The sequence below is a fragment of the Alosa alosa genome, chromosome 6, assembly GCF_017589495.1.
Source record: "Alosa alosa isolate M-15738 ecotype Scorff River chromosome 6, AALO_Geno_1.1, whole genome shotgun sequence".
Lineage (NCBI taxonomy): Eukaryota > Metazoa > Chordata > Actinopteri > Clupeiformes > Clupeidae > Alosa > Alosa alosa.
Genome location: NC_063194.1, coordinates 8,234,177 through 8,299,076, shown reverse-complemented (window position 1 = coordinate 8,299,076; position 64,900 = coordinate 8,234,177). Strand labels below are relative to the sequence as shown.

The 64,900-nt window shown below is 43.1% G+C and overlaps 4 protein-coding genes and 1 long non-coding RNA gene across 14 annotated transcripts; 2 read left to right on the top strand and 3 right to left on the bottom strand.

The window, feature by feature from the left end:
* Positions 1-4,694: 4,694 nt before the first annotated feature.
* LOC125296882 lies at positions 4,695-19,021 on the bottom strand. 2 transcript variants are annotated; one of them, XR_007193872.1, is made up of 4 exons: positions 18,720-19,021; positions 18,330-18,422; positions 6,339-6,587; positions 4,695-4,851 (listed from the first exon to the last, which is right to left on the bottom strand). It is a non-coding gene; the product is annotated as an uncharacterized LOC125296882 (long non-coding RNA). The 2 variants fall into 2 exon arrangements; XR_007193871.1 differs by having other exon boundaries at positions 4,695-6,587.
* On the top strand, positions 17,986-50,816 carry LOC125296880 (trinucleotide repeat-containing gene 6A protein-like). 8 transcript variants are annotated; one of them, XM_048247000.1, is made up of 25 exons: positions 17,988-18,252; positions 20,175-20,222; positions 24,597-24,687; positions 29,257-29,703; positions 30,775-30,822; positions 32,611-33,276; positions 33,382-35,298; positions 37,923-38,132; positions 38,508-38,686; positions 38,843-38,923; positions 39,079-39,127; positions 39,237-39,364; positions 39,921-40,040; positions 40,432-40,566; positions 40,783-40,917; positions 41,135-41,212; positions 41,401-41,863; positions 44,281-44,409; positions 44,695-44,856; positions 45,078-45,218; positions 45,513-45,620; positions 45,825-46,037; positions 46,987-47,054; positions 48,734-48,873; positions 49,462-50,816. In XM_048247000.1, the coding sequence occupies exons 5-25, from the start codon at positions 30,777-30,779 to the stop codon at positions 49,850-49,852; spliced, it is 5,559 nt and encodes a 1,852-aa protein (XP_048102957.1). In that variant the 5' UTR covers positions 17,988-18,252; positions 20,175-20,222; positions 24,597-24,687; positions 29,257-29,703; positions 30,775-30,776; the 3' UTR covers positions 49,853-50,816. The 8 variants fall into 8 exon arrangements, with proteins under 8 accessions (XP_048102959.1, XP_048102957.1, XP_048102953.1 ...); XM_048247002.1 differs by having other exon boundaries at positions 17,986-18,252; positions 32,611-35,298; positions 41,401-41,611; XM_048246996.1 differs by having other exon boundaries at positions 32,611-35,298.
* A 4,805-nt stretch (positions 50,817-55,621) lies between these two features.
* Positions 55,622-57,295, bottom strand: ndufab1b (NADH:ubiquinone oxidoreductase subunit AB1b). The gene is made up of 5 exons (XM_048246297.1): positions 57,090-57,295; positions 56,480-56,590; positions 56,143-56,230; positions 55,927-56,019; positions 55,622-55,819 (listed from the first exon to the last, which is right to left on the bottom strand). Exons 1-4 carry the CDS (start codon positions 57,258-57,260, stop codon positions 55,928-55,930), a joined length of 462 nt encoding a protein of 153 aa, XP_048102254.1. The 5' UTR covers positions 57,261-57,295; the 3' UTR covers positions 55,622-55,819; position 55,927.
* A 223-nt stretch (positions 57,296-57,518) lies between these two features.
* rpusd1 (RNA pseudouridine synthase domain containing 1) lies at positions 57,519-60,837 on the top strand. Of its 2 annotated transcripts, none has more exons than XM_048246827.1 (6): positions 57,519-57,582; positions 57,870-58,069; positions 58,387-58,510; positions 58,597-58,699; positions 58,847-58,948; positions 59,374-60,837. In XM_048246827.1, exons 2-6 carry the CDS (start codon positions 57,879-57,881, stop codon positions 59,754-59,756), a joined length of 903 nt encoding a protein of 300 aa, XP_048102784.1. In that variant the 5' UTR covers positions 57,519-57,582; positions 57,870-57,878; the 3' UTR covers positions 59,757-60,837. The 2 variants fall into 2 exon arrangements, with proteins under 2 accessions (XP_048102784.1, XP_048102783.1); XM_048246826.1 differs by having other exon boundaries at positions 57,536-57,586.
* Positions 60,808-63,376, bottom strand: dctn5 (dynactin 5). The gene is made up of 6 exons (XM_048246829.1): positions 63,203-63,376; positions 62,746-62,814; positions 62,472-62,590; positions 62,230-62,341; positions 62,027-62,129; positions 60,808-61,603 (listed from the first exon to the last, which is right to left on the bottom strand). The coding sequence occupies exons 1-6, from the start codon at positions 63,248-63,250 to the stop codon at positions 61,506-61,508; spliced, it is 549 nt and encodes a 182-aa protein (XP_048102786.1). The 5' UTR covers positions 63,251-63,376; the 3' UTR covers positions 60,808-61,505.
* Between the last annotated feature and the right edge of the window lie 1,524 nt (positions 63,377-64,900).

The window sequence follows — 64,900 nt, the reverse complement described above, 5'->3', positions numbered from 1 at the left end:
ATAACCTGGTTTGTATTTTTAGCTCAGGTCTGTTTGATATGCTACTCAGGACATCTGATAATGGCACCGGGTCATCTTGCCATTCAAAAGAAGGGAATCAGACTAGATAGCACACACACACACACACACACACACACACACACACACACACACACACACAGTCCTACTGAAATGTCAGCAGTGTGTTCTTGAATTTAACTTCTATAAACAAAACAAAAAACAGTCATTGACACTCATACGGACCAGTGGAAGTACAAGTGCAGCAGATAAGGGAGGAATCTAAGGTGTAAAAGCATGTGTACGCAACAGCGTTAACCATTGACTAGGTTACAAGGTTCTTTTCCAAGAGGTCTATTTTTTATTTATTTTTTGAGGCAAGGGAGGAAGGGCACGAGGTGAGTGGGTGAAACTGGATTTATCACAGAGTGACACGTATCTTGACATTTCCATGTGGTTATATCAGACCATTGTAAACTTTGCATTGAGATGCAGGGAGTGTTTAGGTGTAAGTTTGGTAGTGTGTTTTTGCAGTTTTTATGTGACCTCATTTGTTGGAAGGTTTGTGTGTAACTTTAACCAAACAACTTTAGCCTAAGTCACATGGTTCTGATTCTCTTTTTATGTAAATGGAAAATAACGCAAGCGCCCTTGTCTGCCGCACTTAAGCCTAGAGACTTACGATGCTCATTCAAAGCTCTCTGTGTGCTATCATCCATGTTGTATTTGTGTGTATGAATGCACACACTTCTTAGCATGAAATAGTGTCTCTCTGCATGTGGTTCCCACTTAACGCCAATCTGGCCCTATCTTATATCATACCTCGCAGTAGTCCCTACAGCCATTTAAGGTCCAGGCCTTTATGTAAAAAAAAACACAACAAAGACCCTTAAAAATGGTCTCTCTGCGTGAAGCTTAAGGACCATGTTCCCTTGAGTGGTTTGAGGGCACACGCTGACAGGAAGACCTCTTTTGTGGGCCGAGTCATTTGGGCCATGTTCAGCGTGTAGTCTTTTCATGGAAAGCAGGACTAAAGCAGGACTACGGGGAATAATTGGACAAAGAACAGGTAGTGCTGTTAAGAAGAGAAATGGTGGCACGCTTCTCTGGCAGGTGGAAGCTAATAGCGGGATGGTTTTTTTGAAGCGTAGCCGACAGCTCTGTGGCGTCACGGCAGGGGGAGGAACACGATGGTCGCCTGCCCGCCGCAGCCTCTTGCTTTTTGCGTCTTTGCTTGGAGAGCCTGGGAAAGTCTCTCAAGTGAAATGTTGAGGGTTAAAATATTCCTGCCATCTTTCTCTGCGCCTGATACAGATGAACCTTTGAACTGTTCACACACCACAGACACAGTTCCGCTGCATGTTGTTTTCCTGTTCAAGTTGAGCATATCTGACATTGTCCTGCAAACGCAGGCCGCTGTTGTGGGGCTTAATTGTAGTGAATCAATGAAGAGAGATTTTCCCGTAATCACTGGGACAGATTAGGAGTGTGACTGACTCAGGGCTTTTCGCACTCTCTCTTTCTCTCTCTTTCCTCTCCCTCTCTCTGGCCTCACAGTATTAGTTTATGGATTAGACGTCTTCTAGTCGCATGGCTGCCTGTACTCCTGCAAGGTGTACTAAGCCTCTCTCCTGGCTGGCACATGGCAAGTGTGCCAAGTCTGCCAGTGGGGTGCCGCGGGATTACTAGGGCACATGGGCTGTGCAGACACCCGCTTTTTTGACAAGAGGAAATGTCCTCTGGTGCCCGAGCTGAGCCGGAGCTGAGCCAGAGCCACTCCCAGTGCGGAGTCAGAGCAGTGCCAGAACCGGAGCAGAGCTTCATTCATAAGCCCAAGCCTAGCCAAGCGCTTTCGGGGAGCTCTGACTGGAGCCCTGGGCCAAACGAAAAAGCAGACACAAGAAGCTCGTCTGCGGCAGGCCCGGGGATGGCACTGGGAGTGGAGAGGGTTCATCTTCGGTTGATGAAATGGCTGCCACTGCTGCTGCTGCTGTCACAGTTTAGCCAGGACTTGTGGATAAACATTTTACACTGGACTCTGCATCTCTCTCTGTATCTCTCCGTCCATCTCTCTCTCTCTCCCTTCCTCTCTCTGACACTCAATCTCACATAGCTATCTCTGTTCATCTCATATCTGTGCGCCTGCCCTGTTCCCCTCTTTTTGTCTCTCCCTCTCTCTTTCCGTTCCTCTCTCTCTTTTAGAGACCTGTGTTTTTATTGTGTGCGATAAAGGCAGCGCTGGTCTTTTGTTCCTGGTTGGAATATGAGCTGATGTTGGCCTGGCACTCTTCCAGGCTCCGGAGGCTCAGGGCTCGCCACCGTCCCCCCGTCACATGGGGAGCCCCCGTTGGCCGCGCCTCCCCCTCCTGCCAGCCAATCGGCTGTCCGCGCACCCCTTCATTACGCTGCAGTCACTCACCCCGTGCAAATGATTAATGAGCCACGCCAGACAAGACGCAAAAAAAAAGCCACCGCAGCTAGTCAATGCTCCACAGCAGCCACAGACCAAAGCTATAGACGCGGTTAACAAAAGGAAAGGCCGTGCAAACCTCCACACGTCTGAGTGTTTTCAGAAGTGTGTGGCAATTCAGTCGTGTCACTTTTATCACTTGGCCTTTGGTGGTTTGCGAGTGTGTTGTCAGAGGTAATTTAAAGGTAAATAAATATCACTGGACTTTTTGTGTGTGTGGGATTGTGTCTGTTCCTGACCACAGACCCTCAATGCAAAGGCACGTTAGCATGGGGCCCGCGTTCCTCTGGCGTCAGTGGCAGTGGTATATATACCCTCCAAACAAACGCTTGTTATTTCCCTGGCTGGAGAGGCTTAAGCCCCACACACAAAGACAGGAACAACCTGAGGCGGGGCATTGTGCCGGCCGTGCCGGGCTTGAGAAAACTGGCTTCCAGGTCTCAGAGAGGGATTTGTGTGGTAATCAGAGAGAGAACTCCTTCCCTGACAACCATGACCTCACAAACCAAACAATCCCTCTCTCTCTTACACACACACACACACACTCTCTCTCGCCCTCTCTGGGAATAGGTATCAATTTCTCATTAGGGTGGGATCACATGCTGCATGATACAGTGAGAGGTCACAACACAAACAAGAACATTTAATGAATCCCTGTGTATAACAGGCTGTTAACTGACAATTAACTGTGTTGCCCTACACAGTTGTATGCAATTTATTTATAGGTACATTTAAGAGGTTCATGGAAAGATTATTCTCTTATATCTTTGAGATTCTGTATTCTCTCATTTTTTTTTACTTTGCAAACAAATAGGGCCATAACCTTGGCATAGGCTGAAATTGTACTGGGACCCATGGCCAAAAATGTAGATAAAGCCAGCTGGCCTCAGTTGTTTGATTAACCCCAGGGTCATTCTGGCGGTAGCACATCTAGTCTGTGTCAACAGCTAGTCTGGTTTTTAAAAGAATAACACAGACTTGTCTTGAGGAGTTGCGTATGTTTGTAAGACCAACAGAATATTGCGTTGGTGTATTTTATTTATTATTTCAACATACCATATCTGTTGAGAAATTAGATCTGTTGAGAAGTATGATATGAATTATGATATTTTGACAACATTGGACAGGTTGAATAACTTTGTTTTTTTATTTAACCAAATTGCAACTGGAACAGCATGGGTTGTGTGGGTTGTGGCAGAGAAATGCGAGTAGATTGGCAAGAGTAGTGTGAAGGTTATTTCCCTTTCAGATGTTGTTTGGATGTGACGTCTATGTTGATGCTACAATTTTTTCATATCACAGGAAAGTATTCGCAGCTGGTAATTGAGTTCAGGAGTGTTGCAGGAAAGTTAAACTCAGGGGTCACTGTTGCAGGGTCAGCCTATAAGCGTCCATACATCCATAGGTGTTCCTCAGGGAAATAAATTAGGCCTAAAGCCAAGCAGTTTTCTCAAGGTTGACAGTTCTCTCAAGTGCTGAATGCCATTGCACGGATATAAACGTGATCTGAATGCAAGCTAGAATCTGGCCTGTACTTTAGTTATATTTAATTATAGGTTGAATTTGAGTTGAATTGACTTGAAATTGACAAAGATAATACTGAGATCAAGCATATGAAAAGGTTATATTTATTACTCTCCCACAGCACTGGTAGTTATCATGGAGAAATGCTTCCTCTATATCCGCCGTTTGGTCCTTTCATCAGAACTGCTTTTCTGTGGGAAATAGCTTTGCTTTGCCACTGTTGGGTACATATTGATACGTGTCAGGCTTTGTTCTGCTTGTGGTTTCTTTGTGTCTGCGTGCTTCCTGTGTGTCCTGGAGTCACTGCTCTCATCTGCTGCCACTTTGCTTTCACAAAATGTCAATATTGAATGGGCCTGCACGCTGCTCATAGGCAGGGCATGATTTAAATTGAGTGAGTTTACGCTGGCGTGTGTGTGTGTGTGTGTGTGTGTGTGTGTGTGTGTGTGTGTGCGTGCGTGCGTGCGTGCGTGTGTGCCTGCGTGTGCCTGCCTTGGGGCTGGGCAGGAGTAAATTAATACCCGACACAGATAGCTCAAGCCCAAAGCTCCAGCTGCACTCTGCCATTCTAACCAGGTTACCATAATGAAATGGAATGAACTTGCAAGCGCCTATAAGAAAATGGAAAAACATCAGAAGAACTTGGGCCTCTGCCGTGAAGCCTCATGTTACAGGGAGACCAAAGCTTATTTTAATTGCTGGTAATAATGCCGTCTAATTTCTCTTTCTTTGGTCCACCTCCTCTTCCTCCTCCTCCTCCTCCTCCTCCGACTCCTTAGGTCACTGTTCTCATCAGGGCTTCTGGCCAGTAGAAGCAGAAAGGACAGTGCAGCAGGGAGGAGAGAGTGCTGAATCATCCTCTGAAAATAGAGGGAGAGAGAAGCATTTAGAAATGACCATGTTGACCGATGAGGGAAATCTTGAATGAACACAGTCAGCAATCTGATGAGGTCGGGATGCCAGTTCACCGGTCCTGCTTAAACACTGAGCACCCTCCACGTCGCTCATTTACGACAGTAATGAATTAGGACAGATGTGGAGGACAGATGTGACACGTTTGTCGTCACAATGCCAATTTGTGACTGAGTCATCTGTATCTCACTGCATGGCTCATCTTTTTCCCTCTCTCTCTGTGCCACAATACCACTGCAGTCAGCTTGAGCTCCGCAGCGATCCTGTCAGTGTATTTTTGAATGGGTAATTATAGCAAGCATTCAGAGGTAATTACATTTCCACAAGAGAGTTCTTCATTTTCATTTTTTTTTTTTAATTGTCCCTGCAAGCCATATTATGGAGGACTAAAAATTGCCAACGACAAGAAAATGCTTGTGCTGAGGCAGCCAACTCAGTTCCGAGTTTTAATTGAAATTCTTGTTCCGAAGGCTCTGTACCCATTTGGTCGACGTTGTAATACTTTGTGTTTAGAGTGAACTCTAGTATTTCTGATGCAGCGTGAAAACCATAGAAGTATAATTCAGTTCCTTCCGTTTATCCCTGGTGCTATTGTTGAATTCATTTTCACAGGGGTGAGAGTGTGGCAGTCAAGGGTCCATGCCACAACCCTGGAGAGCTCCTTTTTTATATCAATGGACTGTTATTATGGAGTTCTGGTCATCAAACACCACCTCGGTCCACAAATTACCATCTCAAAGAGAGAAAGGGGCTTGTGACATCCCATTGTGATGGAAATTACTGCAGTTTTACGGCCTTCTTCTTTTCAAAGTGTCCCAGCCATAAAATAGATCTGTCAGCTCACCAGTATTTGCGTTTATGTGGTCCATTCTCTCTTTTTTAACTTTTAAGAGTTGCTGTAGTAGTGACTCTCTGTTTTGGTTTTGTGTACTTTGGTTGCTTGGAGACTGCCACAGAAATATGTCGAATTTTCTACAAGCAAAATGTCATGGTTGTCTTTCCAGGAGGTAGAAAGCAAAATAAAATCGTTCTTGTATGTGACTGCTTATTTTATAATGTGTAGTATGAATGCCAGATTAAACTGGGCATTTTACCCACTTTTATCAGGTCAACTCAATGCAACACAGATGGGCTCCGATAGTGCTCTAGAGCTTTCTACGTATAACCTCTCTCAGCCCTATCTGAAAGGCTTCTGGTGCGAAATTGAAAAAAAAAAACAACAACAACGTGTGGTCCTTCCTGGCAACCAGTCTTAAAATGTCACTTAAGTGTTTCATGGCTTGTCATAGCAACACACACACACACACACACACACAGCACTGCAGAGCATGGAGTCAGCCAGTTGACCCAGCAAGCCAGTGTCTACTACTGAGGTGTTGAGCCCTTACTCCACAGAGCAGGCCAGTGGGTGGGGGTGTGGTGGGTAAAGTCTCACTTAACACAATTTGGGACTGATAAGACTTCTTTCTCAATTAGGCTCCTTCCTGGTGACAAATAGGCAAATGACTGCCAAAGGGCCATTCTGGGGGCAGTGGTGAGTGGAGAGGCGCGATGAAGGCAATATCCCAAATGGTTGGTGGCCCCTGACTGAGATGAGTCAGCAGGCGAGTGAGCTCCTCTGCTGCTGCCTCTGCTGCTGGCCCTCTGATCTGGTCTGTCCTCTGGGTCTCGTCTGGACTTGTCCCTAGAGAGAGAAGTGGGGTCATTCCTTTGGCCAAGTTTCAGCTCAGGAGGCATTTTTGAACATTGAATTGTTGCCATGCTTGCTGATGCTCTGTCATAATGCCTTATACGTTTGTCGTATATGTATCCTGATAAAGGTGTTTTTTTCCCCACTACAGTCAATGACACAGTTCAACCCAGTTTTAATCCAATTTCAGTGACAGACTTACTAGCAGTGATATTTGGAATTAGTTATCTACTGGAGCATGGTATTGTTATCATGATGTCATCATGAACATATTTTTTTTGTTTGTTTTATCTGGGTAATTGAATATGGCACACTGTTTTGATTAAATGGAAAAAAAACCTCTCACTGACAGCAGTGATAAAGCCCTCAACTCTTTCTATGTGCTAATGGACATAATAGATAAAGCACATCAGAAAGCACTTTGAAGCCCATTTCCTAATTAACCCCCCTCCACTGCCATTTTTTGCCCCACTACTTTGTCCTATTCGTCGTACACTCCATTTTTAGGGGAAGCTCTTATCCAGGGCCCCATCTAACCGCATACATAATTAGCCTCTGCTTTGTCTTCCCATTGTCCAGAGCGTGTGCGTGTGCCGGGGCTGAAGAGTGGCCTTCGGTCCATAGAGAGATTGTGGGTTAGGGGGAAATATGTGGCAAATTAAAAGCCTGCTTTTGTTTGTTTTGTTTGGGGTTTTGCTTGGGGGTTTTTAAACTCTGCCAGCCACAAACAAACAAAAAAACAAAACAAAAAACATTACCGAATCATAAAGGAGCCAGGCAGGCAGGCAAAAAAAAAAAAATATGATAAGTCTCTCGCTATGATTTTCTTTTTGTCGTAAAACACTCCTTTTCTTTTTGAGAATCGTGTTAATGCAACGCTACTAAACCATCCTCCATCTATCTCTCTGTCTAGACTGACCTGACAGGCTCTCCAGGGATGGCCGCCCAGGGGGATTCCAAACATTTCCCTCAATTAACTTTGTTTGGAGCGCAGCTACAGCTAAATCCAGATAACGCATTCAGGCAGGCAGGCGGTCAGGCAGGGCTGCTGGGCTGTTGTGGAGCCTGTGCAGGGGTGCACGCTAAAGCCGCCGCTGGTGGAACGTTGCCACGTATTTGAATTAGGGCTCGCAAACGGTGTGCGTCCATCACAGGCTGCTCTGCTTCACGCTAAAAAAACACCCTCGCTAGTGTCTGTGTCTTGTGTCGGCAAGCGGTCCCTGTGCACCCGAGCAGACGCTCAGACGCACAGAGGCAGCAGGCACCCAGACCGCGTCTGAGAGCAGGTAAACACGTGCCACTGACAGCAGCTCGTGGGGTGCAGTGACAGATCAAGCCGCTCCACGAACAATCGAAAACAAAAGAGAGGAGAGAGAAGGAAGACAAAAGGAGGAGAGGGATAAAGGAAGCTTCTCATTAGAAGAGGGAACGTGCACGGCTGTCTGAGGCCTGCAAATAAGGCGGTTGCCATTATCACAGCTTATTACGCCCCAACAGGCGCTAAATAAGATAATTAATTACTACATTTGCTGTCGGCAGTATTGTCTTCTAGAGGCTCCAGTGGCTCCCTACTTGGGTGGGGGTTGAAGTTTCAGATAATTATTATGTAACAACGGTATGTCCCCATTCATGCAGTCACAGTTCATTCCCATTCAATCTCATTCATTCATAATTAGCGAGCCGTGGTGCTTCCATGAACGTAATTGAAACAGGAGATAAGAAACCAAGAGCCAGTGCATTCAGACTGTGACTGGGCATGCAGGCAGCACAGAGAGGAGTCCCTTGTGCTGACACCAACGTGTACACCACACATAGATTTAGATACACTTTAACACACACACACACACACACACACACTCCCTAGCCATACAAATGCATTAAAGTCTAAAGACTAAAGAACAGAATCAAAACACAAACACTGACGCCCTTTACACACACACAAGGAGCCACAAACTTATCCATTTAGTTCACCAGTGCAGTCATTCACACTTGGTTGCACACACACACACAGACACAGACAGACACACACACACACACCCATTAAAGCTGCTATGATGAATGAGTAATACATGTTTCCTCGAGACGATTGTTAAGAGAGAACAGTTGTTTGCTGCATCTGTGTCCATCTCAGCATCAGGCTGTATGAAAACACTAAGCTCTGCCAGAGAAGACGAAGCTGTGTTTCATATTTACCAAAAACAGAGATGGCCTTAAACCAGGTTTTGTTTACTGTTGATGTACTAATCAGAATGTCTTGTCTGTGATCATTTGCAGTTGTCACTATCCATATTTCAAATAGTATACAAAACACGTTGTATTGTTACAGCAGCTTGGCTTTGGTGATTCATCAAACAAATTAATCACCTCAAGATGTTCCATCATTCTGGTGAAACCCCTTAATATTTAACATACATGTATTTTCATACTCAAACTCAAGTACGAAAACACTGAAAACATTTTAGTCATCATAGTGCAAAACAAGATAATCATGAAGGTCACAAAACTGACAAAAATATGTCAAAGTGAGACTAAGCAAAGAACATGCTGATGTCATACAAGTAGGATCCTGTGTGCTTTTTGTTGACTGGCACAGAGAGGGCAGCCATAATCACAGGAGCCCAGCAGGTGGCCAGACCTCTTAGCTCTGACCTCTACCTGGTTACCCTGCACACATGCTCTCTCTCTCTCTCTCTCTCTGTATCTTGCTCTCTGTCCAAAGTGACCGCAACACCACACTACTTGTCCCAAAGTGGCTAATTGTAGCATGTCACACGCCTAGGTCCTGACAGGCGGACAGGCCAGATGAAGTGTTGTGTTGAGGACATTCTGTGGTGCAGCAGACTACCACCATATCCAGCATTTTTCAGACCTGTTTGGGTTGTTGGCTTGAACACAACTTTCCTTTCTGTTTTAGAGAAAGAAAAACAATTGTGCCTCCTCAAAGTGTGCGGGAAGCGGAGATCTTTATCCACCGGTTATTGAGCGTTCAACGGGTAAGTCCAGTGGGATGTCATCACAAACAATTTATCACGCTTTTTCTGGCTCTGTAATATCTGTCTGCATGCTATTCATAGTGCACTTAAGTTGTCCCACTGAGGACCCACAGGTATGTTGCCAGTGGCATGAATGCTGTTGCACAACAGATGGGTGTCGTTGGTCAGCATAGATCAGATGTTGGCTTGACTAGCAGCACATCCTCTCTTTGTTTTGGCTTTGCAGTTGGTTTAGTAGCGTTGCATTATTAAAACCACTGGCTGTGGTTGAAAATGAGCTTTGGTGCGGTGGACGTGTGGCTGCGGCTCTCTATGAGGTTTGGGGGATTGGAACGCGATCCACTTCTGTCTTCACATGAATAAGTTAATTCCCTAGTACTGTGCTGCAGCATCTCCCTGGTCCACTGCTGCAGACCTTCTAATTACCTCCAACATGGTGCAGATGTTTGCACACACACACACACACACACACACACACACACACACACACTTGTAGGGAGGCATAAATGCACAGACCGTTTTTACCCTCCACACTGTGATGGGGTCAACATTGTTATTAGATAGGTCTGTGTAAAACCCACTATCCAAAAGCATGTCTGATCACAAACATAATTGTTAAATTTGCAGGTGCATTGAGTTACTGCCTCATTTCTGGGTTACACTTAAAATACAAAAATGGTGGAGACACAGAGATCTGAGGTGACAAACCCAACATGTCACCTGAGAGCAATTACTCAAAATGTCCCAAGAGTCAAATTAAGAGTCACCCTCTTCATTAACAAAATGAGACATCAGTAAACACCAAACATGCTTGAATCATTGCTTTTGTTATGCTTAGTAAGCCAGTGTCCATTGACCAACCTATTTGTACCACACAGTGTTGGACAGTGCTTCTTTAAGCTGGGATCCAGTATTCCCAGGTTAGCCTATCCCAATGGGAATGCAGTATGCCACTGACTGAATGTAACGAAGGGGACTGATCGTTGTGTATTTAGAAAACATCTGCTGTGACTGAGGCCCATTGTGTGTGTGTGTCGATCTCAGATTAATCCACATGCTTTCCTCTGTCATTAGCTAAACCAAGCTGTGACCACAGGATAACTACGGTAACAAGGAATTGGACAGCCCACTGAAGGTTTAATGGAACCAGCTTTAGTGGCTTGGTACAAATATAATGCCCAATTAAAGTAATAATGTCAAATATCTCATGGAAATTGTCACAAAGTGGATGGCATGTTTTGCTAATAAACAGCAGAGAAAAAAAAAACATGGAACATGAATCCACTGTGTATTTACTCTTATTTAGCTTTTTCTTACTTTGTCAGTGTATTTGCAGACAACCAAAACATTTTTAATTTGTACGTCGTCCTTAAATGTACTGTGATTGTAAGGGTCTGAAATGGAAATCTTAGAGTAAAAACTCTAAAACGGTAAGAAACACTAGTGACAGCAATGAATGAATGATGGTGGTTTTCAATCTGAGTGTTTTTCAGACTTGCCGCCAACAGTGCTGATAGTCCCATACATTCCTGAATTCAATCAATCATCTGGCGGAATGAGCATTTAAATGGCCATCAGTTGGTGATAAGAAACCAGTGTGAGAACCTCTGAAGCTGTCATGCCAATTTTATTCTGCAGTGCCTTCAACTTCCCCACCTGTCCATCACTTCTCACACACACACACACACACACACACACCCACACACACACACACACACACAGTGTTCAGTCCTGTCTCTTCCTCCTTCGCCACTCACACTTCTCAACTGTGAAGAGAGGATCTAGTTTATCTGGTCAGACATGATACATTGCATCTTGGGGGCCCGTTCTGCCGTTGCCCCGGTAACAGCCGTCACATTGGCTGGCCCAACCACACGCGCGCGTTCCGCCGTAATGAGAAGTTGGCGAGGTGCCAGGGTAGTGTCTACCCCCACCATCTCCACCCTCTCAGTGTGTCTCCTCACCATTAGCCGCTCAAGATCCCCCTCTGAATGTGTCCCTCCAGTGGACCCCACCACCCCACCATATTGTACGTTTTTTTTTTTGATCTATCAATTCGGCTCGCTGCAATACGTCTCAGTCTTTGTTCTCTGTTGCCTGCGGACTTTTCAGTATTTCAGGGCACACCGAATATCCTTGTAGAATAATGAATTGTGAACTCCTATATAACTGAGTAAGTTACACATGTTCTAGGAGTGTGAAAATCTCCCCTGATGAATAAAATTAAGCTTTGCTATTGCTCCTATGTCTTTCCTGTCCACAATCCACAAAGCCAGTCAGGGCTTCAGCCTTATGATACCTATTGCACAGCATCAAACCACCCACAAGCAAGCAAGCAGTTACCCAATTTGTTGGCATTGTGATTTATAGTGTACACACTGTGACATTGTTGAATACATGGAATAGGTGGTTGGTAGGGCTGATGTTTAAACTCCTTCCTGTTTACCCTGGGCCTCTTTGTGCTAGTCCCCTCAGCGTCAGCCAAGTCTCCACTAGGCCACAGTGAGCTATTTATGCACTTCAAAGGTGAGGCAGCCTCGTCCAAGCCAGTCAGATGATTTGAATAAGACGAATGTTGTTAACGACAGGCCTCACCAGCTCACAGAGGAATCCCAGTAATGTTAAGACGTATTCATTCAGCTAGCTGCGGCCATGGGGGCAGGGGTGTCTGTGACACTGATCATCTCAAAGATTGGCTATTGACTACTTTTTTACCCTGTGCAACACACTGCCTTTGTATAGGGGTTTGTACTGGGCAGATGGAAAATGAAGGTATCTTTCTATGCCTTTGTCGTAGTCCAGAGGCTACTTGACACCATATTCAAGCACCTAGAAGGAGAGAGTCACACACAGGGTAATGCATTGCGCCGTTAATAAAAGATTTATAGACGCCACTGCCCAAACACATTATTAAGTATTCATATATTTGTAAGGCTCAGCAGACTCCCTCAGGCCCCTTTCTAATCAATGGATTGCTGTGAGGATAGCAAATAAGTGAAAAGAGTAAGACAAAACGATTTAGAATGCACACTCCTTTAATTGTCAATGCACCTTAATGTCACCTCTTCTTATTCTCTTCAAGACACACAATTACAGATATACATACACTATCTCTCTCTCCTACACACACACACACACACAAATGCATACATACTCTCTCTCTCTCTCTCTCTCTCACACACACACACACACACACACACACACACATACATACACTCTCTCTCACCCACAGATCAGACACATAGACACTCAAAGCTCACTCATTCTCATTTGCATCCTATCCCCTCCCTCCTCATTCAAAATCGGGAATGATCAGGTCAGCGTGGATTGACCTGCTCGCTGCTGCAGCTTGATTGCAGAGGCTCCGATATTTATGCCTCTCTTCTGAATAATTGCATATGTATGGAGCCCATGTGCCATTATAGGCTCTGGGGCTGGGAGATGCTGAGAGAGGAGAGGAGTCGGACTTGTGTCTGTCTCTGGGAGGTTTCCAAGGCGCCGGAAGGCGGCTGGATGGCTCATTAGAGCTGGGGTTAAGGGCGGCCGTATAAAGCCATTATTAGAGTCCCCAAAGAGACCCGCAGATTCGTACTCTCCTCCCACAACTCGTCTCTCTCTCTCATTTACACACACACACACCATTATAAACCTCCAAAAGCACAAGCTCTGAGTTTTATACATTCCAAGGTGAAGTGTGTGTGTGTGTGTGTGTGCGTGTGTGTTTGCCAGGGTGTTCTAGATAGATGGTAGATTGACAAAAAAATAGAAGAAAACATTGTTATAATTCAAGGATGTTTCATTTACTTAGTCTGAAAGACAAATGTTTCCTCTGCTCACCTTTCTCTACCTCATAAATTGATCCAAGTGCTGTTGACCACTTTAGAGCACCTGGAGTTGGGCTTACATTTTGTGCAACACATAATTTTGTCATTTGTTAGGACTGGAAATAAATGGAGGAAAAAGAGCTATGACTAAATCAATTTTCTGTACATTAACTTTACATTTGCTTCAGAGACCACTTCTCACACTATTTGACATATTACTGAGTTTCACAAACTCCAATACATGCACACACACACACACACACACACACACACAGACTTGTAGGGCATTGACAACAGAGAGGCACAAATGCACAGACACGGAAACGCCTCCAACCTGCCATGATAAAAAACAATAAAAAACACATACAAAACAGAGGCAGTTGGTGATTCCATTAAACGTGATTCGATTAAATGTGAATTTCACCGTGGGCCCCATTTTATTTTCTTCCCTGAGCTTCTGCCGTAGTGTTGGAGAGCCAGGCGCCATGGTGAATCACCAGCGCCTCAGGTACTCTGACTTTGAAATTCACACATACACTTGTGCTTAGTAATTTTAACTCAGCAGAGGTTCCAGGCGAGGAGAGAAGGCCTGGGGTGCCATTGGGTGAAGGAGCTTCCTGACGTGAATTTAGATGCATGATGCATTCTTTGTGCAGGAGGTGAGAAAAGGGGGGGGGGAGAGAGAGAGAGATGAGGTTGTGAATTATTGAGCAGGAGGTGGGGTTTGCACATGCAAATGAAAGTCATCTGCCCCCCAAAAGTTTGAGACACACCATGCAAGGGGTGTCTGTGTTAAATATGAATTGCATATTTGAATGACAAAAAGATGTATTTGAGGATGGCCTCGTGACTGTTGATTTGCATAGATGACAGTAGTTGAGGAGAAGGTAAAGACAATTAAGGAGCCACTCTGCCATCTATATTTCTATCATCCAAATACTGTATATAGCATGGGGCAATGCAGTTATTCCATCACATTCAGTGAATGGCGGTATTACTCCCCTTTTGCACATTAAAATGTAGAGCAACAGCAGGTCTGTGAAATTACTTTAATTTTGGCCCTGGTCTTCTAACTGCTTTAACAAAGTAAGGCTAACCTAAATACTACATCATTTAAATCTCAAGGATTATCTTTAAGGACTAAGTCATGCACATAGAAACTATATTTGCATTTCAAGGCCTGGTGCAAAGGAACATAAGCAGGGAGACATTGGCCAAGCCCTCTGTCTGAACAATCATACGCAAATGCAAAAATCTGGTTAGGTTATGAAGGACTCCTGAAGGACATCGTTGCATTGTTGGTTGCTTGGAGTCATTAGATAGCGGCTATGGAGAGAGGCGTCTCCTCATACCCAGGCCATTTAAATCACAGAAGGCAAACAAAATCTGATGCAAAATAATGGCCAAACGGAGCCCACTGATTGAAAATTCATTCAAGTGAAATAGTTGCTACACCACATACCGAACATCATAGAGTCTCTATCTCCCTCCCCCACCCCTATTCTGATTCTCAAGGGGTTAACAGTTGATGGAGCGGTGGCTGGTGTATTAACATCTGTAAATGACAGAGCCCGGGCCTGTGCGAAAATGATAAATCCCTCAGCAGAGAGCTCGCTGCCTTGATAAATAAATGGGAGTCTCAGAGGCATGGGCGTGCTCTGCGGCGATATATACGCCGACCTGTGAAGATGGTCGGACAGGTAATTGGTTGGATGCAGAGTGTAATTCAGCCCCAACAAATCTATTTCACAGCTGGCACTCCGTCTGAGGACGTGGACATGAGGAAGGGTGAGAGACAGATTGAGATGGAATATAATAGTGGTGGGTGGGTGGGGGTTGATGCTGTGGTAGAATTGGGCTTGCTGAGGGAAGAAAATGAAAAATGGTGTGTTGGGTCAGAGAGAATAGCTTGTGGAGGGGGGGTGATGTATATTATGGATTTGGAAGGCTACAGAAATATGAATGTAGAGATGATGATGAAAGGGATGAAGAAAGATGAATGTGTGTTAGGGATGGAGATATATGTGGCCTTTCCAGAGGTGTGTTGAATACATAATCATAATGTCTTTGAGTATATACAGCTCCTTTTTGAACGTCCAGTGGTTGAGGGGTCAAATGGCTTGTCTTACCAATAAGTGTTTAAATGACAAATATCCTGTATTTAATTGCTCGTTCCATTACCTGTTTTGAACTTAAAATCTAAAAAATTGTAGAAGGTTCTTGCCATGACTGCTCCATCTCCTACACTTTTTTTGTACATCATCGCCACCACTGTTGGTATATTTTAGGTGAGACTAGCACACTTGGAGGGAAGTCTCATGAAGCTGCCCCAGCCACATATTTGTTATGCAAAGCTGCTCCCCTCCTCTTCCCTTGTCTGCCTAAGCACAATGGAGCAGCCCATTTTCCCAGGGTCCTTAGTCCCTGCAGCCTGGGGGGAGAACAGGCCACTGGCTTGACCATGCTGACCTCTGTCCCAGTCCCAGTGCTGCTAATGCACACTCACACACACACACACACAGATAGTGAGAGAGAGAAGAGAGAGAGAGGAATACACACAGATGCAGCTGCCCCTGCTGAGCCAGTCTCTTCACCAATCATCAATATTCATGCTTCATACAAAATTAATTCACACCACCAAGGCCCACAGCAGAGCTTCCACCATCTAATGTGTTCAGTGTCACATTTTCATTTTGTCGTAACTTAAAGTTCTACCCCATTTTAAGTGATATTATTTTTTCAGAGAACTGACTTGTGTATGATGATTGGTTTTATTTCCCAAGAAAATTACTACTCATCTGTCATAAGTTTAAAAACAATACAAATGGTATTATTTCATTGTGCTTTTTAGGGGGCGTTTTAACTTTCAAAATATCAATAGCTTGATTTCTGCAGGGGACCTAGCACAATCGGTACTGAAGCTGTATTTGTTTGTACATACACATGATGAACAATAATATAAGATATATAAGAATAATAAGAACCACTTCACCCTATTCCTCTTGCTGGGCAATATGATTGAGCATAGTGAGCAAGTTGCATCTCGTTCTTAATAACCCTGCGTCTATGGCCGATATTATATAACTTAGCAGAGGGCCTCTACATCTAAAATATGTCTGTAATGTATCCCTGCTCTTTTCCGGACTTGTATGCACCAAAACATAGGAATGTGACTCTTCTAGAACTCTGCATGGACATGCACAAGTATCTGTTCTGGCTTCCCTTGACTTCCCTGGACACTAAATCTGTCATGCCAGTGAAATTGTGCTTGGAATGCAATGAGGTTCATAAAGAATCTAGGCAGAGGATGCACAATGTTTTGTGAAAGTATAGCATACTAAGTCAACTGAGGGAACCATTCTAGTCAAACTGGACAATGGATTACAAACTTAATGTTCAACAGTAATTATGTGAAAAAATAACGAATAATAGTAGAACCAGTAGACCAGTTAACCAAAAAAATAATGAGTTGAAAATAAGAATTAATGACATTAACATATATATATATTATATATCAGGAGTTCATGAAGTCTTTGTGGTAGAATCAGGTCAACGGTCATCACTGTCAAAAGTGTCTGCCAACACAAGCTGAATGACTGTCTTCAAAAGAGCACACGAGTTGACAGTGTTGAGCCATTTTGAACTGTGCTGTTGCTTTGTCTGCAAAGTGAAAACGTAGGCAAATTCCAGACCAGTAGCCGGACTGTATTTACATTGTTTCCCATTTGTTTGGTTTCTCTGCCCTGCCTATGGTTGCTTAGTGACTTTTTGGTTCATTTTTTTTGTCTTCAGTTTCTATTTAAACTAAAATAGTTTTCTCAACAATGACATTTGAGTTGTAAACAAACAAGTCAAATGACCAACTCAACAATGTAGAAGCAATGGAACATGTACATGTATATAGCCCAACATAGACCTCAAAACTATTTGCACATTACTGTTGAGATAAATACTTTCCTAAAGTAATTATTCAGCATAAGGTTGTCTGCAGTTTTGTTTCTTACATAGATCTTGTTGTTACAAAGTCAGAGGAAAGACCATATGGAATGTAAAACAGTAGACAACATTGCTCTGAGACCTGACATAGCCTGTAGGCTACAGTCTGTTAAGAGACATTATCAATCATGTCATTAGACCCATTTGATTGTATGAAAAAAACATGGATATTATGTTTTTGCTATTGTCATGATTGATACTATGGCCAGGGCTATACAATAACTTGGTATATGCCTAATTATTAAATTTTGCAGGAAAACCAAGGAGGAGGTCCATAATAGGTCTTCAGCTCATTTAGGTTGTGTGGAAGCCATGCATTATTTTAATCCGGGCCTCCCCTAATCATTTAAACAAAGGGGCGGCATCTTTCTAATTTTAGTTAATTCCCACTTAAGAGAAAATGTTTCTGAGGTGGCACAGGGGTCTTTGGAGTAGGCCCAATGCCACTGAAGATTAAATAATGCAACACAATAACCCAGGGATTATGTTGATTTGACTGTTACTTTGTGTCCATGTACCCGCTGGAGCATTGCCGTCTAACGTTATCCTAGATTTGTTTCGATATCTAAAGTAATAATGTTGTTGGACTTTAAATATTCCGCGTCAATTCTTGGAGGCAACCATTTTGAAACAGGCGGAGGAAGTGGTCTTTGAGCTGATCTCATGCTCTTCCTGCGTTATTCTGTAGCTTACTCGGTACAGGGAGGAGGGATATGTTAGCGATTGAAGAAAATGGCGACCGTGCAGGACAAATGTCTCCCCTCCTAGATTCAACTAATGCGTTGAATTTCCTCAGCCTTACAACCTGTTTTCATTTATTCTCTGATGCACTTTAATTTTCAAGAGGTATGTAAATATGCAGCAATATTTTTGTTTCACCCAGTGTCGTTGATTTGAGGCAACTGCTATCAAAAAGAACTTACCGATGATCTTGAGCTAGGTGTAGTTTGCCCAGTGGTCGGCTTGAAACTGCTGTGGAAAGTTACCTTTTAGCAACGTGTTCTCCGAAAACCTACCTAATAATGATATGTGCGAGAGTTATCTGAGATTGTCTAACAGAAATGTTTTGATTATACAGAAAAGGTAACTTGTCGAAGTGAGGTTTTTGGTTGTTTCGATAGCTCCTAGCGATAGCTAACGTTAAGTTAGCTGTTTACATTGGTTACTCCCGAGTGGTAACGTTGACGTTTCCTAGTGCAATTAATTAAATAGCAAGATCAATACTATATACGCCTGTAACTTAACAATGTACATTATGTTGTCGCCAACATTCTTGCTTGGTTAGTGCGCATTTCGAGTTGGTCGACGCTTACCTTGAATAGCTCTCAGCTTTTTCCCTTGAGTGGGGGTTGGTTTCCAGATTGCAGTGGTTTTAGCAAGCATACTAAAACGTTAGCACTTGCTACATTAAAACAGAAATCAGTTTGCAATCAAACTTAAGTGAACATTAAAGAGTTAATTTCATTCGTGATTTGCAGTAACATTTAACTCCAGCACACTGCTAAGGATAGATGTACGTTATCGGATTGGAAATAGAAATGGGATCATCGCTAATGTTGCAAGTGAAAGATTAACATAGACCTATGTTAACGTTACTGAATGATCGATGTGTAGGGGGCAGTCTCGACAGTACCGATACACTTTTAGGGTTTAATGTTCTCCAGCCATACTTATTTTTGGCAGACGTTGATTAGAGTTAACATTATGCGTGTTTGCATGCGGCAACTCACAATAGTGGGCTAGCTGTTGGTCTGAAGCAATTGATCACATGTTATGTTGTACATCTGCATGGTTAATGCGTCTTAAATAACTTCTAAAATATATGCAATGATGTCTTGCCTCCTAGATAATGTTGAGATGATTGCAGGGATAGGCTTTAGTCAGCTACGTCGCACCCATTTCGGTTCACACAGAGGGATGCATGAAATGTACCTTTGATAACAGCTAAGGTCAACTGTTTAGCTTTTAGCTCATATAACTTGGCTAACTTTTTCAAACGTTAGCAGAGGATGTATGCATAATTAAATGCTTACAGATATTTGCCATTTGATAATTCAATCGAATCTCGAGTGGACTATATATTTATGGCGGAAATTGCATATAATATAACCCGGCATAGTTTATGTAGGGATGCCTACTTTGTCTGATATAGCTCGCGGGCTGGCTAGCTAAATACGCAGCTCTGGTGTTGCGCAGTTAAGGCTAGCCAACGTCGACGCCTCACAAACATGTTTCGGATCATTAGCATTAACTAGACCATGTCTGACGGTCAAATTACTTTTCTCAAAGAATTGTGCATGTTTTGTCCAAATAAAGCGTTCCTGGGAGTCAGTTTTGCGTTTGTTACAAAAATGAATTCCTTAGCCAGCTAAAATTAGTCTCCCTATCAACATACAGAAAGCATTTTTGTTGAAATAAGGTAACGAAGGTTAGTTAAAGATAGAAACGTAGCCTTTGGAAATTGCCGTGATTTAAATATAATGCATGTTTCAGCTTTTCAATTGCCTTCGAACCATAACATTAGCCATATCCCGGTGCCTCTATTAGGTCAGACGTGTACTGACGCATGATATCCAAAATTCAGATGAAGGATTTACCGAGTTGGTTGGTAGGCAGGTAGCCAGTGGATTGATGCAATAATCTTATGTTTTACTATTTAGATAAAATTAACGTGTAAGTAAGGCAAATTGCTACGCTATAATGGTTGTCTTGTTCTAATGCCTTTTCAGTGTCCGTTTTGCTATTAACAACGATGTCTTTCCATTTAGATAATTGGATGCTTTTGCCACCAAAGACACTGAAGAGAAACATTACAGGTCAGTAGTACCTTTCACATTTATAAGAGCAGTATGATGGTTACCCTATACTGAGCAGATGCTCTGTAGTCAGTGTTGTAGTTTCAGAAGTGTAGCCTATGCCCTTCTAGTTTATTCCTTTTCAAGCCTGTGCTGGACTCAAATCACTAGCCTAAAGCTGGGTCAAAGCAACAGCAGCAGCTGCTGCTGGTGTAAGCACATGTAGTTCCGTTTGAATTAAAGGGGGTGCGAACTGCTGAGTAAGCTTAACCATTTTCAAATGCAGAATGTAAACGGTGTTTGTGTAGCTCATTGTACCTATACAGTATACAGGTCAGTGAGCTAACAAAAGCCTATCTCGACCCCCACTTTGAAATTGAGCTCAAAAACCTCTATTTACTTAAAAAGCAAGAAATCTGTATAGTCCCACTCCCTCTAATTAGTCATTATGTTCGAGTCTTAATTAAAGGCTTGAGTACAGGAGCAAAGTAATTGTGCAAAATTGAGAATCAAAATGATTTTGAATAGGTTGAAAATGGGAACAAATCCAGAAATAGACTAGTGTGGATTTATTTCAGGTTTGTGTTTCATATGAAATCAAAACAATTCCAAATCATGATTCCAATAATAAGCACCTTTGTGATTTTCATTTGTCTGCTGTTGACTTTCTGAATCAGTTTTCTCCTGTTACATGATTATGAAGTCCACTGTGACCAAGAGAGATTATTCTCTTATCAGAGATATGAACATTGCCCTTACAGACCTAGTGCTCCACCCACATATAAAAGAAAAGTAACAACTGTAAACATCATAGAACCATTATTTGTTCATATGTTAACATAAGATAAGGGGACGATACGGTTTGCTACTAGACAATGGATGTGCTCACAATTCACCAATGTTGATTGCCGCTACTGTAGTGCCAATTACCTCAGATTGCTAGTTCGGGGTTTGTCCAGCTATCTTACACATAGAAAGTATAATTCAAAGGCAGGTTAACGTGTGCTATGGGTCCTAAAATGTACAGTGCTCTCTCTTGACTTTCATAGTCACTCACTTTGCTTGGTTCGGATGGAATTCCTTTGATCTGAATTGAATTAAAATGTGGTCAGATCAGGACTGTTAAACTGGAATGTTCTTTAAAAAAGTAAACACATCACATTGATGTTCAGCTTACCAGGGGTCTATGGTTTTGATTGATGTAGCACACCCCAAACTTAAACTTTGAGCTTTTTCTTAACTTATGAGGATTTTGGTGGAGTTTTTTTATTTTAATTTTATTTTTTTTGGGGGTTGTTTTGCTAAACTGACCCACTTGGGTTTGAATTAGGAAGGCGCCTATTGTTCAAATAAATATTGATGTGGTCAAAAATATTTGTCAGGTAGCTATAACCTTTTTGTCATGAAGTACTTTTTTACTGACTATCCAACAGAAACATACAGATAGAAATGATATACACATCAATGCATAGCCACATTAAATTAGATATTCATTTATTGACAGACATGTATGACATTTCTATTGCGTTGAAGACATAGCAGTTCTATTTGCAAAAATGCATGACTCATTCCTCAGTCTGGCTGTACATATAGGCCTGAAGATATACACATTTCACTCATTTCGCTCTGTATAAGATTAGCAAGGCCGAAATGGCAAAGTATGTTCCCACCCCACTGTGTCCGAAGGCATGTTTGCACCCGCCACTTCTGACACCTTTACATGTCACTCAAAAGGGACTGAAGGCTTATCCCATCACCTTGTCACGCTCTTCTAAACGTTGGTTTACCTAAAGTCAACCTGTCTCCAAGCAGATTTCAGAGCACTAGTTCCCAATGAGAACTTTGGCCTAGTCTGACGAGCCCAGCATACTGTATGCCTGATTAATTGTGAACAGTCTATAAGACCACAAGATATTAAATGAAATCAAAACAATTCCACAAGATTTTTTGATATTTGAGTTTTGGATATAGGTAAAAAAGCAATATGAATATCCAAAGTGAATAGGAATGATATAGATAATATTTGATATGTTTCCCCTTAGAGATCATTCTTGATCAGAACATCCATTAGTTTGTGGCTCTGTAGCATTATCTACATTGGAGAGGATCTAGAAAACCACTCTAAGGTGACATGGGGTCTTGCTCTTTTTGATTTTGACTAATAGTCCTCTCAGCTCTGCTGATTGTTTCTCATTCATAAACAGATGCCCCTGTCTTTGTGTGTGTGTGTGTGTGTGAGTGTGCGCGTGAGCGAGCAAGGGAGGCTCCTGTTCTGGAGCTGACCATCTGGTTAAACACTTATGGGACAAAGAGGCTTGTCTGGGGGAAGGGGGGGTGGGGTGGGGTGGGTTGAGGCTTCAGGGAAAGTGCGTTCTCTGCCCTCAGTTTCTTGAGGTGACATGAGTTTGTGTCCGCTTGCTTTGCAAGACAAGAGCTGCATTGCAGAGCAGAACACTTCAAGGTCTTGCCAAAACATAAACTAAAATTGAGAAAAGATAGAAAACAACCTGTAATCTTAACCCTGATTGCCAGATGTCAACACAGTGGGCCAAGTCTATGTTTAGTCTAGGCAGCCTCAAATTCCATGATATAAGTATCTGGAATTTATGTGATTGGATATTGCAGGTTAATACTTACCTTTCAGAATTCCTAAACTTGATATCAAAACAGGAAAAGTTATCAGTTCAAAGCTACGTCTATTGTTTTGGAAACCATTTTTTCTGATTAATGCCATCCTCAGAAGACTGCAAAGATTTGGAATTTTTTTTTAAAAGACTACAGTCTCAGACCCTCTCACATCTGAAGACAAGTCATCGAGTTTTTAGGTCAGACTAGTCACAACAACTAGTTGCAACAACTAGGGATCTTGCAGGGTCACTTTACAAGACCGCGACTAGATTCCATTAAATTATTTCCCATCGTGCACTAGATATCAACAGGAACTCAAAAGTTAACCTACTCATATCAATCATATTTTCATGTTTCGTGCAGCATTGTTTCATGTGTGATATCCCTAACCGATATAGAGTTGTTCGGTCACGTGGAATAGCCGACTAATCATTTATAAGAAAAGAAATAACAAATAATCATATAGGCTACAGCTGTCGCCTACTTTGCCCCTTCCTGTTTGGTGATGGAGAGAGGTCACTATTGATTTTCATATTGTTCACGTCGCTATTTGCCGGAGCCACAACTAAAAGATGATATCAAACATGTTTGATATCGTTGTGATGGCAAGACTAGAATAAGACTGACCTGCAGTGACTTAAAACCGTTTAGATTAGCACCTTGCACTAAACGATCTAGTTGATGGGAGCGCACCACGACTCCAGTAAAACTGCCATGATTTCATTCCGACTTTGAAATTTAGTCGCCAACTATTAAATCGCTCAAAAATCATATGGTGTAAGGCTGACATAAGTCGTTTCCTGGAGGATTACACCATGCAGTATGATCCTTCTGCAATCTCATGCAAAAGTGACATAAAAATTAACCATGCAAATGTTAGACCCAAGATGAAATGATGCCCTGAGTAACAGCTCTAGTGACATGGTTTTAACTGATTTTTACTTATTCATGAAAACATTTAATTATGTTACTGTAGATTGGATTACAATTACAGTTAGTTAGTTAGTTGCACCTCCTCAGGTGACCCTTGTATTTGTCTGATTTTGGAATCAGAGCTGTAGTCCGGTCTTTTCTTGTACATAACTTAAGGGCGAGAAGAGACTTGCCACTGACTGCACAAGTGCTTAATCCCCTTCACCACTGGTTGATGCCCTTTCCTCTCTGGGTTTGTGTTAAGTAAAGTGTGCAGGAATCCTGGCATATCAGCTATGGGAAATAGCCTGCAAACAAAAAAAAACATACTTTGCCGAGAGCTTGCCATGGAAATAGCCTGTAGCGCAAAGCCAGTCTGTTGGTTTTGGGATCAAGCAGTAGCCTTGAATGAATTATAATGCTGACTTGGTACAGTAGCGGTCCTGATAACGCAGAACATTTTGTGCTAATGGTTTCACAGATACGACTAGGAAAAAGAAAAATTCCCTGCCTCAAGCTAATTGAATTATTTCTAATTAATGGTAATTTTCATTAATTTATGGTGTGACCACTTGGATCGGTTGTGCTGGTAGAGTGTTTATGGATGTGGGCCTGACCCACAGAATCAGTTAGCTGTTTATAGAGTAGTAATTTACCAGTTTAATCCCTTAAGGAGATTAGGTGGAGCTTTCTCCTGTTTTCTAATTGCGTTACTGCATCATTTATTTCGTTGTGCTAAAGCAAACCAGCAGAAGGTGAAGGGCTCTGGGTTGCCTTTTTGAGAAAAAATGGGGCCCGTTTGGATTAATAGATTAACAAGTGTCTTATTTACCGTGTGATCCTTCCCCTTTGCAGGGAAATCACACAGTTACAAGGACAGGAAGAATAGTCAATGGAAGAGCATCAACAGTGGAGCGACGAGCAGTGAGCAGACACTGATGTGAAGGTAAGAGGTTTGTTTACTCTTTTCTCAAATTCAAAAATATTCATCTGAATTTTGGTTGCTACCACTACCCTCATTTATTAGGTTCCATTCATACATGAAACTGTTTTGCATGTTTTCTAAATTTTAATGTTTCTGGTCAAGCAACTTTGTGTTGTGCATTCTTTCATTTTGCCTAGCTCACACATCCAATAGTCAGTAATTGCCTCACTGGATTCCACTTTTCTGTGTGGATTTTATCTTTGAAATGCAGTAAACGAAGGGATGTACCAGAGCTCAGGTAGAGTTTGGTGAGCTATAAGTAGTAGCGGGGGTTGCATGTTTTTTTTTTTTTTTTCTCACTGGTGGAGGTCGAAATGCTGATAGCTGTCCCTTTTATCTCTGACCTTGTCTTCACTGTGCCTCCGGTGGCTTAGGCCCAGAGCCAGTGGTGTGACTGACGCGCAAACTGAGCAGTATGTCGCAGTGAGATGCCAGCAATAGGATTATGGCCACAAGGAAACTTATGACATGTTTCCATCGGTGTGACATTCAAGTACAAAAATTCATTATTGGAGACAGTCAACATAGAAACTGTGAACTTTGTTACCAAAGGTCGTCTTATAGCCTTAATAAAATGAAGTTGATGTACATGGAGAGCCAAAACCTCACCCCTTTTAAAATATTTATACATGCCTCTTGTAGCTCTCATTCAATGTTTTCCATGTCTATGTATTGTTGGCATGGTATATATGTGTTTATTTTCTATGGGCAGGATATCTACGTACTGGTAGCATGGGTATAATTTTCTTTTTTCTTTTTATGGGAAGGGAACACAGTAGAGTAGAGTCAGGTTTCTAGTCCTTAGTGACACCTTCTTGGCCTCTGGCCCCCTCCCCTTGTGACTCTGTACTTATCTGCAGTCGCAGACGTCTCAGTGGCCACCTCGTGATGTTAAATTAATTAATCAGGGTGGAAATACTGTTTCCAAAAGAATGTAATCATCGGGTTTCACGTCAAAATGATGCGCCCGCCTGCCGTCCCTGTGCAAAGATGCGTCATGAAAGTCCCAATGATTGCTTGAGCCAAAGCTGTTAAGGCTGAAAGAGTTTGAGGCTGAGACAGTTTTTATTTATTTTTTTTAGAAAAACTTTTGAGAAGACTTGGTGGACATCGGTTTTAAAACCATGCTTTTAAGGCACCGGTTAGAAGATCATCTCTGGATTGTGTGTGCGCGCATAGTTTCAGGCTTTTGTCATGCCGCACTGATCTGACCACACAGACATTGTTTTGAATACCAGCCATCAATCTTCAGCCTTAAGACGGCCAGAAGCAAGTGTTCAAATGAGAGCCATGTGGAAAAGTTTCCTTTCCTTTTCCTTTAATCTTTTTTTTACATTATTGACTGGGTGTCAGACCTGTGCATGGTTTCGGGATGAAATGGAAAGCTTTACTCGGATGATTTGTGGACTCAGTGATGATCAGTGAAAGCTTGGGTTTGTTGACTAAATCCTGTGGCTGTTGCTTAGCGATGACTGCTCGCTCTGAGCCCTCATAGCATAGCAGGAAGTAAAATACCTGCGACGATGGCTCACTCCCTTTTAACAGGGATGTCTGAGCTGAAAGCCCCTCCATAGTAGACATGCTACTTGAGTACTGATATCAACCCCTCAAAGTTAAATAGAACAACCAGTGAAAGAAACCGGAACAATAACTGTAAAAAATTGAACACTGCTCTCAAAGATGATTTGGATTGTCACCTTTTGGATTTCAAACTGCTTATTACAATAGACTAGATTCAATAAACTAGAATGACCAAGCTGTGATTAATCTGATGGGCTAAATTTGGGAAAGCTGGTTTACTGTAATGTCTGTGGGTAATGTTTGACAGTGATGTCTACAGTGAGACGGTGTGAAGATTTGCAATGACTTCCTGGCTGTTATCCTTTTGCGCTTTGGCTCACTGCGCAATGCTTCTGAAACAGGAAGCGGCGGTCAAGAAATACTCAAAACAGCCGCCGCTGCAGCAGCCCCCACAGCACACCTTCAGTCTCCCGGAAGAGGTTGCCTGGTCTTCATGGGGGCTTGGCAGCAGATTTGGGCACACAGTTGCATTTTTGATTTCTCTGTTTTTTGAAAACTTCTGTCTCTCTGCTACATACAAAGTGACTTTAAGACTCCACCACCTTTCTCTACCTAAACCCAAGTAGCCTCCGCCTCTCCCCCGGAGGCAGTCTGAAGCGGTGCTCGACTCTCGATCGTTCGCGCCCTCTCCCTTTCTCCCCCCCCAGTACAGCATGTAGCAGGAGGAGCCGGCAGCTCTCACTTAAAATGACACCAACCGTAAAATGACACCAGGCCCTCTCTGCAGTTCAGCCCCCCTTTCTGCCTTTCCATTGAAATGCAGTGAGAAGAAAGGAACAAAGCTTGGATACAGAGCACTCGTCTCCGGGGGTCTTATGTAAACTGAATGCAGGAGAAGGAGACAGGAAGTGCTCCCACAGCCCTCTTACTCAAAGGTAGAAGTTGCACTTTAGTGTTCATTTTTAGGTTTGCATGGTGTCGGTGCTTTGCATGGCTGCTGTGCGAGTGGGTGCAAGCCGTTCTGCACGCAACTCGGTTCGATCTCAGTACGCTTACTTGATGCGTTCTTTTAAGAACCTTATTCCACTTCTGTGGAAAAGCAGTTTGAAGTGTTCACTGGATCTGACCCCGAGTTTGACGGGTAGGCTGTTGATGTGTACTGTACTGTATAAATGACTTGCTATTTTAGCAAATGTTTATAAATAGTTTCTCTGGTGCCGAAAGCCAACGAGAGAGCGGAGTAGTTCTAGTAAAAGGTCAGGACAGTCTTTTGCGGAGGAATTTGTAGCACTGCGTGTCCTCTCCTGCTCTGTCTTGCTCTCTCTCCCCTCCTTTCCTCCCCTTTTCCCTTTTTTCTTTTAATATGCCACTGAATTGCTGCACAGTGAGATCACTGTTAATAGGGAACCCCCATCCCCCCCACCCACCCACCCCTTTGCAAATCAAAACAAGATCTGCTGGGAAACACTGAGGAACACACACAGTAAATGCATTGGTAGCCTCTGACTGGAGGGGAGGGGGTACACAAGATGGATCACCCCCTTCTACTGGCGTAGACTGGTTAACAGGCTGTGCAGTTTGCACACTCACATATGTAACATTAGACCCTAGCAGCACCCCCAGTTAAAATACTGGAAGGAAATGATCTCTGACTCATATGCCGTCCGCTCCCTAGTCGTACATACCAGTGAAAACATTCTGATCTCAACACACAAGATGGTTCCCTGAGATCTCACTGGTGTAAGAGAATAAGAAAGTCGAAAGCGAGGACATGTCTTTCTTTCTGTGCTTTTGTCACCTGTCTGAAAAACTGATAAAGAACTGAATGCTCTTTGTGTTTCACTTTTGGAAAAATCTGTCAGTCAGGCAGGTTATTTTTCTATGGAACAGTGCTCCATGTAAGCATCGGTTTGAATGAAGAACATGAACTTCCCCACCACATGCAAATTCCCTCTCTTCTACTTAAGGCTGATATCCATTTCTGTTGATTTTTCATTTCCATTTCTACTGGAGACAGTTCCCAAATAGCTCAAAGTAGTTCACCCTGACTTAAGAGCATGCTATCCAGGCCTGTGCTTGACAGTCTCTCTCTCGCTCTCTCTCTCTTTCTTTCTTTCTCTCCCTCTCTCTCTCTCTCTCTCTCTCTCTCTCTCTCTCTCTCTCTCTCTCTCTCTCTCTCTCTCTCTCTCTCTCTCTCTCTCTCTCTCTCTCTCTCTCTCTCTCTCTCTCTCTCTCTCTCTCTCTCTAAGAGGTTTTGTTGCTATGGAAAGCTCTTGGTCAAAGCCTGTTGTGTAACCAGATACAAGGGCTCTCTCTTGCTTCTAAGTCCACATGCACGTCAACCTAAGAGTCCATTTTGCAACTGTATACCCATTGTGTCTGATGAGAAAATGCTGCTCTTGTGCAGTTATGAGTGTGATTGGGTGTAATCACACTCGTGTGAAATAACATTTTTTCACCATTTTTTTTTGTTTGACGTGTGAATTTTTGACAGTGATTTTTGATGTGTGTGAGGCTTGAAGCAAACCACATTATGAGATATTCTTCTAGATGTTCTTCCAGAACCAACCAGAAAGACTATCCATAGTCTAGACATGTAAAAGCGTACATCAGTTTTCAAGAGACAGACTGACAGCAGTTTTAGACTAATTACTAACATGTGCCTTCCTTGTGTGTTTTGCAGTTAGCCAAAACTTTTATTGATGAGTTGATTTCTGCGATCTTTCCAGAATTCAAAACGACTGGGTTGAAACATTTTTGTTCCATATTCCATTTATTATTATTAATGTATACATCAATCATGATGGTTAATTCAGTGCATAAAATCTCATTGCATTTAGTAAGCAACACAAGAGCAGAGTTTGTATAGGATCTACAGATGATTGTCACAAGTAACAATGGTCATTTTGTGAGTGATATTACCATTTGAACTGCTACTACTTCAAGGTTGCTCCCACAGAACAACTCATTTTTCTTTTGTCTCTTGTGTTCCCTCTTGTCATCCCGCAGTGCCAGAACATATCAAGTCCGGTTGAAAAGCCAGCCTCAAAAGTCTGCCAACACCCTTTCCCCTTCCTCGCCTCCCCGTCCCATTCCTCCGAAGCGGTGGCGGTGGCGGCAGTACCCCTGCACCCAGCGCCATCAGCAATGCCAACAGGGCCTGAGTGCTCAGCCTCAGCCTGCCCCGCGCCCAGCCTAGCTACTCGCTCCTCCTTCGGCAATCTCGGCCAGGCCTCGGTCAGCAGCCGTAGCTGCAGCAGCAATAGCTTCCACCACTGCTGTTGAAGCAGCAATCAAAAGGGGGGGAAAGGGGTGCAGCCTCGTCGCGATCCACACCACACCACCCCGCTGCCACCCTGGGAACTCAAGTGCAGCTCACCTCCATCCATCTAGGGGTCGCGATCACTAGCAAGGGGGCTCCACTGAATCACCAAGCTGCCAACAGCCACCTCTCAGGTAACCACACTCTCTCTCTCTCTCTCTCTCTCACACACACACACACTTTCATTCTCTCTCGCTCTACTTTTGACTCCCACTCTGAGACTGTATGTCACCAAATGCAGTAATAAGATCCGAGCCCTGAGCATTTCTTCTCTATCTGACTTTGCCAGTGTATGAGTTCAGACCAGAGCAGGGTTAGGCAGGGCTGTCTGTCTTTTGAATCCTAATTGGTTAATAGGACGGTAGTGAAAATTGAGTTGCCGGAGGAGCGGGGGGAGGGGCTCCGCACAGACCCTTCCCTCAGACCATCTGTTGTCGAGATTCTGAAAATGTAAATCAAGCAAAAGTTAGAACTCCAGAAAGCAACACTTTGTCGGAAGATTTCAAGCACTCCATTTTAGGTTTATTATAGCATGTTGTGAATCTCCTGCAATGTATGCACAGATTCTAGGTTTGAGGAACATTAGAACATGGTGCATGTCGTCAATTACTGTAAAAAAGCTGCCAGCCTGCCTCTTAAAAGCTGATGTATGTTTTCATACCCCTAGAATGTGGCAGCCTCTGTGGTTCGTTCTGGCAGAACACCTCATTATGTGGTTTACCATGAGCTTATATGCATAGGATTTTTGTGTTTCTGGTTAGTGTTGAAACTACTAAATCATATTTTAAGTAGACCCTTTTCATGCAAAGACTATTCAGACATTAAAAAAGGTGGTAGAGTTTATGACTGATCCACTGGCTCTAGCCATTAATGTGTGTGTGATAAGAATTTAGATGACGATGACTGGGTGACCTGATGATGCTCTCATTATCTGTAAAGATGTTTTACCAGACAGAATTGCTTGTAAAGAACCAATCATATTGGCCTGTAGGAGATATATATTTGTGCTTGTGATCTATTTGTTTTTTCCTTTCTCTTTTCGTTATTTCAGTTCATAGGTCATTTATATATTTTTTTACACAGCTTTGAGGTCCAAACCTTTTATAGAGAGGAGAGGCCATGTTTCTCCGTCATGCAGTCAGGTCATTCCAGTCCTCTTGGTCCTTCATAGGATCTCTCATGGTGTTGCTCTTTTGTTTTCGTAGGCATGGCTCCCATTCGGGACTCGGTCAGCCACTCCCCTAACCAAACAGGTGACTCTATTCTTCTCACCCACTCACTGGCTCCTCTGGTGTGCCCATTCTGTGCATTGTGGGATTTGTAGTTTTCCTGGGCTTTGTTGCTTGTGTGATGTATGCCAGGTGATGGGTGGGGTGCAGTGCTGTGCTGCTCACCTTGTCTGTGCCTCATTTAGTGTCTCCTCCATCAAACAGCTCTGGTGTGTACAAATTCACTAACATGTGCGGACAGGCTTGAATACTTCTGGATGTCTTGCTGTCACAACCTTCTATGCTTGACTGACTGCGATCTTTTGTCTTGTGCAACCTAAAGGGTTGTTTGTCAACTTTTTCTGTCAATTACGAATATTATTGTGTGCTTGAAACTGTATCTCATGTACAGTATGCAATTTTAGTAGTCATTCTTCTGCATTATTGTGTCCTATGAGTCTAAGTATAATATTCCCTGGTAGTCGGTTGAAGTGAGTTTTCATTGAAAGGCCAACCTGACACTCCCTCCGTGCCATGTTCTGTGTCAAGTAAGGACAGAGGGATGCAGCTGCAGCCAGTTGTAAAGATCACGTGGTGTATCATGCCATGCACGGCATTTTAAGTTAAACGATGCTTTTTTCCCCCCAGTAGAGTAGTGCAAGTATCTTATTAGCCTCTTGTAATATAAAACATGTTGCGTTGTTCTTCGCAGTTTTCAAATCTGCAGCTAGCAAAGTTATAGTTTTGTTTTTGTCGTGTTCGCTGCCAGCGACTGCAAGCTGAAATCGAGATTGGGTTTGATCTAATTACATTCTCCAGATTTGGGGCGAAAAAAGGACCTCTTTTAGGAAGGTCTGGGCTCCTTTGTGTCATGGCACGTCTGATTCAGAGAGCGCTCAGACTTGGCAAGAGGACCGTTCTCTGGGGAGCTTGGCAGCCATCTTGGAGTGCGATTTGAAAGAGCAAGGGCAGACTAGCTGAAATAAGGACAATTTTGTTTTCTTCCTTCCTCGAACAAGAGTATGAGATGGTCTGTGAGGAGAAAAATAGAGAAGTTGGCTGCACTGTCAAGGACTCATTGCATTGCTACGGGTGTGGGAGCGGGGAAAGCTCGGTCTGTGTGTAGCCTAGGCATTGAAATTTGGTGGGAAATCCGATGGTCAAAACAAAAGAGCAAACCAAACCCCCATCCCTTCCCCACACTTATTCGGCATAGCTTTCTAGCCTTGCGTTAGCTGCCTCTCTTTCCGAGCTTTTGGCATGTAGCAGGCTCATGCTGCTGCTACAAAATGGTGGCAGCTGCGCCTGTGTTGGAGCCAGGCTGGGGCGAGACGGTGCTCGGCAGGGACTCGCGCAGCCTGTGGTCAGCCGAGCTCTTAATGTGCACTAATCCGTAAACAAATAGGAGCCCCCTAAACAAAGCACAGGAATATAATGTGTGTAATACGCGACCAGGGCTGTATTTCATACCCATGTCATTTCATTGCTTTGTCTGTGTGTTTGTGTGTGTGTGTGTGAACTAGTTTGTGGTGTTCATATAGGATAGTCAGTCTCATAATGATTGGTTGAATTGTATGTGGTGTTGGTGTAAATGTATAATTGTGCCTTTCTATTAGCATGGCAATAGTCTGTGTAATATGTTTAGTCTGTTTAATGTGTTTAATGCTTTTGATGTTGAGCACAGTTTCCATTAAGTTTTTTGCCTCTGTATGTTTCATTGTTATATCATATAGCATAGGCTATGGTATACATGTTGTATATGGCGTTGGAAGACCTGTTCACTGACGCATCATATTTCTGTTTCCTCATTTCCACCCCTCTTGTAATCTGCAGGTTTGGATCACACTGGCTTGGATTCCCAGTATGAAAATTCTCCTTGGAGTTCTGGCAGCGACTCGAACAGCAACTGGGGAAAAGTCATTGTAGAGGGTTGTGACAAGGGACAGTGGCCCTCCATCACTGGCAGTGACCCAGAGTTAGCCTCAGAATGTATGGACGCTGACTCTGCCTCCAGCTCTGGGTCGGAGAAAAACCTTAGTATAATGGCTTCTGGAAACACTGGCAGTGACAGCAACGGCAATAGACAAGGCAGCAACGGTCAGAGCTCCCCATTTATGGTTGCAAATGGCAGCAATAACGTTGGCAATGGGAGTGTCAAGGGGCCTTGGGGCGTTTCCAATGGCCCGATGCTAAGCACATGCCAAGGCTCAGGAGAGAACCCTGGTGGCAAGCTGGCTGAAAACAGCCATGGTAAATTAAATGCATGGGGTACCCAAGGTCCCTCAACCAATGGAGGTATAAATCCAAGCACTTTGAACCCAAATGCCAACCATGGTGCCTGGCCTGTTCTGCAGAACACTGGGCCTAACCCCCTCGGGAATGGTGGCACCAACACACAACGAAGCACCGTAGGTCATATGCCCAGCCTTCAGAGTAGTATTAACTCTCCGATGTCCTGGGGGACCCTGCAGGACAGCATGGCCGAGTCCGACGTCAACGGTACAAGCAAGCTTCCAAGTGGGCAGCCTCAAAACCTTAACACTGAAATGAATGGACCAAATAACACTACTAACACGTTGACCTCTAGTTTACCAAACTCTACAGGTTCAGTGCAGATGAGTGAGCAGTCCGCGGGGCACCGAGCCTGGCCTGTGAGCTCAGGGGGCTCCCCGCAGCTCCCCATGCCCTCTCCCGTCTCCAACGGCACTTCCATTTCTCAGCAGCAGCAGCATGGCAACGGCGGCGAAGGAACGAACGGCGGGTCGTACGGTACGTCGTGGGGAGCTCCGCCCGGCACTACTTATTCCGGAGACAAATGCCCCGCGCCCAAAGGCCCAGCCGCGGGTGACACTGTGAATGCAACTCTAATGCAGCCGGGGGCCAACGGCTCGGTCTCTGCCAACACCAATGCTCCCTTCAAGAATAATATCGGCAGCAACGGGCTAGCCAGTCGCGGTGGGGGCTGGGATTCGGCCCCCGCCTCCGGCCCGCAAGACCTCTCCGCCTGGGGGACGGGTAATAACGGCATGGGCCCCGCCAGCATCCCCAGGCCCTGGGGCAGTGTGTCTTCGTCCTCCTCTTCTTCCTCCTCCTCCTCTTCTTCAAACACTGGCACTAAGGTCCCCAACGGGGAGTGGAACCCACTGCCCGGCAACAATCAGCATTCCAATGACGGCACAAACGGGGGCAGGAAGGGAACAAACGGCTGGAAGTCCCTGGAGGATGACGCTCTGGGGTTGGGAGTTGGCGGCAGCGGCGGCGGAAGCAGTGGTCAGGCCTCTCAGAGCAGCACATGGAACAAGTCCACGGGCAGTGAGGGCAGCGGCGAGAGCTCCTGCGGCCGTGGTGAGCGGAGCGGCAGCAGTGGTAACCGCAGGAGGGTCAACCCGCCGGGCCCCATCACCACGCCGCTGACCCGGGCGGACGTGGACCCCCGCGTCCTGTCCAACACTGGCTGGGGTCAGACGCCAGTCCGGCAGAACACTGCCTGGGACGTCTCCAGCACAGAGAAGAAGCCGGTCCCGGACATGTCCGGCTGGGGCACCGCTGCCCCGCAGCAGACGTCCAGCTCCGGTGGAGGATGGGGAGACGGGCCCGGCAACAACAACCACAATAACAACGATGGATCCACCATGTCAGGGTGGGGCGATCCAAAGCCATCCTCTGGATGGGGTGACTCCAAAGGCCAGAGCGGGCAGTCTGGAGGCTGGGAGGACAGTTCGAACAAATGGGGTGGCAGCAAGGACAAGCCCTCTTCTTCATCCACCTGGAACAACGCCCCCAAGACCAAGCAGGGCTGGGGCACCACCTCCAGCGGAGAAAGCTGGAGCGCCGGTGGCGGCGATGACGGCGGGTCGCGCGGAAACCACTGGGGTGAGCCCCAGAAGACCAGCACGGGAACCTGGGAACGGGACAGTGACGGCGACCGTTCCGGCTCAGGCTGGAACGACAGGGGTCGCAGCAGCACCAGCAGCAACACCTGGGGCGGCAACGGTGCCGGCAACACCCCTGACCAGAATGGCCCGGCTAGCAGTGGCTGGGGAGAACCCCAGAAACCCAGCACTCAGAACCAAGGCTGGGGAGCCGAGCCCCCCAAACCCAGCCACGCCTGCAGCGCCCCTGAATGGGGCAAGCCGCCGCAGGATGCCAACAGTGGATCCTTCCGTGGAGCCCCCAATTCCCAGACGGGCGGCCCTGGCTCCAACAAAGCCACTGGTTGGCTGGGAGGCCCCATCCCCACTCTCCAGAAGGACGAACACTCCACTGGTTGGGAAGAGCCTTCCCCTGAGTCCATCAGGCGCCGTAGGGAGATCGACGACGGCACAACAGCATGGGGAGACCCCCACAAATACAACTATGGCAGTATGAACATGTGGAATAAGAACATGGCTGCAGATCAGGCCATGGAGGGACCCCCGCCCCCGCCCCAGCAGCAGCAGCAGCAGCCCCCACCGCAGCCCCAACCTCAGCCACCTCAGGTCCCAACCAACATGGCTCCCAAGGAGAAGACTTGCAGCTCAGGTGGGTGTGGAGAAGCTTAGTTTAGTTCAGTCAAAGTCCTTTTAGGCAAGTTCCCCCGCTTGGCGGCCATTTTGCAACGCACTTTGTGCAGTTATCGGGCAGCTATTTTCCTATTCAAGTGAATGGGGAGGCATACAGGAAGGGGCAGGATATGTGTAAAGACTACTGCCAGAGACTTTCTAATGAGGAGACACAGCACTCAAAACATCCTCCATAGAAATGCATTTGTTACGCCAATATGGCAGTTGTCTACACATCACACCCCTTCCGCGGCAAAACGTTGATATTGTGAATACATTGAGCCAATAATGTGGTGTGTTGTGAAGACATCGTGCCAATCATGTGTTGGGATCTCGCCGCTGGAGCAAGATTGGTGTCGTGAAGCCTTGCGCACGCGCATTTCTGCCGAAATAGATGCCCGATAAGTGCCCAAAAAGAGTTGCAATATGGCCGCCGAGTGGAGGGACTTGCTTAAAAGGACTTTGCTACTGCCATATTGGCGTTACGAACCAACCCCATGCATTTCTATGGAGGATTCTTTTAGTGCGTTGTCTCCTCATTAGAAAGTCTCTGGTTAAGTTCAGTTTTTCAGTTATACCACCAGACTAGGAGTCCATTCAGAAGAGAAATACAACACAAACACGATACAAAAAGTGCCTTAAAATAAAAGCATTGCCTTTTCTCATAAAAGACAATTATACCCGTTTTTCCCCACAGGGATGGCTGTATTGTACAGCAATAAACTTAGGGTTTAATGGCAGCATGACCATGACTTTATCGTTCATTCTCATTTCCTTGTTTGGAATTATTCCCCTATAATTTAAAATTGAAAGCCAGACAAACTCTTGTGCTAGTATAAACAGCCTGAAAAGTGAAACTTTTTCACCCCTGCTTTGAACACTGGCATATAAAGGCTCTTTTATCCCTTCTGACGTCTTAATGTAATGCGGTTAGCAGAAGTCTTAGCATGTTTTTTTTTCTGTTGCCACTGGTTCTTGGTCAACAAATGTCCCGGGGTCAGTGTGGGTTTGGCATGAGATGAACCAATCTGATGGCAAAAAAAGAGTCTAGGGTTACATGGCCGCTGATGCTGCAGTCATATGGTAGCAACTTGATCATTGGGGACACACATGAACAAGGCTATTTTTATAAAGAAGAATCCTGAGCATGTGTCGATTGGTGAAAGTGCAAAATGCCCCGTGGTCAGATATACGGAGGCGTAAGGGTACAACATCAGAGTAAACACGGCTTACATAAGGCTTATCTAAACTGGGCCACAGAGGGGTGCATACTGAACTGGAAAAATGCAACGATTTCAGTATATATTTTTTTTTTACCAGTATTTGCATTAAATACGATTCAGTTATTTTACGCTAGGGATGCACGATATATCGGCGGCCGATATATTATTGGCCGATAAGTGAAAAAATGAAAATATTATCGGTCCGATAACAGAATTCTGGCCGATAATTTGCGCCGATATTTTTTTAAAGTCCTAATTTAGGCCTACATAAGGTCCGCCTGGCTACACTGAGCTACTTGAGCTTGGTTGGCTATACTTTTTCCTCAATATAATGTCAGCGGTGTGAATGTGTTTCACCACTCTAACAAAATCTGTGGATATGCGTTCATTTGGGAATCTGTGCATCTCAAAATCCTCTTGTGAATGATCCGCCATTTAACCTTAACAGAGCGGAGCTCAGCCCTATCTAGAGCCGTCTTGTGCTGGTGTGTTTGCAATTTACCGCGCTGGTCGGGGAAACAAATAAACAAACTCGTTAGTGGGAGGAGTACATAAGTAGGCCTAGTTCTAAGTTGTGTTTTAGTATTATATTTGCATTACTTTAGCTTGGGTTTTGTATTATTACCTAGAAATACGCTAACCATTCGTGCTTCAGTTCCAGACAGGTCACCATAATAAGTTATTAAAACCTTCGGGGCTAACGCCTTTCATTTCTGCTGCAGCAGGTTGTGCGCAACAGAGTAGACGGACATAAGATACAGTCTGAGAAGTTTCCCTCACAAACTCTGATTTGGTCGCTATACTGTAGCTTATTCCAAGCTGAGCCGTTTATGAGCGTTTTAGTCCTGAATGAAAACGATTAAAACTCTAGCCACTCACTCGCAATTCACTGACGTCAGTTTCACTTAAAGGAGCCACACATACTGTAGGGCTAGGCTACTGTTATGTTGTTGACTGCCGTACTATTATGAGGAAATTAATAGAGGACTATTAGTGAGTTCTGTCCATCATTTGGTGGTAGGTAAAATTACTGCAATAAAATTAATAAAAATTAATCACTTTTTAGAAAATAAATAGTATAGAGTAATATTATCGGTTATCATATCGGTATCGGCCACAACAAACCAATAAATATCGGTTATCGTTATCGGCACTAAAATTCCATATCGGTGCATCTCTATTTTACGCTGAACAAATCAACATGGGCTACTTCATGGAACGTAATCAATATATTTGGTCAGTTTATAGGAGTCCATTTTTGTTGATTTTGTCCAAATATATCGTCATTTTCAATCTGATGTTTTGTCAATACCAGTTTATGTACAAATATCTGCAATTTTGCTGCTGTGTTCACTGCTCACCATTACCACTGACTCTTCAGGTTGGGGAGAGACGTACAGTGCGCCACAGAAGATGGAGTCCTCCACGTGGGGCGAGCCGTCTGGACCGCCGGTCTCTGTGGACAACGGCACCTCAGCCTGGGGCAAACCCATGGACACGGGGTCCGGTTGGGAGGATCCAAGCAGAGATGGTTCTGGAAACATGGGCTGGGGCAACTCCTCCATGGGCCAGCAGCCTCCGCACAAGACTGGTGAGCGCCTACACACACACACACACACAAACAGTGTAAGTACACACATGGACCCACACACGGACTATATATATATATATATATATATATATATATATATATATATATATATATATATATATATATATATATATATATATATATATATATATATATATATATATATATACACACACACACAAACATGGACAGTATAAGAGAAATGCAGCCTTTGTGCAGTGTACTTCAAATGCCCCGCTGTCCACAGAGCTTTGACCCATTTATAGTTATTCTCTATATAGAGGTTGAGGTCTGTGTTGGAGGTCTTTCGTCATCCATGCTTGTATTGTGTTCTTTGACTCGTCTGAATTTGTGTTTGTGGTTGTGTTGTTGCAGTATCCAAACCTATGCAAGAGAACTGGTGTGGAGAAGAGATCCCCATGCAGGGTACGGGGATGCATTCAAACTGGGGGGAGGAGGAGGAGGAGGTGGAGATCGGTATGTGGAATAACAACACCTCACAGGAGGTCAACCAATCTGGAAACTGGTCCTACATGAAGAAGATGCCTCCAAAGGTAAGAAACACATTCACCACTACCATTTTGTTTTGACTAAATGCACATTTTGTGCAAGATGCACACAAATGTACAGACGTACAGTTCATAGTTTTTTATTTTTTTTTATTTAACAAATTTGGGTGCAATTTGTTTGTTCGTCACATCTTTTTCCAGATGCATAAAGGTGTTGGTAAGCAAGAAGATCCATGGATGGGTCCGTTTGTGAACAAATTCAACAATTCAATGAATTTCTCAGTAAGTATTGTTGCCCCTTCCAGTTACTTACAAGACCCTATTCAATATATTGTGTAAAACAATGCAATATCAGACCGAGCTGCATGTAGAATGGCCGAGGGACTCCGAAGGAGACTGCTAAATAAGCTGACATTGCTTTGTCTGTTTCCCTGCAGAGAGAATCTGAAGAATCTCACAAGAGCAATAAGATGGACATGTCTGGTGGTGAGTTTTTGTCCATTCAGTAGTTTAATGGCCTAAATCAAAGGGCTCTTAATGCCACGGGTCAGTTGAGTGACTGTGCCATTGACCCTTTTGTGTTCCCATTGTGCAGGAATGATGACGGACAAGAGAATGGACGTTGACAAGCATGTTATGAACATGGGCGACTACGGCAAGAATGCTGCCTCTCGCCACCAGATCCACAAAGACTCCATGGACCGCAGTAGCTACTTTGATAAGGTCAGTGATACTGCATGGTGAAGCGCCACCCCCCTTTTTTTCCTGTGGTCTGCAGTCAGCTTCTGGCCCTGCTGGATGCTCAGGCTCCCCCTAGTGGACTGAATGCAGTCCTGCGTTTTTCTAGCACTTTCTTCCTGACTGGTGAATGGCCATTGTGAAATGGTGGAGCTCGCTGAGGGTGAAAGACAACTGCATGCGGTGATTTTTGAGTGCCTCAGCACTGTTTTGGGTGCCTCTATGGCACTTTCTGTGTGTCTCCTCTGCTCTTAGCTAAGCTGTTGCAGTCGTAGCTGTGGCATATGCTAACGTAGCTTTTCTTTTCCTCCTCCTCCTCCTCCCTCCCTTCCCTTTCTGTCTTGCTCCCTTTCCTCTCTGTCGATTATTTTTTTTTATCTTCTGGCTTCTTCGGGTCTTTTCCCCTGTTGGGTGACTACTGCTGTTGCTGCTGCTGCTGTTCCTGGCTCTGCTGCCTCTGCTGCTGTTCCTCCTGCTCTTCTCCCCTCTGCTTGCTCTGTGGTTGCCTGCCTGCCTGTCTGCCTGGCTGGCTGGCCAGCAGAACGCGCTTTCTGTGGCCTCTTATGACGCCAATGGGTCAGAAGAGCCCCCACATGATCCCAATCAGAACCCCAATTATTCCTCACCAAACAGCCAGACTAACTCTGGTCCTGGTCGACAGGTGAGTCAGTCCTGGCTGCTCCCGAGGATGGTCCGCCTGTGTGTCAATCTGTTTCCACCTTTCCATCCGCCAGTCTGTCCATCCTTGTGACTATTTGGTCCCATTTCAGTCTCCCACTAGAAATTAGTCCACCAATCAGCCCATATCATACCAAGCCTATGGAGCAGTTTTGTGGCATTCATGTTTTCCATTACTCAAATGTTGGCTCATCACGGCCACAACTTAAGGCTTAATTTAGGCGTGTAAGTGTGAATGTGTTGCGGTGGGGTAATAAACCCACTCAGCATTCTGACATTCCTCCTTTTTTTTTTTTTTTTAGTTGTGTGTGTCCACTCTGTCTTCTCGACCCCTCAGTGTCTAACCCCCTGTGCTCCTCTGTCCCCATACACAGAATGTAAACCCCATGTTTGGTGGTAGCAATGCAGCAGCACAAGGCCGGAGCTCCCAGCAGCCTTCAGCACAGCCTCTGAACTCTGCGCAGCCCAATCTCCGTACTCAAGTGCCTCCAAATCTACTGCCCTCTCAGGTGGGCCCCCATTACGCCTCCGAGCTCTCACTCAGTGTTGGGTTTCTAAACAAATGCAAGTCACAACACAAAGTGGTAGTAAACCTGTGGGATATCAGCTAGGTGCTGTCTGGACTTGCATGTTGTGATTCTAGATTTTTTACACAGGACTTCTCAAAGATGGTTTGGTCTCACTGATCTAAGCCTCCCATTCCTGTCTTATATTTCTCTGCACAGGTCCCTCCGTCTTTGAAGTACCCCCCTAATAATGGAAGTCTGAACCCCCTGTTCAACCCTCAGCAGGTTGCCATGCTCAACCAGTTGTCCCAACTGAACCAGCTGTCTCAACTCTCTCAGATCAACCAGTTGCAGGTAGGTCAAGCTGAATGTCTACAGACCATTCGGTTTACCCCTCAAAGAGAAAGACCAGTGGTTTGGATATTGCAGTAGGAATCATGCAACCACGATGCCTTTTGGAAATTAGGGTCCAGAATGAAGCAGACTACTCTGGGGTTTATGAATGAAGTATTTGTATTATGTATTTGTTTTGTTCCTGAGTTAATGAGTTGAATTGTTTCTCCCCATCCAGCGCCTCCTTCTCCAACAGCAACAGCAGAAGATGAATCCCAGGGCCATGCCAGTTGGTGGGCGTCAGCAGGAGCCACAGGTAAGGGCTGCTGAGTCTGGCCTTACCACCTCTTCTGCCCAGTCTCATCTGTACTAGCCAGTAAAATATTGTGCCCTTGCATTAAGTAAGCATGTCACATTTCTCACTTTGACCATCTCTGTTTCTCTCTGTCTCTCTCTTTTTTCTCTCTCTCTCTCTCTCTTTCTCTCTTTTTTTCAATCTCTCAGGGTCGCCCCCTGGGCCCCTCACCGCAGATGATCCAGCCGCCGCGCCACCTTGACCCCTCCCTGCTGAAGCAGCAGACCTCTCCGCAGCCTCTCTCCCTGCACCAGCCGGGCTTCAAGTCCTACCTGGACAGCCTAATATCCCAACAAAACGCATCAGACATGCAGAAAGAGCAGGCCAGCGCCATGAGCTCGTTCACTAATTTCCCTTTAGGTGGGTGTCCTCCCCATCCCCATTCCCGTCCCACGCTAAGCCAGGCTGAGTCTCTGTTGCACCAACACGCTGGCAAGCCCAACAACATGATGTTTGCCTCCGAGATGGCAGGCTGTACCCCCGCTGGCAGTAGTCAGACCCATAGCCTCCTTAGCCCAGCCCTGAGCAACGGTCACATGGGGCCGGGCTCACCCCTCCCATCCCGGTCCGGGAGGACCTTTGCCTGTCCTGAGAACAACACAATGTCAAGAGGTGAATAACCCCCCCCCCCCCCATTTTTGGTTTTGGTTTGTTTGCTTTTATTTGTTTTCCCGTACACTCATCTGTTTCGTGGCTATCACAAGGATATTTTTTGTTGTACGTGAATTGTCACAAAAGTGAAAGGATTGAATGGATGGGTGATAAATTGAAACGGCTGAGTTTAGGCCTCGTTCTGATTTAGCCCTCATCTATCAACCTATGTGCACCTTGAAATGTGTTAACATTGCTTTATTTTGTGTGCTTCCCTTTTCAGTGCAACTAGAAGTGCTGTGTGTCTAGGCTTTTATGTTGATGGCTTTTTTTCATCCTTGCAGTTTTTTTTTTTTTTAGTTGTGTGTGTCCACTCTGTCTTCTCGACCCCTCAGTGTCTAACCCCCTGTGCTCCTCTGTCCCCATACACAGAATGTAAACCCCATGTTTGGTGGTAGCAATGCAGCAGCACAAGGCCGGAGCTCCCAGCAGCCTTCAGCACAGCCTCTGAACTCTGCGCAGCCCAATCTCCGTACTCAAGTGCCTCCAAATCTACTGCCCTCTCAGGTGGGCCCCCATTACGCCTCCGAGCTCTCACTCAGTGTTGGGTTTCTAAACAAATGCAAGTCACAACACAAAGTGGTAGTAAACCTGTGGGATATCAGCTAGGTGCTGTCTGGACTTGCATGTTGTGATTCTAGATTTTTTACACAGGACTTCTCAAAGATGGTTTGGTCTCACTGATCTAAGCCTCCCATTCCTGTCTTATATTTCTCTGCACAGGTCCCTCCGTCTTTGAAGTACCCCCCTAATAATGGAAGTCTGAACCCCTGTTCAACCCTCAGCAGGTTGCCATGCTCAACCAGTTGTCCCAACTGAACCAGCTGTCTCAACTCTCTCAGATCAACCAGTTGCAGGTAGGTCAAGCTGAATGTCTACAGACCATTAGGTTTACCCCTCAAAAGAAAGACCAGTGGTTTGGATATTTTGCAGTAGGAATCATGCAACCACGATGCCTTTTGGAAATTAGGGTCCAGAATGAAGCAGACTACTCTGGGGTTTATGAATGAAGTATTTGTATTATGTATTTGTTTTGTTCCTGAGTTAATGGGTTGAATTGTTTCTCCCCCATCCAGCCTCCTTCTCCCTTCAGCAACAGCAGAAGATGAATCCCAGGGCCATGCCAGTTGGTGAAGCGTCGGCAGGAGCCACAGGTGGGGCTGCTGAGTCTGGCCTACCACCTCTTCTGCCCAGTCTCATCTGTACTAGCCAGTAAAATATTGTGCCCTTGCATTAAGTAAGCATGTCACATTTTCTCACTTTGACCATCTCTGTTTCTCTCTGTCTCTCTCTTTTTTTCTCTCTCTCTCTCTTTCTCTTTTTTCAATCTCTCAGGGTTAAGCCCCCTGGGCCCCCACACGCCAGATGATCCAGCTTTGGCCAGCCTTGACCCCCTCCCTGCTGAAGCAGCAGACCTCTCCAAGCCTCTCTCCCTGCACCAGCCGGGCTTCCAAGTCCTACCTGGACAGCCTAATATCCCAACAAAGCATCAGACATGCAGAAAAAAAGCAGGCCAGCGCCATGAGCTGGTTCACTAATTTCCCTTTAGGTGGGTGTCCTCCCCCATCCCCATTCCGTCCCCCAGCTAAGCCAGGCTGAGTCTCTGTTGCACCAACCACGCTGGCAAGCCCAACAACATGATGTTTGCCTCGAGATGGCAGGCTGTGCCCCCCGCTGGCAGTAGTCAGACCCATAGCCTCCTTAGCCCAGCCCTGAGCAGCGGTCACATGGGGCGGGCTCACCCCTCCCATCCGGTCGGAGGGATTTGCCTGTCCTGAGAACAACACAATGTCAAGAGGTGAATAAGACCCCATTTTTTGGTTTTGGTTTGTTTGCTTTTATTTGTTTTTCCACGTACACTCATCTGTTTCGTGGCTATCACAAGGATATTTTTTGTTGTACGTGAATTGTCACAAAAGTGAAAGGATTGAATGGATGGGTGATAAATTGAAACGGCTGAGTTTAGGCCTCGTTCTGATTTAGCCCTCATCTATCAACCTATGTGCACCTTGAAATGTGTTAACATTGCTTTATTTTGTGTGCTTCCCCTTTTCAGTGCAACTAGAAGTGCTGTGTGTCTAGGCTTTATGTTGATGGCTTTTTCATCCTTGCAGTTTTTTTTTTAAGTAATGCCAGTTTCTTAAAGCTTTAAACAATTCAATGCAAATTCAACAAAAGCACATCTTTGTAAAGATGTTTTGAGTAACATTCCATATTTTTTTTTTTTCTGCTAATAGTCTTGGGGAATTGTTTTTGTCTAATCTATTTTAATGCCCTTCTCTTTTTCCCCCCTCCATTTTATTTATAGTTAATTTAAATAACTTATTGAAGTTATATGTATTTACAGATTGGCTTCTTTCCCTTTTCTCGTCTCATAGGTTTGACCTCGAATGTAAGCAATCTAGACATCGGCAGTGTTGGTTACAAAGAGCCCCAGTCCCGTCTGAAGAAATGGACTGCCATGGACATTTCCAACTCGCCACTTGATCAAAATCCCAGCAAACCTGGTGAGTTGAAGACCTAGAGGAAACTCCCAAAAAGGCTGCTGCCTTGCCAGACAAGCTTGTAAGAGTATATTTACACTATATCAGAGCTTGCTGATACTAACTTTTGGATATTTCTGCACACCGTAGCTTAAGATGTCTGTGTATTTGAATGAGTGGTGCTTTCTGCAGTGAGCTCAATGTGCTTTACACAAAGAATAGTAAATAAAAGCATCAATTATAGTAAATATTATTTGTTATTATTATTTATCCTGTGGTGAGCTCAAATGGTGTTTGTCCTTTGCGCAGGTGCTACGTCCTCTGGTTTGAGGCTTGAGGACTCCCCCTTTGGTCCGTATGACTTCATGAACGCCAGCAGCTCCCCCCTGAGTCCTCCTGGGTCGGTGGGGGATGGCTGGCCCAGCCGTGCCAAATCACCTCATGGTTCCAGCAACGTCAACTGGCCACCAGGTGAGTACCCAGACACACATCAGATACATTTTCGTCAGGCTGGAGACATTTTTATAGACAGAAGCCTATTTCGCAAACCTAAAAAAACCCTGATGTCTACCTGTATTTTGTCAAAAGTCCTTAGCTGTAATTAGACCAGTTGCAGTTGGCCATCTCTGGCGTTACACTGGCCATTTTTTGCATCACCAAGTTCTAACAAGTGTTTCATTATCCTTGGACAGAATTCCGACCTGGTGAGCCCTGGAAAGGATATCCAAACATTGACCCTGAAACTGACCCCTTCGTCACTCCTGGCAGTGTGATCAATAATCTCTCCATTAATACAGTGCGGGATGTTGATCACCTCAGGGACAGGAACAATGGTAGGCTATGTGTTTGTTTGTGTTCTTGTTATCCTACATTCAGGTCGGACAAGAGCTTTTAGAAATCCTCACTGAGCTCTCTGGATCAAGGCTCTGCTTGTGTGCCCTTTTAATGAATGGAGAAACCCAGACACTGAGCTCGGGTTGCATATGGTCGAACTTGCGCATACATATTGCATGCAAGTGCATAGTCCATTGCCTAGTTGTGTCCACGGTGCTGCTGTGATCATCTTGGACACAGATGAGTCATGGGGTTGTTTCTGTTTTTGATTTAGCTTTGTTTTGGTTCCTCAGGGCCATCCTCATCACTTAACACCACGCTGCCTTCAAATAGTGCCTGGTCATCCATTCGTGCCTCCAACCACAGTGGTTCCCTCAGCAGTACAGCACAAAGCACTTCAGGTTCGTTCCACCGCCTACAGCCGTCCTCACTTTACATGTTTGCATACATTCACTCATCCACCCAAGGCTGACTATTTATCAGCATATATTTCCCCCTCAGCATTGTTGTAAATTGTGTTCACGGCAATAAACCCACAAGAAATGTTTGTCTACTGTGTAATGAGGACTTTTTACCCTCCCTAATTTGTCTCTTCCTCCTCACAGCCAGAAACAGTGACTCCAAATGGTCCCCTGGTACGGTCACCAACACCTCTTTGGCTCATGAACTGTGGAAAGTTCCTCTCCCCCCTAAAGGCCTGTCCGCTCCGTCCCGCCCTCCTCCCGGCCTCACCGGCCAGAAGCCGCCGCCCTCGTCCTGGGAGAACAGCTCCCTCCGGCTGGCGGGCTGGTCTGGTTCTGAATCCAGATTCACTCCTGGTTAGTGTCCTGCCGTGTGTGTGTGTGTGTGAGAGACACTCGTAATTTGTGAGAATACTCAACTTGAGTTTCAGCCTATGTGGAATAACCTGGTTTAAGACCCTTGCAAAGTATTTGAACATTACCCAGGAAGATGTATTCAGATTTTTGCTGGATTGACATGAACCGAGTGCTGTCCATGTTATAACAATTAAAAACATGGTCACAGACTGTTCAACCTCCTTCCCTCTGGCAGACGATACAGGGCACTGTTTGCCAAAACTAGCCGACACAGACAGCTTCTTCCCCCAAGCAGTCACTCTGTTGAACACTCAGAAATAGTCCCCACCCTTACACTGAAAAAAGTCAATCAACACTGTTCTGCTCATCTACCTCATGATTACTTCAATAGTTACAATAGTGTTATTAATACATTATCATTGCACTGAACTGCCTTGCACTATATTTATTTTTAATCTTAAACCTCAGTCTATACTGATATTGCATCTTGCTTGTGCCTGTTGAGGGGTCCACGACCATGGCAACCTTGACAGGGACAACAAGGAAGCGATCATCCTTAGCTGCACCCCTGCCCCCACCAGCAACTACACTACCCCTATACCACCCAGAGTGTCTATACTTATTTATTTGCAAATGTACATACTGTATTTATTGTCATACATAGACATATTCTACTGCCTTCATTCTATTCTTACTGTTCTCTTTACTCCTTTTATGTTTTTATTTTTTTTATGCTTATATGTTAAGTGAGTGTTGTACTTTGAGAGCAAAGATTAACCGGAGTCAAATTCCTTGTTTGTGTACGCAAACCTGGCCAATAAAGCTGATTCTGATGTCCCCCCCCTTTTTTTTTTTTTTTTCAGGTCATGTTTTATTATGAATTTACTGCAATATTTTAATGTAATCACTGTTGGCATTTTACTCCATTTCCCCCCTCGTCTCTCCTCAGGCTCCAGCTGGGGTGATGGCAGCTCAGGGAGAACTAATTGGCTCGTTCTCAAAAATCTTACACCTCAGGTAAGAAGCTCAGGTCATTCATTTCATTAGGCATTGCATTACTCAAGTGCTGTTGGCAAGGCATCACCAACTTAAGTCCAAGATCCTTGCAGACTTGAGGTTTCAGTTTTTAGGTTTTTATTAGTCCAAAAAATAATTCAGTGGAAATGCATGGATTCCAGTTTCTTCCAGTAGCAGCAACTGGAATCCATGCATTTCCACTGAATTATTTTTGGAATCTGATCCCTTATCATACCTGTTCATTCTTACTCGTTGCTCGACTAATTGTGACTAAATTCAAGATGGCTGCAAACGCTAAACTTCGTGAAGATACTGTCTGTATAAATCGTCTTGTAAGTAAACTACCAGTGCTTTTTCAAAGTTATCAATGTCTCGTTTTAAATGTCAGGGCCCTCGGAAGTCTACCAATGAAGTGTGGAGATACATTGAGCCTCGTAAATGGGTGTAAAACCGTGATCTATTTGCATGGCTAGCCCGATGCCGAAGCACCACTATTGAAAAAGCTGTTGGTAGCATCGGCTAACTAGCGCCAGATTTTGGAGTGCAGGGGACAAGCCGAGATGGGCTATGAGACATACATTCACACTCGGTATCATGTTTCAATACACTTTAGGTCAATATCACACCGGAATTCTCCTTTAACTCATTGAATGCTAAGCTGTTTTCGGAAGCTTTGTCCTAGAGTGCCAGCAATCTAGACCATTGTTGATCGTTTAAAAGGTGAGACTTTAAGCTCTCAGTGGGTGCAAACCGTGTATTTCTACACGCCTCTGTTCTTGAGAAATCCCAAGCTAAACAGTGGCTAGTTTTCATCAAAATCGCTGTTTTTTTTCTAGAAATGTAGATTTCACGTCTTTCATGAAATATGAAGTGTTGCCTGTAAACTTTACGGGAAGTGATCAGCGCTCAAGGCATGGGAAGGAAAAACGTAATATTACGTTTTTGGCACTCAATGAGTTAAATGCTGAAATCGGTGGCAAGAGTTACAAAGTCTTTTGTGAAATCTTTTTTTCTTATGCACTTCTAGTAGCCTAGAAATCTAGATGCACCCTAGCGGCAGCAAATTAAATTGCTGCCAGGGCTAGTCTAGCAACTCTCCGTTGGCTTGTTAGCTTGAAAAAATTCACTTCTATCAGGCCAATCAAATCGTGTATAGAGTCGTTAGGCAGGCTTAACATAATGATTGATGGCAGAGTTGCAACAGTTTGGCTTGAATTCCCTGCTACTTGAAAACAAAGATGATGGATGTTGCTGTTGGCCAACAGTGTGACACGAGTTAAGCTTGTTTTAAGATGGCAAAAGTTTGAACTAGCCAACTAGCTCCGCTGGTGGGAAAACGCATGGGACTCGGCGCTGTCCTATTGTGTGCAGAGGGAATTTGAAAGGCAACCGATTATCCCGCCCCTCGGACTGAGCACTGCGAACGGTGAGTGCCCAGACCCTACATTTAAATGAGGGTCTGGCTCGTCAGGCTACACTTCTAGAACTGGCAAGGCAAATTCGTTGTCCATTCTGATATATCTACCACCTTATCATTTTGAGAGGCAAAATGTAACATACAGATATGCCCCATACAAAGCTTAAGGCACATTACCTCTTGTATAAAATGTGGAAGGCCAGTCTGAAGGGGTTGCATCATCTGTATCTCTATGTAACCTTTGCTCCCTCCTCCGGTGCAGATCGACGGATCCACCCTGCGCACTCTGTGCATGCAGCATGGCCCACTGATTACATTCCACCTGAACCTGCCCCACGGTAATGCTGTGGTCTGTTACAGCTCCAAGGAGGAGGCAGCCAAAGCTCAAAAGTCTCTGCACATGTAAGTACCCTCTAGGCTTCGCCTGTAAGTGCAAACGGAGAAGGGCTGGGGACTGAAGGAGTCTGAGACTGCAGTGTCTCTAGAGAGTCTGTTGAGTGTGCTTTTTGTTTAAGTCAAACTGCTTTTCACTTAAGAGTTGTGTCTGTTGAATGCATTATCTTGGTGAAGTGCTTATTAATGCAGATTTTAACAAATGTTACATTAATACATTGATACATTTGTATACATTACACACAATGTGTGTGTATACAATACATTTGAGAGAAACAAACCTTTTTTTGTGTATAGAAGTAATATCACATCTTGAAGTCGTGAAAAATAGGAGCAAAAACAAAAAGCGTTTACATTTTTGTTGTAAATTTCACCAGCAATTCTTACAGATATTTCTGCTCTCTGGTGGAGCTCATATGTGAAGTAGTAATCCAGTCTAGAAGACTAATCTTGAAGGTTGGGTCTCGTATATGGTACCTTCAGTGCCCCTACAAGTGAACCCCTCTCTCCAGTTCTACCCCAACCCTTGCCTCATGTCATGCCCCCTCCTCATCACACACCCCTGCCCTCTTCTCTCCTCCTCCTCTTCCTCCTCAGGTGCGTTTTAGGGAACACTACTATTCTTGCTGAGTTTGCTAGCGAAGAGGAAATCAACCGTTTCTTTGCACAAGGTCAGTCCATGACTGCCTCTCCTGGCTGGCAAACGACGCTGGGCTCATCCCAGAACCGCTTGGGCCCCAGCTCCATGGAGGGCTCGGCCCACCCCTTCCCACCCACCCGCACTGATCCGAATCACTGGAACGGCAGTGGCCTGGCAGGGTCCGCCGGGGGAGACCTCCACGCCTCCTCACTGTGGGGGGGGCCCAACTATTCCACTAGCCTGTGGGGAAGCCCCAGCGGCGGCGACGTGGCGCGAATCAGCAGCCCCTCACCCATCAGCTCCTTCCTACCTGTTGATCACCTCACAGGAAGTGGGGAGGCCATGTAGTAGTATGTTTCACCTTCTGACTTCGAAATGATAAAAACAAACAAAAATAAAATACAAAAAAAAATAGTCAAAAAAGCATACAAACAACCTAAATGAATAAATAACTGTGACCTCAGAGTTAGGAGTAGTTTTAAAGATAAAGAAAATCATTATCCTATGATCGAGACAGACGGGGAAAAAAAAGAGAAAAAATCAAACGGCACTCTCTTCACTTACAAAAAAAAAATATGGCGGGGTCGCCCTGTGGAAATAAGTTACGTTTTTTTCTTCTCTGCACATATGTCCACTTTGTTTTAGCCCAAAACATATCAGTTTGAATACTTGAATCATGCAGGCCAATACTATAATGTGAAAGGATGTATTTACACTTCCAGGTAGTGCTCTTCATACAGAAAAAAGCTTCAATTGAGCTCGTGTTTTATTCATCATGTTTATTTGAATTCCAATTCTTTTTATTTTCATTTTTATTATTTGCATTTGTTTGCTGACAATGTTGGAGTATGAGCTTTTTTTTTTTTTTTTAAACTTTGCACTGAATGTGGTTTTTCTCCGTATAATCTGCAATATCGAGGGGGCCGGCAGTTCCAGTGTAGTTGTTTACTCAAGGATGTTTTTAAAGTGTGCGCTCTACTATGCCTTGATGTACGCCTACCTTATTGTGGTATTGTGGAGTTCAAGATCAAGATATAAATGCTGACTTAGGATTATTTGATGATATTACAGAATTAAGTATTGCACCAATTTTGTGTTTTAAAACTAAAGAATCTAGCTCTGCAGTGTGTAAAAACTGTAGCCACAGCTGTGACTTGCAAACCCGACCTGCAAGCCAGGGGGAACAGCACTTTCAAATAGGCTTTCAATTTTGTTTTGGAGGTGCCACATCGCGCCCTCTTGTTTACAGACTTTTGAGGGGGAAAGTATGCTCATTCTTCCTTCATTGTAAAATAATAAGACAAAAAACAAAGAAAAAAAATCATAAAGAAAAAATACCAAAAAAAAAGTACAAAAAAATATAAAAAGTGACAAAAAAATGAACAAAAAAATATATTGAGGATGAAGACGAAGCTTTCTATCTCTGGGAATACTGATCAGTGTTTGGCCATGTTGTTGGTTATTTGACCTATTCCTCTTGTCTGCTAAATAACCAGCATGGTTCTCAGGAAATATAGCCAGTTTTCCCCTGTAGAAAATTTGTAGGAAAATCCAACTTCTAGCACTGAAAGTACTTATAGCTCTGTAAGTTTTTCTCTGCCAAATAACTGCTTTAAGCTGGAGATGTTCTACATACTGCTTTCAAAAAATATGCTGTCTTTTTAATAATGGGTGGATATGGTTTGCTGAATCACTATATTGTCCTATTTTCTTTCCCTCTTCCTATTGAGTGGCTCAATGTTCTCCTGCTCTGTGACTGTCAATGTAACTGTCAGACTTAAAAAGAAAAAGCAGAAATCTGTAACTATGCATCCTGTAGCCCTTGACACGGTCTACAGAATTGCTTTTTCTTTTGTCAGAAGAATTTTTGTATATTCTCAGTAATAGCAATTACCTTGTTTCCAATCTTTGTCATTGCCAGAGATGGTGTTCAAAACTTTTTTTTTTTTTTTTTTTTTTTTTTTTTTTGGGGTGGTATTTTTAACAGTGCAAAAGTCGTCCACATTTCATTGCCTTGATTCAAATTGTGTCCGAAGATGCAACAAGTCAAGTGGCTTTTAACTGTTTACAAATAGAATATGATTGTAACGTGTACAGTTTGGTTGTGTTAATCTGAAGTTCCTTACAATATTAATAAATCAAACATTTTTGGCTGCTCATACAATACCTGTATTCTTTTCCTCTCCAGAGCTGGTTTTGTCATTGAAAATGGCTTGCCTCTGTAACTGAAGCCATGGAAGGCTAAATCAGAGGTGAATGTAAACTATTGCTGGTAGTTGAATACAAGAAAAGATGTACATAGATTTACAGACGATATACATTATAAATTGTTTAGTCAAAGATGCACAATATATGAAAAGCTTCAAAGAGGAGAGGAAGAGATTTGTGATCGAGAGAGATGTCAGCATTAGGCTAAGCCATGGACCTTAATATTTGTTTAAGCTGTTATGTTTTGTTTTTTTCTCCATTCTAGTTTTATTTGAATAGTAGAACTTGCTCACTGTGTTTAAATTATCTGTATTTAATGACTCAAAAAGCGTAGTACAAAACCCTTTGAGAGTATTACCCTGACTTGATGGTGGTGTGCCAGTATTGAACCATATTAAGTAACTGCTTTACCAAATATTCTTCAATCAGAAGATTTGTTTACTTAATTCCAGATCTTGCTTCTCATTTTGTTTAACAATATTAAGAGGAACATTTGGAACCAGGTTTTGTCATGTTTTTTTTCCGAGGATGGAGAACAAGAGTTGACATAATGACAAAATTGAAATGAAAAGCCTTGGATTTGCACTTGGTGTACATAAAAAGAATCTGATTAGGTTGTACTGTATTAATTTTCCTGGAGGAGAGTATAGCTTTCTGTGGCTTCAATGGTGTGACTGGAGAAGAGTGCGGTGTGTCTGTCTTTTGGATTGTTTAATGCACAATGGCTATCTCTTTAAGGGTGTAAGGCAGATTATGATGGCAACAATTATTATGATGCGTGTTCCCTCCCCTGACTTGGCCTGCTCTCTTCCTTGCTCTGAAGGAAACGACTGTGTATTTGAGCTGGTGTTTGTAAACGCAAAGCCTGTATCGGACGCCCATGCAGGTCTTTGGCACTAGATTGCTGTGTGTTGTGTGTTTTTTTTTTTTTTTATTATTTTTTTTTTTTAATTCATTTATTCTTATTCATTTTATGATGACTTTGTGCTGCTCCACAGCCTTGTGCTTTGGAGTGATCTTCCTCTGTGTCCAGGGTAGTGGTGTTAAGAGTACTGAGGGTTAACGCTGTGCATGGCTTTAACTAATGGTTCTGAATAGGATCTTTCTAACTGTTGGGAGAGATGGCTTTTTGTATTGTCTCCCCAAACATTGTGGCTTTTGTTTATTGGAGTGAATTGATAGCATAGGGAAAAGCCATTTGGCACCCAGTTAATTTCCACTTTTTTTTTTTTTTTTTTTTTTTTTTTTTTTTTTTTTTTTTTTTTAAAACTGTTCTTTTTTCTTTTGTTTCTGTTGTTGTTGTTTTCCTTTGTCTCTTGTCATCTTAAAGTAATGTCTTCATGTATGTACAGCTGTTTGGACAAACTTGTCCCTCTGAGACATGAAAATTCACTGTCATGCCAAAATTTCAGTGGGGGAGAGGGAGGAAAGGGATTTGTTCTTTTGTAAAAGCTGGACAATGTATATGCTTAAAATGCCACTTGCAAATGGATGTTTTGAGGAAATTCATGAGCAATGTACAATCCCCATTTTGTATGGCCAGGTAAAAGTAGAGGAAAACATGGCTTGGCCTGACATTCTACTTTTGTATGAGAAAATGTCATTTTCTGAAACTATCCTGTGAGCAAAATATACCCATGTCTTTTAAATGGTTCCTACTGTTGAACAATGTGCTACGGCAATTGACTTAAACTGTGAGTATTTCTGTCTTTCATTAAAAACCCTTAAAGCTTTAGTAATACCAGCACAAAGAAATGGATGAATGAGAGGTCGAATCTTAACTTCCACTTGGGAGAATACTAAGAAAGTCTATGCAGCGAGAAATGAGGCTTCAATATCTTGTTTGTTTTGTTTGTTTTTCCTCTCGGTATAATCTTTCACAGTAGTGACAGGATAAAGAAATCCTGAAACATGTGCCATGATTTAACTTCTTGATTTGTTCTTGTTTTTCTTTGTAAAAAAAAAGCGGAGAAAAAAACAAATTGGCCAGTTGTAGCAGATGGAGCATTACACTGGAAAACTTCCCTCTTCTCACTGTTCCTTGAACACAAAAATGTGGAACTGAGAAAAGGTAGAGTTTTCAATGCAACTTCTTTTTTTTTTATTATTATTTTTTAACAAATATTTCTGAAACCATTCTTTGCTCCCTCATAACCTATATGCACACTGCTTTCGGTTGACTGTTTAAAGGATGTGTAGAAATCAACATCAATAAACTTACCAACTTCAATGAGCAGGAAGTACTTTTCGCTGTCTTCCTGGGGTCATCGTAGAATTTTCACTTGGGGAACTGCACTTTTTGAAGGACAATCCTTATTTGTATTGGTTAAAATTTGACAGGAATTAGTCTAATAATACAAGGTAGAAAACTCGTGTTTAGTGATGAATGTTTCCTCTGATGCTGTTGTATTTTATTTTACTCTTTGTTGCTTGGTTTTCAATTTTAGTGCTCTTAAGTGAACATGTACTAAGGTTGTAGAGTAGATATTAGGTCTTATGTTGGCTGTACTCGTAGACTGATAACTGTTTGTAAAGTTCTGATCCTGATATCAGAATACAAAGCTGTATAACTTGGGTACAACCCTCAATAAAAAGCCTAACATTCAATTCGAAGTGTCTGTCTTTTACATCATCCACTAGGAGACCATTGCAATTACACAATCTTTTCAACAGAGTTAATTATAGTGCAATGAAAAATATTCAGTTTAAGAGCCATTATTTTCATCAGTTTCCATTATAAATTGCATTATTGTCCAGTCGTCAGGTCCATGAACAGTCTGGACTAATTCAGACTGCCAGTATGTTAAATGAATGATTAGACTTATTTGTCAAAATGTGCTTGTGCATCTTATCAGATTCTTGGCAACACACACAATAGGCCCCTAACAATAGAGTGATGTCTTTCAGACAGGACATGCAGTGCCCTTATGGAGTCAGTACAACTTGTTTGTAAAAATGATACTTGATAATGATATAACTTTTACATTCATACTATTCTCATTTTCCCATACCGCTAACCAACTACTTGATGTCCAGACAATGCAATAGGACCACTGACACAAACATCTCCAGGCTATTTGATCACATGAAACCAGTAAAATAGAAATAGAGCAATGATCTGAAGTTAAATGTGTGAAAGTACTACATGAAGCTTAGAAACTACCAGGAACAATACTAAACTATGTAACACTTAAAACACTCACCCCAATTTGGAATTTGTCAATGTTCTTCTAAAGTTTTTGGTCTAAAATCTGACAAATGTAGCCAAAAATGTGTGAGTGCCATTTGCCATTACTGATTCATATGGAAAGATGGATAAATAATTTGAAGCCATCACTTCAATCAAAATTGCCCACAGAACATAAAATACTGATGTAAATTAACTTCAACAAAAAATACTTCCAAAAAGGGTCATGCAGTTCACTGAGAAAATGAACAATACAGGTGTGCAGTGTTATTACCACAGTTTTCCACATAATGCAGACAGCATGATGCCAGGGTTTTCAACTATTCCTTATCCAGATATAAGACAGGATTGGTAAAGGTCTATTCCCCTTAATGTAACTTTTTCAGTTTACAATTTTTTCAATTGATATGTCACTGTACCTCTTCACAGACTACACATCTGAACAATTAAAAGAGACTAATTCTCATAAGTATAAATTAAAAGGTATTATCAAGGGCATTTATAAAAGTCTGCCTCTCAAATCCTAATATACATTTAGTTACATTCAGCAGATTACTTCTCTTAGTGTTCATTGTGTGAGCTCATAAAACTTGATCATGGAATAGCAGACTCTGACTTTATTATATATTTAATAATATTGATGCTCATGGATTCTAGAGTTCATACCTCTGATTGGCCACAAGGTGGAGCTGTGCAAACAATACAAACATTACAACGATGAGTTCTCTTAGGTCTGGTTTATTAAGCTCTTTAAAACTCAAAGAATTAACTCACATTTAATTATCACATACAGCGGTACATACGACAAGGCAGTGGACTTTGATAGCCACAGACTGACAAGGTGAGCAAGTGGATACAAAAACAGAAAAAACTGCCCCGTTACATCTGCAGTATATTCAACAAGGTCATTCCCACCACACCTAGATGAAAAAAGAAAATTGACAAAATTACTTCATGTCAACTGACCACAGGACACTTAGAACTAATGAATTAGTGAGAGCTAATGGTTAAATGGCCACCAAATCACCTTATTCATAAACATCTTTCTTATCAGCAATGAATTGTACAATCTCCGCAGGAGTCATTAGTTTCTCTGCTGCCGCATCTGGGATCTCAAATCCTGTGGACCACACACAAGCATGCCACATACAGAGAGAGAGAGAAAGAGAATTGTGAAGCCACACGATCAAAACCTGAGCATAAACTGCTTAAGGGGAGACAAAAACAAATACCATCAACTTACCAAACTCATCCTCCATTGCCATTATAATTTCGACCTGGTCCAAACTATCCAACCCCAAATCCTTCATGAAGTGAGAGGACGCTTTCAGCTGGGGAAAAATACAATATTAATGTGGACAATAATCAAAAGAAAAAGGACAACAGATGCCTTTCTCCTCTGCTAGTAATTTGCAGTTGAATATGCTGCATTGACAACCAATATGATTGAGGCATTAGAACATTAAGCATTAGATTCCTCCACGGGTTGATAGAAGACGAGCCCCATATCACTACAGGCAAGTTAAAACAAGACAGGGGTGGTCATGTGTTTTACACTTAACACAATTCTACACACTTACGTTCTCGGGATTGATCTTGTCATACAGCTTCAAGACGTACATAACACGCTCTGTGATTGCCTCGATTGTGAGAGGAGGCAAACCTCCATACTGTCGACTCAGCTGTGAAATCTTGGAAGGAAAAAAAAAAAAAACACAATTCAGGGATAGTTTAATGTATCGAAACATCTAGCCACTCTGTCAGGCTCACTAAGGACATATTGCAGCAGTAACCAAGTATCATAAACGACCCATTCATACATTTTTGCAATTAAAAACACGTAATTTAGCAAGGTGGTGACCAGCTGGCATCACCCTCAAGGAACTGCCAACTTAACGTGACAAGTTAGGTTGGTAGGTCTGCTAACTTAAATTAGCTGTTACCTTAGCGAGGTAGATACAACAAGAGTATAAAAGCCGATGATAATGGTTAGACTTCAAGACAAACCATACAATTGTCAATGCCTATTGGTGTGTTTGTTTATACCATCAACTCAGTTTTTACCCTATCTTTAGCTGACAACCAAGATACGACTGGATTTGCAGGAAAGACACTGGTAGGTCACTGCATCATCCAGCACCGCTAGGCCAAAGCTGCTACTCAGAACCTTCAATGTTATTTAACTCTTACCCGAGACTGCTCGATCCCCCGTGTTCTCTGGGTGCAACCGATCACAGAAAATGATCGGTCATTGGAAAAAAGCAGCGCACTACTTGATCTTGCGATCACGGATCCTTGAAATAACCTTGTCGAAGACCGGGTTAGCGAACGAACACACTGGGTGAGCGCACGGGCCGCCATGTCTGAGAAACCCTGACAAGTCCCAGAATGCACCAGGATCAAGAGACATTCAATGAGCACATGCGCATTCTAGCCAATCCGGAAATATTGACATGTTCCTTATTTATCTGTAGTTTTTTTTTAGGATTTTTAAAAATAAAACACATTACAACTATTTTTGTAATTGAAGAATACATGCCACAATTAAATATTTAATGTTAACTACACACATCACAATTACATACTTGACCCGGATACGGAAACTAACTACCTATGTTTTGAAACGTGACGTAATTATTTATCAACGTGGTTGTGCTTGTTTCATGGTTAACCATCTTTTAAGGCAGGTACACGAATAACACCAATTTATCGTTGTTATAGCGTGTCTAATAATTATAGATCTAAAGCAAGATATAGTGATAGTGTGTCGAACTGTTATGGTTGTTAATGAATGGCCTCTTACAGACGCACAACATATTCGCAGTCTCGCCTGTGTACAGCATATTCACAACCCTCTGTCTTAATTTTGTAGTACGCAAAACGGATTACAAGTTTCGCTGTCGGGTGTGCATACTCCTGACATGCCCTACGTAAAATGTACACAATTTGTCCTATGATGTTCTGTTGCAGGATATAGAAATGATCGACATGGAGCCTGCGAGTTTGGAGAACTTGTGTATCTTGTATCACAGTGCAGATTACATTGTTGTCAATAAGCACTGGGACATACGTATCGACAGCAAAATGTGGTATGAAAAGCAGACCGTCCAGAGTCAGCTGAATCATCACTTTCCAAGTCTGGTCGACCCTGGGACATACTATGGTTTCAGGTGTTGGTTCTTTCTTTTATATGCTTGAAATATGGTGGAATTTAAATAATGGAGCAAGATGAATGACAAATTCCATGATGTGCTGTATATGAGCAAATAGATAGATAGATAGATACTTTTAATAAAATAATTATTTGTTGGTGCTTACATTCCGTTGTCAGTTACCAACCTTATTATTTAAGCCCTGATGTAATGCAATAAAAGTACACTTTATATGTCACTCTTTTGTCATAATTTAATTAATCTCAACTGCCAACTATTAAGACATAGCTTATTGCATGGCAGTTCATAATCGTTTTTTTAATTCATGTTTTCAGATTCTGCCACCAGTTGGATTTCTCCACTAGTGGTGCTCTTTGTGTAGCCCTTAATAAAGCAGCTGCAGGGAATGCCTACAGATGTTTCAAAGACCGGCTTGTAACAAAGGCATATCTGGCACTGGTAAGCAAGTCTGCTATGTTTCAAATACAGCAGCATGATCAGTCAGTTTATTAATCATTAAGAATTTCCATGTCTCTATCTTATAGCTCCGAGGGACAGTTGAGAAAGAAACAATGACGCTGAACTTTGCTATTGGCAAAAACACTGAAGAGGGCAAGACTCATATGATGTGTATTGATGGCACTGAAGGTGAGATATTTGTTCATATTTGTTTGTTGAATAGCCCTTTTCACATGCATAATTATCTGTTAAATGCTGTCAGTTGCCAAATGAATGCTGAGTACCTAATTGGGTTTACATTAATTTAGTTACAATAACTCTCTCTCTCTGTTTCAGGTTGTGAGAATCCTAAGCCCAGTCAAACAGAGCTCAAAGTCCTTGAATATGGAACATATGATGGTGAGCCAGTCACCAAAGTGCTACTGCAGCCTCTAACAGGTAGAACTTTGGTACTTGTGTAGACTTGATTTGTGACTGTGGTTAAATTATTTGTAAAATTATCTGATTACGGTATACTATGTGGTATTAATTTATGTATTTGCATATACATTTAGTACTCGCCCTGATAAAGGGAAGGGAATAATTGTAAATGGGTCCGTTCATGTGTGCTTGTCTGCTCACATAACTTGAAAACTAAAAAAACGTCAAATATTCTTTACTACGTCACTCTCCTCTAACATGATTACCCAGATCTGGCTCAGAATACCAATACTGGAATTTGGTTTTGCTTTGGTTAGTTATATTATGATGTTGCAGTTATATAGTTTGGTTACAGTTGTATATTGTAGTCTGCCGTTACCCGACTGCTATTGTTTTATATGTAAACAATCAAATTGCCTGATTGGCAATTGTTTTTTTTTCAGGACGCACCCACCAACTGAGAGTACACTGTAGCGCTGTTGGCCACCCCATTGTTGGCGACTACACCTACAGCTTGGGCAAAGACAACAGCCCCTACCGTATGATGCTGCATGCCTACCTCTTGCGTATCCCCTTGCCAAAGGAGCCCATCCATGTGACTGCCCCAGACCCCTTCCTGCCAGTCAGAGACACCAAATGGGCTCCAGAGAGACTCGTGAAGACACTAGAGGGTGCACTGGGGGGCCTGCTAGACTGCTGCAAGGAGGAGGAGAGCCGACCCACTGATGAAACATTACAAGTGGAGGAGAAGAGAAGAACCACGGAGGAGACAGAGGAGCAGAGGGCCCTGTGTCAACAGTGGCTAAGTGAGTGGTCTTTGGACTGACACTCCTACAAGTTACCTGTGCTTTCCCTCCCAGGTTCTTTAGCTGTTAGCACTCCTGTTAGCCTAGCAGTGTTTATGTGCCCTATACTAGCAGAGACAATGTTCTCCAAACACACTGTGATGTAAAGTGCCAAATAGGTTCAGTAGGAGTAATTTAATTGATTAATGGACCACAACTCACTGTATTACCTCATGATGGACATTAAGGCCAGAGCTTTTCATACTTGGATGTTGCATATTAAATTTTCACAAACCAATTAGTTTAAATGACTTCACATCGTCCAAAAGACATTTAAGCTACAGATGATTGAACTAGAGAGAGCATCTTATAAGTGACCTATGGTTGTCAGTTACTAATGTAGAACCACAACAGGGTCCTTGCACCTTCCTTGCTCTCACCATTGTGTGTCGTGTTGCTGCTGATCACAGTGTGTACCAGCTAAATGTTAACTCTTTAACACACACACAGACATAGGAACCACAAAGTATGCCATGTGTACTACTAGATATTGCGAAGAAAACTTTGTATGAATGAGCTGTGATATGAGCTTACTGCTCTTATGTACGGTTTGTACTTTTACTGTATGTATTTTAATCATATGTTATGCACTTTTTATCTGGAAAGGATATGTAGTTTGTTTTATGAACATGTACAGTTTTTTTTATTTGTTTTGATGTTAATTTGTACACAACTGGCATGCAGATGTAGCAAATCAGCAGAAAGTTTACGTATTTTTAAAAGTCATTTCTGGAATCTGCTGCTATCTAAAATGTGCTGATGCTTTGGCTGCATGACCTATTGCATAAGATAAGATCACTGTAGTCTATCTTGTGTTCATGTGGCTTCCATTAAGAACCAAGAGGTAGCCTTAGCCCTGGGCTCAGTGAAACAAAAGATGCATTCAGAATGGTTGTATGTGTGCCATTATGATGTTTTGATGGCTATAAATTAATGTAGAATACTGGTGACAGTATTTACTTAACCTGTACTTTAACATGCACTAGACTTCTCTCAAAAATATTGAATGAAACACAACACTAACAAAGCTGAGACAATAAAAAAAAATGCATTTATTAGCAACCATGTGAATCTGAAAATGCCGCTCGCAAGAAGTATTTTAGTGTTGCAAGTGCAGACCAGTTACACATACAATAAATAATAGGCCAGGAAAGCAAACTAAACCGGTCATGTTGTTTTTCATGTGACATGGCTTGTCTTGTGATCTGCTTCCAATACCCAAGGCCCCTCTCGCCACTAACCTCAACTAACAGATGAGGCACAGAGGCACGGAACAATGATGCCACATACAGAGAGGGCTCAGAGACAACTCTCAGGATTCAGAGGGAGGAACTGAAAACTCACTGACAATGGAAAAACCTAGCTGATCAGTGAACACACGCTATAAAGCTTCTGATTCTGACAACATATTTTGATGAGTATTGACAAGGTATTCAAGGCATGTATATAGTTAAGGACTTTAATTAATGGTGAAGGACTAGAATATTCACTGTTTATAACGAGCAGGTGGCCTAAGGTCTGCACCACCCTGAGATGCATTTCTAGTCCTATCAAATACGTGGACCCATAGTCATAAAGATCCTTCATAGGTCCATTTCCTCTGTCAGTTTCCATTCAAACTACAGCTGAAAACTGATCCTTCATCTATACTCTCCTACTTGGAGAACCTTTGTGAAGATGGGGCCGCCAGTCCTTTCTCTTTTGGTCCGTGGGAGATTGACCCAGGAGTGTTAGATCTGGCTGAGAGGGAGGAACTTCTGGTAGTAGCTTTTGGTGACGTCAATCATCAGCTCTTGCGTGCACTCTGGGAGCTCATTTGAAAACAGGCCTTCAAACCAGACAGAGAGGAATGGAGGGGACAATGTCAACACTTTACTAGACACATACAGTATATACATACATAGATACTTGATTCATCCCCAAGGGACAATTGTACGGTTATAGATCATAAAGATCATAACAAACATACAGTTTTACACAAACATAGTACATATGAATGCAAAGGGTTCCCCACAATCCAAACATCTACGAGTACACACTTTAACTCGGGCCTACTTAGTGAATGAGAGTTAAACAGTCTTTTCCATTAGTTTTCTAATGACCTAGGCTATGTCAGTTCAAGTGGACTGATTGTTGAATTGGAAGTGTGCATTTAGTGGATCTGAACCTACACATAAACATCAGCTGTCAAAAGTCTCATCATGGATGGATGCATGGACGGATCAGACTTCTACATATGGATGTCACTTACCTGGACAACCAGAGAAGACTGTAAAGGGAGGAACCACGGTCTCAGGAGGCAGGACTGTGTTATCCAAAATTTTACAGCAATCCTTCAGAACACAGCGACGACCCTGAAAAAAAGCATACATAGTAAAAGGCTAAATACTCCATTCTGTTTCTTGAAATTGTTCATGGTCAACAAATGTTGTAACACAGTAAATGTGTACTCACAATGACACAGTTCTTTCCAATGTGGACATAAGATCCTATCTGAGCTGCATTAACAACACAGTCTTCTTCTATGAACACATGGTCCCCAATGTGCAGTGGGAAGAATGCCACTCTAAGCATAATTGAAAACCAAAGCACAAGCGAGCTTAGAATCAATATTAGGACAAACACAAAATACTGTAGGATTTGCATGGATACCAGCCACATCCATATCTCGACTGACAGATAAAATCATTACTTACCCCTTGCTGAACTTTTTAAAGGGTGGACGAATCACACTCCGACTCTTTATGACACAGTGTCTTCCCACCCTGACATTTGCCAGATCGCCTCTGATAATGCAGTCATTCATAACAATGGTCTAAGGTAAAAAACAAATAATAAATCCAGGTTTCAGTGAATAGGATATCTAGTTGCCACTGTATTGCATGTCATCTAACGGTAGTTTTCAATCTGCGTAAAAGCTAACGTTAGCGTTGACAGACTTGTAACGTTAATCGACACAGTAATACTCACTTTTCCATTAAGCACGATGTTCTGACTCCCACAGAGTACCGACTGCCGACTAACCTTATTACCCGATGCCTGCAAGGAAATTATATATTAGTTATCGTTGATTAAAAAAAGACAATGTTAACTGCTACAAGAAGTAACGTTCTCCAGGTACCAAGCAACTTCAGCTTTAGCTAACTTAGCCATATTTAATTAGCTAGCTATCACAGAACAAATACACTGTTTGTGTGAAATTAGCATAAACAAAAAATCCAGTAACACCACAACTTAGTTACTCAATAATAGCATTAATTGTCGTATTGTGTACCTAGACAGCAAAAATAGATTCAGTAAAAGCTGTGATAAACACCAGCATACATGGTAGCCTACAACGGTGCTAATTCGCTATCGCTAGCTGAACTGTTACTTGCTAATGTGGAATCAAGGAAAACATGTTACGTGTGCAAATGCACTTACTGACCGTCTCTATATATTCTGCCTTGTTGTACAATATTTCACACAGCTCCATTATATACTGGAATTGTGGATTCACTAGCCAAACTCCCGATGACTGCCACTGAATATCTGGGTAACGTTAACTTGAATCGGCTGGCTGTCAGCCGCTCCCCTGGTTTCCGCTGTTGTTGGTTGACAGACATTGCATGTAGAGTCAAAGACATCATCGACCAAAATTGATTAATAATGTCTCCCGGAGAAATAGTCAATTCACTGGAAGGACTCTAGATGGCTCTATGGACCAGTCAGTGGCATGTACATCTGCAAAGGAGCACCACTTTCCTAACATTTAGCCTATCATATCATTACATTCCTTCATTACATCCCGCCTAGACTACTTCAACTCCCTATTCATTGGCCTCCCTAAATCACTTCATTCAGAACTTTGCAGCCAGACTAATCACTCATACCAAGATATCTGCACACATCACCCCTATTCTTTCTCAGCTTCCCTGGTTACCGGTTCTGTCCCGAATCAAATTAAAAATTCTACTAGCTACTCACTTTCAAAGCCCTCCATGACCTTGCTCCTCCTTATCTCTGTGACCTTCTGATTTCTTACACTCCTTCCTGCTCCCTCAGATCCTCTAATCAAAATATCCTCTCTGTCCCCCGAACCAGACTCTACCCTAGGTGGCAGGTCTTTCAGCGCCATGGCCCCTAAGCTCTGGAATTCCCTCCCTCAATCCCTCCGTGACCGTCCTTCCTTTCCTTTCTTCAAAGCTCATCTGAAGACCTTTCTGTTTCAGGAACACGTTTCACCTTCCGCCACCGCTTGACTCATCCTTGACTTGCCCTTTTTTGACTGTCTGTTTTTGTGTTGTCTTCTTGCTCTGTTTGTGTTGACTTTGTAAAGTGACTTTGCGTCTGAGAAAGCGCTATATAAATAAAACGTATTATTATTATTATTATTATTATTATTATTATTATTATTATTATTATTATGTCATATTACCACTCCTCCACTACCTTTTTCTTATCTACCTTTTCTCTCACTCCCCACCCTTTCCTCCCTTCTTATTTCTGTAAGCCTATTTACTGTAGCCTATTATGCTAACTTGTGCTAATGCATGGTGTAGGCCTAAAATAACCCAGCTTTACAATCTTACACAAATTTTATTGATCAGTTAGGTCTTGCTATGCTACATTATACAACAATAGACAGACAGACAGACAGATAGATAGATAGATAGATAGATAGATAGATAGATAGATAGATAGACAGACTGATAGGTTACCGGTATAGGCTAAGGGAAATTATGGTGTAATATGACATAGATTTATCTCACAGAGTGATGTAAGATCCTATACATCTCTCTCTCTCTCTCTCTCTCTCTCTCTCTCTCTCACTCTCTCTCTTTCTCTCTCTCTCTCTCAATTCAATTCAATGAGCTTTAGATACATAGATAGATAGATAGATAGATAGATAGATAGATACTTTATTGATCCTCAGTAGCATACAGACAATACACACACATTCACTAACAGCAGAAAATGTAATTAAAAGTATATAATATAAAAAACACAACTAAGCAATAAGGACAGTAGAAGATAAAGAATATACTAAATAAAAATCAATTCTAAAAACAGTATCCACATAGTGGGTGATCAATCAATCAAGAGGCGCTTGCAATGACTGAGGCAGGGACTGAGCCTGTGATTC

Bases quoted from the DNA above. Each gene is read 5' to 3' on its own strand.
- rpusd1 (XM_048246826.1), top strand. From the start codon at position 57,563: ATGGTTAACCATCTTTTAAGGCAG. The intron at 57,587-57,869 runs GTACACGAATAA...GTTCTGTTGCAG, and splicing joins TTAACCATCTTTTAAGGCAG to GATATAGAAATGATCGACAT. The intron at 58,070-58,386 runs GTGTTGGTTCTT...TCATGTTTTCAG, and splicing joins GGGACATACTATGGTTTCAG to ATTCTGCCACCAGTTGGATT.
- dctn5 (XM_048246829.1), bottom strand. From the start codon at position 63,250: ATGGAGCTGTGTGAAATATTGTACAACAAGGCAGAATATATAGAGACG. The intron at 62,591-62,745 runs GTGAGTATTACT...TTTTTACCTTAG, and splicing joins ACATCGTGCTTAATGGAAAA to ACCATTGTTATGAATGACTG. The intron at 62,130-62,229 runs GTGAGTACACAT...GCTTTTTTTCAG, and splicing joins TTGGAAAGAACTGTGTCATT to GGTCGTCGCTGTGTTCTGAA.
- ndufab1b (XM_048246297.1), bottom strand. From the start codon at position 57,260: ATGGCGGCCCGTGCGCTCACCCAGTGTGTTCGTTCGCTAACCCGGTCT. The intron at 56,591-57,089 runs GTAAGAGTTAAA...TTTCCTTCCAAG, and splicing joins GGGGGATCGAGCAGTCTCGG to ATTTCACAGCTGAGTCGACA. The intron at 56,020-56,142 runs GTAAGTTGATGG...TGTGGTCCACAG, and splicing joins GGCAATGGAGGATGAGTTTG to GATTTGAGATCCCAGATGCG.
- LOC125296880 (XM_048246996.1), top strand. From the start codon at position 30,777: ATGGCTCCCATTCGGGACTCGGTCAGCCACTCCCCTAACCAAACAG. The intron at 41,864-44,280 runs GTGAATAACCCC...CTCGTCTCATAG, and splicing joins GAACAACACAATGTCAAGAG to GTTTGACCTCGAATGTAAGC. The intron at 48,874-49,461 runs GTAAGTACCCTC...CTTCCTCCTCAG, and splicing joins GCTCAAAAGTCTCTGCACAT to GTGCGTTTTAGGGAACACTA.